The following is a 72,089-nucleotide window of genomic DNA, read 5'->3' on the forward strand; positions in this document are numbered from 1 at the left end:
GCATTAAATAGCAATTGCAAATTAGATCATCAACCTCAAAGGAGAAATTGGGTATAAGAAGGGCACCTAAAACCACAGACTTTAGAAACATTTCTGGAAACAAGAGGAACCTCTGCCTGGAGAAGAGCTGAAGAGCTGAGGAAGAAGAGCTCCCCTGCCTATGACTGTGCTTTGTGGAGCTATCCTGCAGTTGCTGCTTCTGCCAGAGTAAGAGGGCAAAGACTGGACTTTGTGTGCCTTCCTCTTGAGAAGAAATCTCCATGGGCTTGATTTAGAGCTTGCCTCCTGTTGTTTGAAGTGTCAGGGACAGCAAAGACTTCTCTCTGCCAGCACCTGGAGTCCCTGAAGAGACTCCTACTCTGTCCTGTGGTGCCCATCCAGTTCCTGGGACCCCGAAAGAGAAGCTGGCAGCCTAAGAGGGAGAAATCCACGCACAGAGTGCCATGCGGGGAAAAGATCAACGAAACTCCAATCCACGGCTGAAGAAATGAGGCTCCGCGGGTGAGAATCGACGCTCAGCGGCAACGTGACCGAAGAATCGACGCACGGAGCAGGAGAAACGACGTGCAGCACCGTTGGCAGAGGCGGGGAGATCCCGACCCCCGCTGCGTGGTTTTCGGATCATTGTGAGGCTGGATTTCTGACACGAACCATTGTTGTGCGTGCAAAATCAACGCAAGGCCTTCCCGGACCCGTGTGCGGACAGAATCGACGCATCGCTCTCCTGCGGAGAGAAGAACCGACGCACGCCGACTCAACAGAAGGGGGAAACGACGCAAGGTCTCGCTTGTGAGTGATATCGATGCATCGCAAGCCCTTTCTGATGCACACCCGCCCGTGAGGGGTTATTTTTGACGCGCACCAGGTACATTTTCACGCTAGCAATGCTAGCATGTGTTTAAAACTACTTAAAGACTCTTTTTGATTTTTAATTGATAACTTGACTTGTGTATTGTGGATTTTTGTCGTTTTGGTCTTGTTTTGTTTAGATAAAAAAATTATATTTTTCTAAACTGGTGTTGTGTCATTTTGTAGTGTTTTCATTAAGTTACTGTGTGTTGGTACAAATACTTTACTCCTAGCACTCTGAAGTTAAGCCTACTGCTCTGCCAAGCTACCAAGGGGTAAGCAGGGGTTAGCTGAGGGTGATTCTCTTTTGCCCTGACTAGAGTGAGGTTCCTTGCTTGAACAGGGGGTAACATGACTGTCAACCAAAGACCCCATTTCTAACACTCTTTCTCTGCCAAAGCTATACATCCTTCAATAATGGCAGCCAGCACTGGTACCTTCACATTATCTTTCCTCGTTTGTTTCTATTTTGATGTAGGACTAGCCGTCTTTTTTTGGTTTTCTTCTGTTGTGTCAATTAACCGCAGATTAAGTTATACTGTCTTTTCAATCATTTGGCCGGTGTAACTGAGGAAACGTTGTTCTACCTTAATATAAACTCCAGAATATAGTGGTACTAGAATATCAGGGAGTAAGTGCACATAGGAAAGTATAGGTTTATTACTCTTGCTCCATTTCTATGTACCTTGAAGATATATGTATATATATATACATATATATATATATATATATATATATATATATATATATATATATATATATATACATATATATATATATATACCATCAATACACAAATATGTAGAGTTAAGTAATGTAAACTGTACTTACTATATACCTACTTTCTCAATATTTTGATCCTTGATGTTTTCACCCGGATATTTTATTACCACACATTTGAACGTACAACAGTAACAATTGTACAATCAAAGATGTCCTTTAATTTTCTTTCAAAGACCACAAAGGAACATATTTAACTGGGTTCCCAATACATTTTACAGCAGCTAACTCCTTTTTGAACTATACCACATACACAAATACACTTTGATTTCATCAGTGACTTGACATTAGTCCTGCTGATGTATGTGGGGGTTTGTCTATCCGCCAAATTATAACATCAAGTTAAGTTATCAGAATGAACAAAAAAATATGTAAATAATTCAACTATTCACTGGAATTCATTATATGTAAATCTGCCTCATACTTATTTAAAGACCTGACTATACTTCACTATTTTGCAGGTTGATGAGCAAATGAAAACAGTTTCAATATTTGTGGTGGTAATGGTAATGGCTGATTTCGGCATGTGTGTAATAAGCTTGGCAATATCAGCATTTGCATTAGGGCCACTCTGCTCTCCTATGCATTCAAATGTGTAGTCCTCCACATAAATGAATAGTGTTTCATATTCTCCATTTAGAGTTGTGTTAATTTAGCAGTCCATGTGCATCTCCAGACATTTGATCTCCGCCCAGAGCCCACGTTCTATCAGCTCTGTCAATGATCCCCTTAGTATTTTTCTCAAGTGGGAATATAGAACGCTTCCCTCACTTGATGCTAAACCAAGATATTAACCTCAAATTATTGATCTATCTCAACATTCTGGTACATGTTTTTTCAGGACAATTATATTGTCTGTAGGGTATGTGTCACATTTTACTACCTTCACTGAACACCACTCAGTCCCCGCACCCTAACTTTATGTTGCTTTACTGCTTTTGCAAATACAAGGCAATATTTTTCAACTTTATGAAGATCAATCTTTCAATCAAAGCATAGTGGGGAGCTGAATGATGTATGGTCTTTCCATCTTCCACTCATTGCAATACATCGAGACCTCAATGATTCTCACTGTGGGATACATATTTAAGAATTGTATCAATGTAGCACTGAGGTGGCTAAATTGAGTCCTTATAGCACTCAACATAGAAGCTTCCAATTTATTCAGTCAAATATTTTTTAACATCTAGATTAATAATGGCACATCTCTACCTTACACTTGTCCCCACTGAATAGGTCTTGTAAAGGGATGGAGTGGCCAAGAGCTGGGACAGTGATGACTTAATGGTTATGGTAGCTATTGCCTTTTCCTTTGAATGGTGGTTTACCCTTGCAATGGAACTGGGGCAGCTAGGTGGTGAGATGCAGGTGTAGTTATTTCAATAGGTGTCACCATGTAGTCCTGCAGTCAGTATGCTGATAGCATTTTTCTATGGTGGTCCAAACCATAGGACAATTTTTATGGGCATAACATTCACTTCTATAAGAGTGGATGGTAGTATTGAGTCTGTCCTTATATGTGCCATTTCTTGCTTCACATTAAACATTTGGGTACTTGCATCTCATGTTAGAGACTTCTGTGTTCTTGGACCAGTGCCTTGGAAGTAAGAGTTGAAGAAATACAGATGAGAACTTCTATTTTTATATTTTTATCCTGGTTACTTGTTGATTGTATGATTCAATTAGTTACACCCTATATAAACACTTTAATAATGAAGATAGCTGCTGTGTGCAATAAACAGTATTTTGACCTTGACTGGTGGGCCATATGAGGAATGCAACTTATGGCTTGTGCAGTACTGAACTACTTTTTTGTGGTGCATACCAGCTGCATAGAGAAAGATGATGATGTGTGCCAATCTGGTGGTTCTGTCAGGGCATTATCTTGGCCTCATTGTTTTTACTGTGCAAGGTTTGCATTTGTGCACCATTATGAATCATTTTGTCTTCTGTAGGTTGCTGTAGTTCTCTTCTGACTGGTGTGGTCTTGGTGGTGTACTTATGCTCAGATTCTCTGGTGTGGATGACTTTCCTTTTCATTAATGCGTTGTGCTTCAGTGAGTTTCACATGCGCCTGGCACAGGCATATTAACATCTGTCCTTTTCTCAAGAGCTTCACACAAACAAGTTTTTGAAATTAGATTTTTAATTGGCAAAGATCATCTTGCGATTGAAGAATAGCCTTGAGACAAATTTTTGATCTGTTCAATTTAACTATCAGTCTTCGACCAGTAAACTCTGACTAAATTTGAACGCTACCATAAAACTATTGTGGGAACTTGATTTCTGATTTCAGGATCTTCCATATAACTGAACAGGAACAGAAATCTCCACTTGTGGGCAAACATAAAAGGCTGGGAAGGAGGTGAAAGCATAAGCACTGAGCAATGGCAAGGAATGTGATCTAGCTTTAAGAGTTCCTCACTGTGGGGTCAATATAAGACAGCCAATAAACTGAACCTTATGTTGTATCACAGCCAGACGAAATCTGACTACCTTTGAAGATTTTCAAAAGTTCAACCAGTTATGATTTTTTAGAGTATATGATTATTGTTTTATAAATCCATGGGGTGATTTCTCAATCAATCAATCAAAGGATTTATAAAGGGCACTACTCACCCATTAGGGTCTCAAGGCGCTGGGGGGGGGGGGAAGCTACTGGTCGTAAAGCCATGTCTTGAGGCATTTCCTGAACGTCAAGAGGTCTTCATTCTGGCGAAGGTGGAGTGGTAGGGAGTTCCAGGTCTTGGCGGCTAGGTAAGAGAAGCCTACCTACCTTTCTATGTAGCCTGTGCTGCCACCTGTCTCTTATTTCCATTGCTCCTTGAGATATGTACAGGGGGATGTACAGAATTTGTATCAGGATCACTTTTTGATCTTGTTGGCTACTGATTTTGTTGGGAGCTTTCAATAAAAGGCAATGCCCTTTATCAATGTTCTGCAGTGCATCAGTCGCACAGCTAGCATTATCCACTATGCACTCTAATGTGTTCTGGTCACAGGCTGCTGGCCTAAGCCAGACAATTTCCATCACCAAAGTTGCCATCATAGCAACCACTTAGTAGATGATAACATATGTACATATTCTATATGTCTAACCAGGACAGGGAGCTGAAAAAGTCTTCGATTAGTAACTAGCTGCTTCTAAGGTGGCAAGAATGATGATTAAGGGTCAATAGGTATACAAGTTAAAACATGCAGAGAGAAAAAAATCTTTAAATCAGTGGTACTACCTATCATAATGTTAGCTCAACGTTTGGGTAATGGAACAATCCAAATAATTTATCTAGAGTTAGAAACAGGGATCCCCTTGGCCCTGATGAATGTCCTGACCTGTTTTGCCCCTGGAGAGGGTAGAAACATGTTGACTTGATGCAGATGAATAGGTCATTGAACCTAATTATCATCCACTTCTTTCTGTTTTTAAATATACCTGAAGTACCTTCCATTAAATGTATTTCCCTTGCTTTTCCGTAAGGTGTTTATCTTATCCGGGCAGTCCCCCTTCATTTAGGTGATGTCTTATAAATAACTCCCTCTTATTCAGGTTGAGCTCACCCTGGTAGTATTATCCTACCATAGGTGGGGGGAGGTTCCCAAGGATGAAGCATGTCACAAGATGTGGGTGAGACTTCCTCATCCAATGTGACTGCCATACCTAGGTTTGATAGGGTTCAGGTGTGACCCTAAGTGTGGCATAACAGACATCACCATCATTTTGGTATATGCCTGAGTGGGCCATAATAGACATTACCATTGTATCTTTTGTGTTAATCAGCCTCAATACAGTTCTCCAGAATTTTTGGATGAAAAAAGAAAGATATTGAATGGGGCACCAAAAAGAAAACAGAAACATCCAGAAAGATGATAAAGATGTTCACATGAACGTAGAACCCTAGGAGAGGAAAAAAGCAAGAATGCATAGACAACACCTCCCACAAAATAATCAAATACTCAAGCAAAAAATGAAGCAAAAAATATTCTTTTCACATTTTCTTGTGCTATGTTCAATGGAAGTACCAGTGAGACTAATTTAGTGACCCAGCATTTCAATTTGGCAAATCAGGTAAACAACCTTGCCCATTCCCCACCCCAGCCTGTCAGTACGTAAATCTAAGTAGTGTTTCATGTTCTGTTGTTGATGACGTTAACTGAAAATATTTCTCCCATAACAATAGACGCTATTATAGTTTCAAATATGGGCCTGATTCACAAAGGTAAACATGATCCCACATCCCCTTTGTGTACGTTTTCTATTTTTTAGTATTCACAAACTACAAGTTTAATTTTACTAATAGTAACAACAGCGGAGACTCTGCAGTGAGGACAAAGAACTCCACACATTAAGAGATAGCACAGGCCTATCTTTTCATGTGTAGAGTCTCCGCCACGAGTGTGGAGTCTCTGCACTCATAAAATCACTATTAATAAAATTAAACTCACAGTTTGCGAATACCAAAAAATGAATAAAGTCAAACAAGAGTGTAAGGTTCCTTTGTGAATCAGGCCCTATGATTCTATTGTTCAGTTTTTCTTCCTGTTCAGCCTTGAAAAGAAAGGCATCATATCTGAAGACGAAAAGCATTTGTTGACAATATTGAATAAAAGAGAATTTCATTACAATATTAAAGAAAAAATGGTTTCATGACACAGGCAAAAACAAAGTAAAGTTGTCTGCAATGGAATTTTCAATTCATTTATGCAATTCTTTCTTTGGTTTTGAATAATCATTACTTAAGAATTGATTGGTATATGAAGCAAAGTGTGATGAATTTTACAAGAGAAATTGAACTGATGTGACAATGCTGGTGTATGACAAACACTGCTACTTACTTTATGATAATGAGTCCAGACTCAGCTCCACCAGAGAAATAGAGATGGCATTTTGTAAGTATCTCCAAGGACTTCCTCATTTCCCAAGATGAACACCACCACACTGCTCTCAAACTTTACAAACTTTCTTTAGCTTATGCATTGTCAATAGGAAGACTCTGCTTGAGCAACTAAGAAAGTGTGTCTCTCTTAGAAATTCCTAACAAGTCAATTCAGTAATGATTTCAAAGGGGTCATCTAGTGCAGAGAAAAAATAAATGTTCACACAACAATCAACAACAAAGGGCATTGCACAATTTCCCTCTGCTGCATCATTTGCAGTTCCACGTGTACACAGAAGACACCTAAATATACTAGTGCCTCAAAAGCCAACCTAGGAGACAGGAAAGCCTCACAAATGTTGATATATATTACTGGGTGAATGAAATCGACTCAAACCCTAAAATAACCTAAACTGGTGCTGGGTGATGCTGGGGGCACGGGAATACAATTGATTCAATCTTAATCATTAAATCCATCCCACCCATGAAGCAGTCGACTCCATTGTGACATTCACCCATCAACTAAAAAGGGTGGTCTAAAGTATAATTTTTTACTGTATTGACTATGAAAACTTTTACCACTGCATTAAGCCACTCATGGGGTTGAGCTAACATTATGACTAGTCATGACAAGTCTGGGCTTCTGCAACATGATGTATGTAAGTTTTCCTAAAAAAACCTAAGCCAGCTACAGAAAGTACAAAACCAGGTAATTATGTTCTTGATTCTAATATCATAATACGCAGCTTCAAAAAATAAAATGCAGTTATTCCATTGGAATTCTGGAAAAATTAAAATGTGTTTCCTGCATGCACAAGGCCTTCTAGAGAAGGGTTCAAAGATAAGTGTTAAAGAAGTCTTTCTCTATGCAACAACTAGAAATTCAAGGTCATACAATACCCAAACCATATGATGGTGGTGGTATGTGTCTATGTGTGTGTGTGTGGTGGTGGGGGGCGAGTGTCCCCCGGTGTCCAGGTCCGAATACTCTGGAACGTTTGAGTTCACTCCTTCAGTACCTAGCCAAAATATCTGCACTACATAAAACTTTTGAGTCAAACAAAGTTCATATAGGTCTTCAATTCTTAACTATCAACATTGGGTGCAGGCACAGATTAAGGCCTGAGCCAAGGTCAATCAATCACCCTGCTCAGATCAGGCTGCCCTACACCTTGACCATACGTTTCTAGTCCACCAACCTCTTCTTACTAATCCACGGTCTTTAGCATTATATAAAACAAAACAAATACATGAATAAATTACATTCTATTATAGCCTTAGAGCCCACCGCTGCAGGCTATACCGGCCATTAAAGGCCCCCTCCAGCGTTAAAGGCCCCAGCCGAAGGCAAGGGCCTTTAACATGGGAGAGGGACTTGAATTGCTGGTATAGCCCAGCTATGAAGGGCTATAAGGCTATTAGAACATTACGCTATTAGAGGGCAGACTTTTCTAATAAATAAAACAAAGTCCTCACTGAGCCCGAGGGGATTAAAATCCCCTTGGGCTCCGTGAGGCCTTTGTTATCAGTTGTTGCTGTGAACAAAGAACATTGGAATGTTGACGCTGGGGCTTTTACCAGCCAGTAAGTGCCCTGAGCACTCCATTGTCTCCAATGGAGCTCCAATGGAGCTCACAACATTCCAATGTTCTATTAAGGAGTTATTTTTCTGAATTCTACTTCCTTGGCCTGGAAACAAATAATGTTAGATTGGATTTCTCTGCACATCCTGCTGGACTCTAATGTCCACAATGTAGTTTTAACCTTTAATGCATGTCCTGTCTATACACCTTACACCTATGAGTGTGGACGTTACAAGTTACCACAATATGTATGTATTTATTTATCTGTTTGTTTAATTATTTATGCAGAGTTTTATGTAACCTTGGCACATAAAGACATTAATCCAAGGCCATCCAAAGTCACCCCAAACTGGGCAAAATGGAACACACAATTAATTTCAATAATTCTGCATTTAATGAGTAAATTCTTACAAAACATACATAATACATAAACATCATAACATACAGCTAATAAGCCATTACAATGCTCAAAAAATAAATACATATTTCATCTCTCTATTCCTCCTTTGAATGTGTGGGCTTGCTTGAATGAAGGCGTAATACAGAACTAACATGGTGCGGTTACTGAACACCACAAGATTACTTCTTTGGAAGTTGTCCATCTCAAAGGTGCCACCATTGTAACCAGGGCAAAACAGAGTAGTGCCACCACCTAGGATTTCTGTCTTGTTGTCAGAGGAAGTCAGCATGTCAGGTATGAAGTGAACTGATGTTTAGATAGAGACAATTCTTCATCAATCTCCAGATCAGCAAATCGATAGATGACTTGATGCGACTGTGAAAAAGAGAAGGCATGTTTACAAAAGAATCAATCAAAATACAATATTCACATTACCAAAAAAGGTAATAGCTCAATAAGTAAAATGAACTACTCATCAGCAAACATGCACAATTTAATTTGCGTCTGCCTGCTATTTATCGATCAAATTATGTATATATCCATAGAAGTGTCAGACCTTTACTTCTGACTTTTACTTTACCTGCCATATATATCTGTGAAATTGATTGCTCCGCACCTTTGCAATAGGAAATTTATTTTTATGGGTGGTATTATGTAGTAATATGGTTAAAAATACTACATTATTAGTGATAAAGTTATATTAATGTAGCTTTGCATACTTTTGTTTAGGGTTGGACTTACTGGAAATAAAAAAATAGTTTGATTTAAATTAATTGAGCTGAATTTCGAGGAAGGATTTCTATCAAAACAATTGAAGAAATTTAAATTAAAAATAAATGTATTTAACAATATCAAAGTAAAAATTTAAAAATGTATTTAACAAATTAAGTTTCACAGACATTTATTGCAATAAACATACTGTAATTTAATTTTAGACATGGGACTAGCGTTACTGTTAGAATGTAATATTTTAATTAATTAAGAAATTATGTTCAGCGTAGAGTTAGTTTTGCTGAAATGTAATGCAATTAAATTAAAGTTAATAAAACAAGAAGTAAAAAGAAAGCATTATTATGGGTTTAGGGTAGAGATGGGTAGAAAAAGTAAACTGGACAAAGTTAATGTTACAGTTTAAGTAATTTCACTGTTATAAATAGATGGGAGAAGGAAAGGAGGAATAAAGCAAAGGCAAAGGAACAAATGTCTGGAGAAATAGAAATAGGGGAAGTAGAGACACACAATCTTTGTAGATTATCAGTGTAAATTGTGCTGAAGACACAGTAGCCAGGGATACAATCACATTTGTATGTATTTCCTCGTTTTGATTTGTTCATATCTTTACCCCCTAATTGAAAAAACATGAAGCTTCATACTGAAACTTTTGCCACCACACCTCTGACATTGCAATCCCATGATTAAAGTTTACAGGGGGGAAGTTACAGGCTTGTATCCAACACACTTTTTCACACTGCTGTTTTCAAAACAATGACAATAACTCAAAAATGGTGATCCAATTTCCACTAACTAAACTTCTAAGACGGTGAGGGTAGGGTATCATTTTGGTCGTTGCATCTCCCATACAGCGCGAACACTTTTTGTAAAAAATCAGTTCCGGGCAGGCTCTATGTCATGCTCAGAAAAGTTTTTGTTATTCAGAAACATTCTCCCATATTAAGAATGTTTTTCTGACAAAAAAGCAATAGCCCTCACACATTAATGTAAGGTTTTGAATGATCGAGCCAGCTGAGGCTCTTTCAGAAATCTGACTGTTACTGTGAGGAAACTATGGGGGTCATTCTGACCCTGGCGGTCATCGACCGCCAGGGTCGACGACCATGGAAGCACCGCCAACAGGCTGGCGGTGCTTCCTTTTGTATTCCGACCGCGGCTATGAAGCCGCGGTCACCCAGCCGGGTCCGGCGGTTTCCCGCCGGATTACCCCCGGCTGGGAGAATCCTCCATGGCGGCGCTGCTGCAGCGCCGCCATGGGGATTCCAACCCCCTTCCCGCCAGCCTGTTTCTGGCGGTTTTCACCGCCAGAACCAGGATGGCGGGAATGGGTGTCGTGGGGCCCCTGGCATGGGCAGTGCAGGGGCCCCCTAACAGGGCCCCAGAAAGATTTTCACTGTCTGCATTGCAGACAGTGAAAATCGCGACGGGTGCAACTGCACCCGTCGCACCCCTGCAACTCCGCCGGCTCCATTCGGATCCGGCTTCATTGTTGCAGGGCCTTAACCGCTGGGCCGGCGGGCGCTCCTTTTGGCGGGCGCCCACCGGCCCAGCGGGAAAGCCAGAATGGCCTCCGCGGTCTTTTGACCGCGGAGCGGCCAAGTGGCGGTTCCCGTTTGGGGAATGAGGGCCTATGAGTCTGGCAGGGCTTCTGGTTCATCAAATTCTAAATAAACTTCATAGTCCCATTCTAACAATGTTGATGAGTTGTGCTCATTTTCAATTGTTCAATGTAAGAATGAGCTTTGTCTTTTTGATTTAGTTCATAAACATACTATGATTTTAAAAAAACAAAAATATTTACTGATTCATTCTAAGTCCTGAAATATTTTCAGGTGCAATATATTTTGCATATATTTCTGAATTTTTAAGGTCAGAATGGGGTGGAACCGATGGCTGCAGTTTTACATTCAGTTCTGTTGCATATCTTTTCGAGTTTTTAAGGTAAGAATGGGATGTAGCCTATTGTTTCAGTTTTACAGTGTGTTAGAATTGTACAGTTTGTTCATTTTTACCTATCTTCCCTTGACAAATTCCTTCAGGAATAACTAGAGTGAGCTTTGCAGGTAACCACAAAGGGTGTGAGCACAGAGCTAAAATTCCTGTCACTTCAGAATCCAGAATCGAGCAAAGCATTCTTTACACCTGATACCAGCTGAACTCAGAAAAAACCCATTAGACATTGAAAGAAACCTTTAAAGATATATAATGAAAATAATGAGATTTTCTTCCTACAATTTTTTAATTTAAAATAATGCAATTTAAGGGGGACATAGCTAAGCAAGGATGGTGTTGTATTGCCTTGCAGGGCATTTGTAATCAACACATAGCATGTGAAGTGGATAAGAATTTGTACAGAATATACAGTATGTGGGGTAGGGAGTGTTAAACCAAGTCCCTTTTGGGAGAAGTTATCTTATCATGGGTTATTTACTATTAACTAGTTGGCTCAATACACAAAGCTGTTTGCACACTAAACACCGGGCAGTATTTTAGGAGGGAAAAAATCCAATCCCTAGCACACATAATCAGAAACAGATGGATTTTTCCTCGTAAATAGATTTAGTCACAATTTTTTATTCAGCTAATATTTCAGAATCGTAAATCTACAAAACAGCGCTGATTGGGAGGGTTCTTGCGCAGGTACTCAACGAATGGTGATGATCAGATACAAGACAATAGGTCTGGAGATATTCACAAACATTTTGCAGTTAGTTCCCACACTGAACATGGTCAATGATTTAATCTGGTTGTGGGCAATAGTACAGCTGTTTTTAGGGTGAGAGGGGTGGCGTTTTTGTGGGAGAAAAAAATATTTCCTCACCCAGAAACTAATAAAAAAAGCAGTCAGTCCAAATAAACATGTGTATTACATTTCCACAAGTGGAAATGTAGACTTGCTTCACTTCCTTATGTGTAGAGTTCACGTATGTTACCAAGACGTAGCTGTAAGCAAAGAAGCATACATTTTTGACTTTCTTGAATTGAGAATTGTGGCCCAGACCCAATGTTTAGGCAACTTCAATGTCACCACTTCTTTGGAAATGGGAATGTAGTAACCTATCGGTGTTGGGCCAACCACATGTGGTTCAGCATCAAAAGAGGACAGGTCCAGTTCTCAAAGTGTTTTCTAGGAGTAGCTGTTTCCTACTCCAGGCTTAGGTGTGACTTGCCTAAATACTCCAGTCCAGGCTCATGGCTGATTTCTCTCTCGTTCATCCTTCCACCCTGCTCCGCTTTCATAGTTCCCAGTTATAAGTGTTTTCTATTCACCTAGTAAGCTTTAAACTCGGGGACAGGAAGACTAGTGGGTTTCCAACAGGATTCTGCTTCTTCTCGAGTACCTGATGAGGAACAGGGATTCTTTGCCTTGCAGTAGACTGCCTGCCAGAGCCTGCAGGACAGAGACTCTGCCTCTAAATACAGCTTACTCCATCGTTCTCTACTGCCCCTTCATCACACAGCCTGCCCATCAATGCTGCAAGAGAGAGACCATAAGAACTTTGCTTCATCTCATCTGTACTAAGGATAGCTAAGAGCAAAATGTAGTCCACCATTATCAAGGAAGGCTTTGTGAATACACATGATGGAGGACTTGTGTGCCTGATATTCAATAATTGACCAGGATTTGTTCAGATTATTGTGGCCGGGTAAGAAATGAATTCCTAATTATGTAAGTTGTGGTGGGCACCTTGGCTGTAAGATCAAAAAATTGGGATTTGTTTGGGCTGTATTAGAATTGAAAGGATGAAGTTTCAAAGGGGTGGTCTTTCTTGTTGACAGGGAGTGAGTCAATTCTAGGTTGGCTACACCAAGAAGATTGAACCTTCATGCTATTCCATCTGTGTATCAGTTAATAACATGCTGCTAGTTTAGTATAGGCTCCGAAAAGTAAGTTCCCAGACGTTTTTGAAGATAACGGAGGGGAGCACTGGATTTTAAACATAAAACCATACGCACAGATGGGGTTTTCCCTGCATATCACAAAGTTGGGAACATACTAATCAATTACGGGTAAAATTTAAAAAAGTGTATTACAGGATTTGTGTGGTGAGGGTACAATTGAACCAATAGAGTTTTGCCCTGGGTTTTGCCGGTTGTGATACTCTTGAAGTCTCCTGGCGAGCTTCATCTGTGGATCGACCTTCGCAGTGTTAATGATGTCATCTGGTAGATCAACAGAACTGGAGAACTATGTGCAAAAGGCAGAGACTTTGAGTTTTAATAAGGAAAAACACATGGGGCCTGATTCCTAAAGTTAAATGTCTACAAGTGTGGAGACTCCGCTGTCGGTTTGGTGAACTCCGCACATAAAAAGGCAGCACACATCTATCTTTTTGTGTGCAAAGTTCTCTGCCCCAACCGCGGAGCCTCTACACCCTGGGTACTCACAAACATTTTCCCAGGGGCCGCACTGTTTGGTCTGTGATGTGACCGAGGGCCACATTGATGCCAGCAGGGCGGCGGTCGGAGGGCTGGTGGTGGGGAGGGTTAGTGATAAAGTGGTTGTAGGATAAGTGAAGCATATACATCTGTTGTCTGTATTGCGCAATGTGAAACCAGAAGCTTGGGTATAAATCCCGGCTTCTTCACTTAACCAAATTGTGTGATCCTAGGCAAATATTTGACTTCACTTTTTCCTCCTTTTTCTTCATCATGACATATAAGCACCTTGAAATACATCTTCAGGACGTATGCTGCAAAATACCTTCTGTGTCTGATTTAATAAAATATAATGTTGTTCATGTACGATAAAAATCCAGCCCTCCCAAAGAGATCACATAACAGCTAGCTTGCCTCTTAGTTCACAGTTCACAGTTCACATTGTTGTCAGGGTGTGGGGGAAAGTGGGATGAAAGTTTCTTAATTTATGTTTTAAAACTATCACTCTAAAAATACATCTCAATGCAGTGAGATCATTGTGTGTACTAAGGTGAAATGGTTGTGCAGGTTAATGAAATTTTGAATTTCAAACAGATCATACTTTTATATTTTTGCTGCAGGATGTCTTTAATAATGAAGGTGTTTCTAAAGTTGATTTCCAGGACACCCTAGTTACTCCCTTTTCAATTAGCCTCCAATGAAATACTTGCCCGTTTAGTTAGCAATGTTTAGTGCTGGTGCCAAGTCAGATAAACAGCAGCACAGTGCTGCTGTTGACCTGGGGGCCGCATGTAAATGTCAGGAGGGCCGCATGCGGCCCCCGGGCCGTACTTTGAGTATCACTGCTCTACACTCATAAACGTACTATTGAAATGCAGCGTTGTGAATTCTGAAAAAGTGTAAGTTTACCTTTGTGAATCAGGCTCAGTGTGTGTATAGTGCAGGCAACAGGCAGCAGTCTATGGACCATTGAAAAGAGAATCAGCAAATTCACCTTGTTTGACACAATTTGTGTAGGTGCAAGTAGTGTGAGGTTTTGTGATTCAAAGAAACAAGAAGAATGAATGACCTGTTGAGCATGGTTCCAGGATGCTGAAGGAGACAAGAAGGAGGTATTCAGTAGCTGAGAGAGAGCTCCAAGCATGTGTTTGGGCTGCATAGTAGTACAAAATGTAAGGGGGTGAGGTTTACTATCAGACCTGACCAGTAACAGTTAGTCAACATCCTGTCTCCCGGTGGTGGAAAGAACTTGTCAAACAGCTTAACTAGGTGTGCAGGAAAATGGCAAGCTTTCGGTTTTGTCATTGAATATGTTGCGGGTACATGCAACATACACACTGATCGTATGTCAAGGATGAATTTAGGGGGGGTTGGATGATATTGTGAGTGGTGACATGGAGTGTGCGGTAGCTATTACGGAAGAAAATCTGGTAAACAGTGACTCATTGTCCATGACATCTGAAATGGAAGAATGGAGTGGTAATCATTATTCAGATGTGTGTATGGTGAAGATCATTGAGTACATTAAATCATAGTGGATGGCGGAGGGCAATTTGAGAAGATAGTTGCGAGCATTCTTTGAGATAAAGGATGAAATAAGTGCACACCATGTTATAATTGCATGTGGAGACAAAATTGTTCCTCCTCACAGTTTCAAGAGGTAGTTGTGATCAATGTCATTATGGGTGTTTGGGTTTAACTACCACCATGACGCATGGCAGAGAATTTTTCAAGTGTCCAGGAATGGACAATGGTCTGACCAGCTGGATCCTTCATTGCTCTGAGTATCTGAACAAATGATAACTCAGAAAAGCGTCCTCATTGACTATTAAGTGGCCTGAGGTCAAGAAGGTAGCTAAGGTTGACACTGATACTGTTATAGGATTCTTGGACAACGTTTTTTCGAGACAAAAGTTTTCTGAGAGTTTGTTATCCAATAAAGAAAAACAATTCACCAGCACGCCACGAAAGGTTCTATTGAGCATTTGGGCATTTTGCACAAAAAGATCACTGTGTTCCATTTGAAAGCAAATAAGCAGATGGAAAGGTTTAACAAATTTGTCAAGGATACTCTCAAATTGACTCAGTAATGGTTTGAGCTGGAAAAGGGGGCTTTACTCCATGTTGCTATCTTATTATGCCACAGTTCGTTAAACAACAACTTTTACACCTTTCGAGTTGTGTGGTATCTTGACCCTGGTTGCATGCTGCATCCACAGTGGTTGTGAAAGCATGAGGTTGTTGTCACCGAGTTAGATCCAAGGTTGTGCGTGAACTCGTGCTTGGTGTTAATCTCCGCATCTTCCCTGTGAAATGTTTATTTCTGTGTAACAATGACTTTGGGTAGCCTGGCGGCCGCAGTTTACCTGAAAGCAGTTAATTCTCAATAGTTAACAAGTTCATCTATTTGCTCTAGGATTTTTATCAAAATTAATGAGGGGCTGTATTTCCTCATAACCTTCTAATTTCTCATATTTGGGAAATGCTTGTAGAGGGTTTCAGGTATCACTAATGTAATGTCCTCTTTCGGTCAGTGCCTTTGTACCCTCTTCATAATTACAAAGAGATGCAGGATACGCCCACAAGTTCAATGTTTCTATTTCTTCATGTTTGTAATTTTCAGCTGCATTGTATGATTTGTGCCTGCCTGCTCAAGAGACGTTAGCACAAGTACTCTTGTACACTTCAACTCCTATTGGTAGGCGCAATGGTTATTTATGTGGATTGTCTACTTCAGCTTCACATTACGTTATACCAATTAACCTTAAATTTGTTCTGATCATTGCTTGCATCTTCATTTACTGATAATAGTCCTTCACTACAACTATATTGATGTTTTTGTTCCTTTGTTTCATTTCAACATCGAATTTTAGCAGTATCCTTAGGATAGGATTAGCCTCTACTAAAATCTCCTACAAACCAGGATCAGTAGGCTCTTCTGTGGGGTGTTCCGGTGGAAGCTTTGTTGAATGTTTCCAGGACTCAGAGGTAGGCCAGTAGATTCAAATTTGTCAAGCTAGTCCCATGTTAAAAAAAAGAGTACCTATAGTTAAACTTTATTTTTGTTTATCGTATCCTTTCACCCATCAAGTCCCTTTTCTCATCTGAATACTGATCTACTTTCTGCGATTAATCATTCTTCACCAGCTCAGCAGCTTTGATGAGGACAGCAAATACATTTCACTGACCAGTGTCTGTATTTTATGCTTTATTACCTTCTGTCCTCTCCTGATTTGATTTTGATTTGATGTTGTTGCTAATGAGGCTTAGTTATCTAAAGTATTTATTAGTCTTTTGTACAAACCTAAACTAGAAGCAAGAAAGTACACCGAAAACAGATTTCAGAAAGGACAACAGAACAGGTAGGTCTAATGTACCTTCCTGGGTGTAACAGATTGTAGTTTTCTCAGCTGCAGTGGCAGGATAACCCAGAGTTATGGGGCCAGTAATCATAGCAATCTACCACTGGCATGGGTATGCTTTATTTTCTGGACTTTCATAAGCAATATCTTTTCAGATCAGTTGAAAATGTATCCCTGTCAAATCAGGAGTAAACTTGTATAAAGAGTAGGCAGACATATTTTAAAAGATTATTAAAAAAGAATCCTAAAAGTACAACAATGGCAACACTGATCTGATAAGTGAATGACAGATGAAAAATAAAAATACAAAAGAATTTGTTAACTAAGCACAATTTAGAAATGTATTAAAAAGAGACGAAGCCAGATTAAGAAAGCAAGAATTTACAATGCCTTTGAGTTGATTTTAAGAAGCCCTCACACCTTTACATACAGCTGGGGCACCTAATGTATTTAATCAAAGTCAGTTCACTTTAAAAAAAGCCAGTGCCTTTCAGCAGGGGTATCAAACGTAGTCTGTTGAAATTATGATAAAATATGCAAAAGAAGACAAAGTGCAAGGGTGTTTGGGGGCAAGGATTTGGCACATTGGCAAAATTGCAGCCAGTTTGTAGTGGCCTAAAGGAAAGCATGAAAGGCCTTGGATGGAGCCTAATCTAAATCTGGTTATCAGAGATCTTTACCATGGATTAATAACCATTTTACATGCGGCTCAGGGCCGGTGTAGTTTCCATTATTGCATATTCCCGTCTAGATGACTTCATCAACTCCTCGACCTCTCTAGATAGTTTAGCATTTGCTATGACGTTCTCCCTAACCCATGATTAATCTGCTTTTGTTATTCATGGCAGGTTACTAAATAATTCTGGCCTTCCAAGCAAGATGGCTACTTTTTTATTTGCTTTTGCCAAGGAATCGAAAGCCCATAATTACAGGCTAAACAATCTTCAATAACTGGGCGGTTCAGTGAAGCATGAGGGTTACTCCAAACAGAACGCAGTAATAAAAAAAAAGGTGTTAATTTAACACTGCCCTCTGCATAACCCAAACCTAAGTCCTCATTCAGTACAAAATGGGGGTTGTTGGGTGGAAGATCAGGAGCTATCTATAAAAATGATTTTCTCTACCTGCACGTTCTGGCTAGATTGATATCCTGAGATGGGGGCCCTGCAGGTCAGAATTGGGATCCATTTGGGATTGTAGATTTCTAGAAGAGGGAGGATCGATTTGTTTCTAGTCTTCTGGGCAAAGCTAAGTATGGCACATACAGCTTGCTGAATTTCACACACCTGATGAAAGGCACTGTGCCCACGAGTTTGAAGAGTCATAGGTAATAACCAGATACAGGAAATGTGCCACCTTACCCATGATCTTGCCCTTGCTGGATATCGTTCTAATCTTGCTGTTGATTCTGCCACAAACCATGTAGTACGTTTTTCCGAAGTTAGTTTCCAAATCTAAATTATCTCTAGATTCCAAAGAAGAGTCGATCAATGCTTTAAGGCTCTTGGGTGTTCTAGACTTTAAAACACCATTATTGCCATATATTAACGCATGGGCAGGATGTATAAAGTGTAGCAACCCGGAGGGACATTGGCAAATCTGGTTGCGGTGTAGGTAGAAGAGTTTCCACAAAGGATAAATATTTTCCTTCTCTTGGATGTGATCTAATAAAAAGTATCTGCGCTACTGAAAACTATGTGCACGTGCAAATGTACACCAGTTACATTTGTGCAGACAAAAATAGCATGCAATCAGAGGAACCTTAAATTCATAAAAGAATTCCAAAACTATTTCAGGGATACTGTGAGCTTCACAGCTTCTTTTGTGTACTGCTGAAATTCCCTGAGTTCTAAATATGTGGAATATTTACTGCAAACGAATAAGTAAAACTGCACAAATAAACAGGAGTGGCTCCTCCACTATGATGGTGGAGCGTTGCTCCCCCCGCCAGCAGCAGCAGGATCTGCAAACCTTTAAAACTAAAACAGTAATAAACTGTGTTTATTATTGTTTTATGTTTAAGGGGGGGGGTCGTGGGGGTGACAAATAGTGAGGGGAGTGCACAAAGCACTCCCCTCAGTGCGCATGTATGTTTGGGCGTCCGTCCCGGGCAGGCCAAACACACATGCGCACAAGGTCTCTCTCCAACCCGGCATTATGTTGCCGAGCTGGATAGAGCCACCCCAGGCTCCCGGTCTGCATTGGTGCACCCAGCCTGGGCGCTCCAGCCAATCATAACGCTGCTCTGAGCAGCGTTATGATTGGCGCAGGGTGGGCTGGGAGCCTGTGCCTGGAGTGTGGCGACGATGCAGCGGCTACCTTAAGGTAAGTTTTTTTTTTTTATATACTTTTTTATTTGTGTTTTGCTCCCCCCACCCCTACCGGCCGCTTTGTCCAGTCGCCAGCCATGACTGCAATTAAATTGCTAGCTTTTTCCAACAATCTGATCCTTTAGCAAATTTGCACATTGCGGTGGTGCAAGTTGTAGGATTTTTTATAAACACAATCTCTTATTTAGCTTTACTTCTGCACTGCATACCTCGTGGGCGGTGCCACCATTCTTATCAGTGTTTTACAAAGTGTATAACAAAACTACAGTATTTACAATAGTGCAGAAACACTCCTCGATATCTTAGTATAATTTACATTGGAAGGCAACTGAACCCAAAGCAGCTTGTCAAATGATAAAATCTCAGCTGTACAAGTGGAAAAAACAATGCCTACAAACCTATTAAAAATGCTAAAATCGACTGTCGGATTCACAAAAATATGCTAATCATTCACAAAATTACCACTGCTCTGCACAAAAGTGAAAGATGTGCAGTGCCACGTTAAGAAACTGCAAATAGCAATTTGCAAAACATATGCAAAAAAAATGAAAATTGAAGATCAGTACAAAAAGTAATCTCTCACCTGGTTCTTGGTTAATGGAAAGGTTAGGAAAGTCATCCTCATGTTTTCCTCTTGTAGACATTGCCAATAATGCTCCAGGGTGGTAAAAATGTCCAGTAATCGAATTACCAAGTATGTTTACCTCAACATATGAAATATTTGCAAATATTATGTGATAGGCTTGTCAATGGAAACAGATGTCCTGGTAATACCACACACATCACTAAAGTAATCTTATAAGTCTATGGAAAATGTGTTGCCACATGGAGTGGTGTGGTAAGGACCAGTGAAAACACGTCTGCACATGTCTGATACATTGCCGATATGGCTACCTAATATTAATACCTGACCACCTATTTCCTAAGTATTTTACATCTGACTGTAGTTGGTATTAGTTGCTGATTAAATGGATAACTCAGAGACAGGTTTGTGATCTAAACGGATGTTTATTCCAAAACCATTGCCTATCTCATTTGTCCATCTACTGCTTAAGACACTAACCTCCACCTGTGTTGTCCCTAGGATGTCCCTTGCTGGAATCCCCTTTGTATCTATCACTTCCTGCCTTTTTCCCATGACCCACAGGAAGTAGTGCCCACTGTCCAAATGCTATCCCCTGCCACTGCATGATCCTAGTGTCTACCTAACATGACATCATGACAACTGCTACATCAGGACTCTAGCTAGGAAGATATTGACAAGCCTGTCCTGTGCACTGGTTCAGTGTGGATTATTTGAACATTAATTACCTACCTAATTTATTTCTGCTTGCTAATTGTGCAATTGTGTTATGTTTTGTACATATACAGATTTTGACACAAAGTAATCATTAGTTACTCCTAATGGATGTCTAAGGTGTTTTACCTTAAAACATAAAACATTTAATTAAGATTTAAAATACTATAGACATTTTATGGGAGACAAAACGAGGGGTCAGATATACTCATGCACTTTGGGGTCACAAACCCTGCGATACACAAAATCATGGGGTTTGCAACCTCCAAACCCTTTTCTCTAATCCTTTAACACCATATTGAGACTTGAAATGTTTTTCCGAATCACAAATTGGGGTTTTGACTCCTATTATATTGTAGTTTTGAGTGGGGGTGTTTTGGACTTCCATCCAATACGCGAGTCTGTAAGGATTGTATGAGTGGTCTGCAATCACAATTACGGTCACCAACCATCAATCAGTGCCGATTTCCAAGTTGGGAGTGATAACTAATTCACAAAGGAGAAGGGTACCCGTATACACCTTCCCCTGTGGGTATTAGTGTGCCAACTTCGAGGGGAGTGGGAAGTGGTACAGGGAGCCACTGTCAACTCTCTATAAAGTTTAGCAAAATGGAAAACGTTTTTAAAACCCAGACCTGGTTCTTTTTAGGAAATCGGGCTTCTTTCAACAAAAAGATTCATCTTAAAATGCACTCATATGGATGGTGATCTGCTCTTCCTTGTAGGCCACCATCCTTGTAACTGTAGTTAAAGCCAGAGATTCGCAAATTCTGACATGCCTAATAAATAATAATTAGACTGGTTGTTGTGTGACCCGCTGATTATCTATTTTGGTCCCTGTGTTGCACAAGTCCGTTAGCAAAATAACACTGGATTCGCAAAAAGTCACTGCACAATTTGCAACTGCTTTTGAGAATCCAATCTTAGCCCATTTGACCCCTGATTCTTGCTCCAAAGAGGCCTCTTATATATACATTATATAACCAGATGGGATGAATGCCACAACTGACTAAAATGCTTAGTTTAATTTGAACGTTAACACATGCATGATGGTGACAGGATGACTTTTTCAAATTATATTTATATTATGAATTGCATGGATGCTGATGGTTGCAGTACCAGGGCTGGAGATAGCTGGGCCTCTGGGATTATTTGGTAACTTTCTATTAAAATACAGATGGTGCCCAATATCCTCAGTTAAGGGCTACCCTAAAACCTATGTCTTTTTATTGATCTTGCTCTTACTGCTCGGTTCTTATCTTCAGTGATGTCACCGCCTGTGATGTCATCAGTTTAAAACGTCAAGTGAAATCACTTTCAGTGACACACTGGGTGGTCAAAGTTCATATGATGTGACTTCCTGTAGTGTCGTTGGGGTGAAAGGGCATCACTTCTGATATCCAGAGTATTTTGCTGAATCTACATATATGACTGATTCATAAAAGTTTTGCATGTTTTGTAACTAATAACTATTACAAAATTAATATCCATTATGTGTTTTCTTGGAGGAATTTTCTAAAGGCATTTACAGAGGACATACATCTTTGTACTGAAAGAGAGACACTTAAATTAATAACAGAATACTATATAATAAGTGATGATAAATGTACCTGAGAGATTCGAGATAAGAAATCGCGTACAATGGCACCAAGAAACTTTATGCTGTAGTTAGAGAGGGGTACATAATTCTATGCACATCATTTTGGGGTCCATGAAATTACGTACCCCTCGACTGCGGCCCCTGCCTTGCCTCTTGCGACCCCTGGTACTGTCCTTGCTACAGACAGGTGGGAGGAAAGTGATCAGAGAGAGATGCTGATAGATAACTGATAGGCAAAGTGAGCCATAGAGAGAAAGTGGTGATTAGAAGAAAGAGACAGTTTACAAATAAATAATGGTGGGATAGGCGAAATATGAAGGTGAAATTGTGGAAAGAGACAGACAAGGGAGTAAGAGGGGAGAGACAGGTGAAAGAGAGTAGAAAACTACAAGAGGCGAAAAATTCAGGTGAGGGGGAAGACATGAGATAAGTGAGAAAGGTAGTTAAAAGAGTCTGATACAGGAGGGGTGAGAACTAGGCAACAGGCCAGTAAGAGAGTTGAGAGAGATAGATAAAAAAAAGACTGAGAGTTGAGAAACAGACAGTTTAGGAGAAGGAGACAACGGGTCAAAGGCCTTTTGACTTCACTTCCTGTGATGTCATTAGGGTAAAATGGCATGTGATGTCACTTCCACTACACCTGGCATTTTGGTGAATCGAGGTTCATGAAATAATTTAAGATAGGACGTGATTCTTTATAGTTTATAATTGTTCTGGACAATACACACTGCATTTGCAAAATAAATGAACCACTCTTCTCAACTTCCCAGGGAAGGGGAGTCCGAAGAACATACTGCTCCCCCATTTATCACCAGCACTGAAATACTTCTGCTACCATCTGTTTTAAAAAATATTCTTAGCTTTTCTGTTATTTATACAGTGGTACAAACCATAGGATTACGTGCAAGACATGATAGGGAATGGAGATGAGGGTTTGGAATGAGAACTAGTTGTTCTTGGTAGTGAGGCAAATAGCTCATACTTATTAAAAAGCTGTTATTGGATCACTCTGGTAATATTGGTCCAGGAGTAAGTAACTAGCATTGAGGCTTGGCTAGTCACTTAACGATGGTGGTGAAACACACAGCAGGCTGTGATAAAGACCAAGCTTACTATGTCATCAAGCAGCTGGTACCCGGACCGCAGTGGTGATAATGGCACCAGAACGAAGGGTCGATGAGTGAAAGGCAAATAAAACAAGATTAAAAGCTGACATTAGTGTCAGGAAAATAGGGGATACGGGCAGTTTAGACAAACGACTGAAGGTGATAATGAGGGAAGCTGCTCTTTGCCGCACTTGGCAAACAGGCCACCCTGTTACTGGGCCAAACCACTGATGTGTATTCTGAGTTTTATATCTGATTCTGATGCAGTATCAAAAGCATGCTGTTCATACTAGGTTTAACACTTGATATTAGTTCAGTATCAGACAGCGGCTGTGCATACCGGGTTTAACATTGGATTTTAGTATAGTATGAAACAGATGAAGTTAATACTGGATTTAACAATTGATATTAGTACAGTATCAGACAGCTGCAGTGCATACTGGGTTTAACATTTGATATTAGTCAATGGCGGCTGTACATACTGGGTTTAACGTTTGATATTAGTACAGTATCAAAAGGCTGCAGTGCATACTGGGTTTAACATTTGATATTAGTACAGTATCAGACAGCTGCAGTGCATACTGGATTTAACATTTGATATTAGTCAATGGCGGCTGTACATACTGGGTTTAACGTTTGATATTAGTACAGTATCACACAGCTGCTGTGCCTACTGGGTTTAACATTTGATATTAGTACAGTATCAAATGGCTGCTGTGCATGCTGGGTTTAACTTTCAATATCAGTACAGTATCACACAGCTGCTGTGCCTACTGGGTTTAACATTTGATATTAGTACAGTATCAAATGGCTGATGTGCATACTGGATTTAACATTTTATATTAGTACAGTATCACAGCTGACATGCTTACTTAGGTTAACATTATATATTTGTACTGTATCCCACAGCTGCCATGCATTCTGGGTTTAACATTTGTGTATTAGTACAGTATAAAACAGCTGATGTGCATACTGGGTTTAACATTTGATATTAGTACAGTATCACACAGTTTCTGTGCCTACTGGGTTTAACATTTGATATTTGTACAGTATCAGACAGCTGCAGTGCATACTGGATTTAACATTTGATATTAGTACTGTATCACACAGCTACTGTGCATACTGGGCTTATCATTTGATATTAGTACAGTGTCAAATGACTGCTGTGCATACTGGGTTTAATATTTGATATTAGTAGAGTATCACACAGCTGACGTACTTACTTAGGTTAACATTATTTATTAGTACAATATCACACGGCTGCTGTGCATACTGGGTTTAACATTTGCTAATAGCACAGTGTCAGACAGCTGCTGTCCATACGGGGTTTAACATTTGATATTAGTACAGATTTGGATAGCTGCTGTGCATACTAGGTTAAACATTTGATATTAGTTCAGTATTGGACAGCTGCTGTGCATACTAGGTTAAACATTTGATATTAGTACAGTTTTGGACAGCTGCTGTGCATACTATGTTAAACATTATTAGTACAGTTTTGGATAGCTGCTGTGCATACTAGGTTAAACGTTTGATATTAGTACAGTTTCGGACGGCTGCTGTGCCTACTGGGTTTAATATTTGATATTAGTTCAGTATTAGACAGCGGCTGTGCATACTGGGTTTAACATTTGATATTAGTACAGTATCACACAGGTGCCGTGCCTACTGGGTTTAACATTTGATATTAGTACAGTATCAAATGGCTGCTGTGCATGCTGGGTTTATCATTTGATAGTAGTACAGTATAAAATGGCTGCTGTGCATACTGGATTTAACATTTTATATTAGTACAGTATCACAGCTGACATGCTTACTTAGGTTAACATTATATATTAGTACTGTATCCCACAGCTGCCATGCATTCTGGGTTTAACATTTGATATTAGTACAGTATAAAACAGCTGATGTGCATACTGGGTTTAACATTTGATATTAGTACAGTATCACACAGCTTCTGTGCCTACTGGGTTTAACATTTGATATTTGTACAGTATCAGACAGCTGCAGTGCATACTGGATTTAACATTTTATATTAGTACTGTATCACACAGCTACTGTGCATACTGGGCTTATCATTTGATATTAGTACAGTATCAAATGACTGCTGTGTATACTGGGTTTAATATTTGATCTTAGTACAGTATCAAACAGTGGCTGTGCATACTAGGTTCAATGTTTGATATTAGTACAGTATGAAACAGATGAAGTGCATACTAGGTTTAACATTTGATATTAGTACAGTATGAAAGAGATGAAGTGCTTACTGGGTTTAACTTTCAATATCAGTACAGTATCACACAGCTGCTCTGCATGCTGGGTTTAACATTCAATATTAGGACAGTATCACACAGCTGCTGTTCCTACTGAGTTTAACATTTGATATTAGTACAGTATCAAATGGCTACTGTGCACACTGGTTTAACATTTGATATTAGTACAGTATCACACAGCTGCTGTGCATACTAGGTTTAACATTTGATATTAGTTCAGTATCACACAGCTGAGCTGCTGTGCATACTGGGTTTAGCATTTGATATTAGTACAGTAGCAGACAATTGCAGTGCACACTGGGTTTAACACTTTATATGACTTCAGTATCAGACAGATGCAGTGCACACTGGGTTTAACATTTGATCTTAGTACAGTATCAAACAGCAGCTGTGCATACTGGATTTAACATTCGATATTAGTACAGTAAGAAACAGATGAAGTGCATACTGGGTTTAACGTTCAATATTAGTTCAGTATTAGATAGCTGCAGTGCACACTGGGTTTAATATTTGATATCAGTACATTATCAAATGGCTGCTGTGCATGCTGGGTTTAACATTTGATATTAGTAGAGTATCACACAGCTGACGTACTTACTTAGGCTAACATTATATATTAGTACAGTATCACACGGCTGCTGTGCATACTGGGTTTACCATTTGATATTAGCACAGTGTCAGACACCTGCTGTCCATACTGGGTTTAACATTTGATATTAGTACAGATTTGGATAGCTGCTGTGGATACTAGGTTAAACATTTGATATTAGTTCAGTATTGGACAGCTGCTGTGCATACTAGGTTAAACATTTGATTTTAGTACAGTTTTGGACAGCTGCTGTGCATACTAGGTTAAACGTTTGATATTAGTACAGTTTCGGACAGCTGCTGTGCATACTGGGTTTAATATTTGATATTAGTCAATGGCTGCTGTGCATACTGGGTTTAACACTTGATATTAGTTCAGTATCAGACAGCGGTTGTGCATACTGGGTTTAACATTTGAAATTAATACAGTATCAGACCGCGGCTGTGCCTACTGTATTTAACATCCAATATTAGTGATGTATGAAACAGCTGCATTGCATACTGGGATTAAAAGTTGATATTAGTACAGTATCACACAGCTGCTGTGCCTAGTGGGTTTAACATTCGATATTAGTACAGTATCAAATGACTGCTGTGCATACTGGGTTTAACATTTGATATTAGTACAGTATCGGACAGCTTCTGTGCCTGCTAGGTAAAATATTTGATATTAGTCAATGTCTGCTGTGCATACTGTGTTTAACACTGGATATTAGTTCAGTATCAGACAGCGGCTGTGCCTACTGGGTTTAACATCCAATATTAGTGCTGTATGAAACAGCTGCAGTGCATACTGGGTTGAACAGTTGATATTAGTACAGTAAAGGAGCTGCTGTGCCTACTGGGTTTAATATTCAATATTAGTACAGTATCAGAGAGCTGCTGTGCATACTGGGTGGAGCATTTGATAACAGCACAGTATCCAACAGTTGATAGTACTGGATCCAACTTAAGATATTGTATCAGGTCGATTATCTGATAGTAGGCAAGCAACTACTAGACAAATGACTGAATTTGCTCAAAAGTTGGCAACTAAAATTGTAAAGGAACTAGGAAAAACAGCTCAGTAGTGTAAGTCAGGAAATAACAGACACTATTGATGAAAAATTGATGATATCGTAACCGGTCAGATATGTGATCACAGCCCGGGGAAACTGCCAACAGTGCAAGGGACAAACGACTCTGGCCTTCACACGCCCCTCTGAGAGAAGGACCATGGCAAAGGCTCAGTCCTGGGACACAGCCAGACATCAATCAAAGGCAAACAGCTCACCTGGCACTGGAGCAAAAAGCCCACACAAGGACTGAGCATGCATGTGACCTTCTTACTAGGAAAACTGTTGTACTGGATAAACAGTTGACATTGACATTGGGAGATATTTGACATTTGTGATGACCAGCCAGATGCCTTATATTTTGGGGCAGATACTTAATATTTGATCAGAGCAAAATACTGATATTTTTAGTAGGAAATGCAGTGGATATAGGTAGTGAGCAGATGACAGATATTGATAAAGGGAGATACAAAACAATTTAACTGGACAAACTGCTATCAGTAGTACTTGAAAATCGGTGACACTTTTGGCAAACAACCATCCTTGCTATCCACAGTGAAGGAAATGAGGGGGTAGCCAGATGCCAGATACGGGATCCTGGGCAGCCCCAGTGAAATGTGTCAACTCTGTCGCAGTTTAATTTGCCAACATAGGGACACAGTCAGTGGCGCCCATAGCTTTTAAAGGCATGTCTTGCAGTTTGCATGCAGCTCCTTGGTGCCGGTTCACAACTAACTGAGGTATATGACAAAGAGAGTAACTTGCGTCCTACAGGCAGCACAAGGATCTCTGCAACAAAAACAGTAACCTACTGAGCTATCTAAATAAAATATAAATCTGTGACCGGCATGTTTCACTTTGCGCTTGGTGTTGGACATATTAATCCTCGAGTCAAACCTATGTCTAGCCACACACAAAATGTTTCTCCAGCAAGTGCATTAACCACCAGAGTTATATTGTAACATAGAAAGTGCTAAACACACAAGCAGCAGGGGCCTAAAAATGTGAATTGTTCGTGGCCAACTAAGTCAGCCATAACAGATTTAGTATCACATTTGCTCCTGTTGCCAATTTTTTTTGAGGAGAGTTTTTCAAAAATGTATAAGTTGACTGACAGACACTGCTGCTCATGACTCCACCCCTTTTCTAATGCCTCACCTTGTTTTTGCAGTTTTATATAGCACCAACTTGAAAGTATTGGAGTACTTTACATGAGCACCAAGTACATTAGACAAGGTCATGTTTTTTTAGGCACGGGGAGATAAGGTGATTTGCCCAGAATCACAGGATGTCGAGCTGACGCTGTGACTCGAACCTGGTTCCCCAGTTTCAAGGTGGGCAGATTTGGCTGTAACATCACATCCTCTCCCCTACCCCTTGACACCGACCTTAAGGGATTCTAGATTGTTTTTCTTCATTTTCAGCACTGACGGTGAAATGTTGTCTATGGAAGTGGGAGATATCTGATGTGAGTGGGCAATAGCATACGTTGGTACTAGAAAACGTGAAATATTTGGTACTTTACAAGGCAAACTGCTCATTGTAGAGCTGGAAAATAGGAACTAGTTCAGGATGATATTCATTATGGGGCAAACAGATGACATTTGTCCTGGGACAAACAACTGAGCTACTAGGGTAAACACATCATACTGATGTGATCAGCTGCACAAGGGCAACCAGCTTATAATGTGAAACCACAGAGATGCATAAGGCGTCATAGCAGGGGTTCAACTCATTCCTAGCATGCTGCTTTGCTCGGCAGACCAGGTCATCTCTCATACTGCTGCAGACATAACTGACGCTGTCTGCAAATTACTGCTTCCTCTTTTTCCAACCTGCCTGCCAGCTGACAATGGATGACAGGTATCAGACTCAGTCACCTTCCACTTGAGGCTTTGTTGCGCTATGTCACTGGCATTTGCAGGAGTTCTGCAGGCATCCCCGCTTCACAGTAGGGTGTACCTTATTCTTATACACCATTTCATAGGCACAGACAGTATTTGTATTTGTACAGAGCAACTTATCACCCGTGAGGATTTCCGGGTCCTCTGCTGCGGAGTCGAAGAGCCAAGACTTGAGTCCCTTCCTGAAGTGGGTCAGCGAGGGTGAGGTGCAGAGGTGGAGGGTGTTCCAGTACTTGGCGGCGAGGAGGAAGAAGGAGCGTCCTCTGGTGCAACAGCCGTGGATTTGTGGTACCTGTGCAAGGGCGAGGTGAATGAAGCAGAGGGTCCTGGGGGAAGGTAGAAGTTCAGTTGGTGGTTCAGGTAGCTGGGTCCTTGGTCATGGAGGGCTTTTAGGCATAGGTCAGGAGCCTAAATTGGCATCTGTCCACGATGGGGAGCCAGTGGAGGTCTCTCTGATGTTGGGTGATGTGGGTCCTCTTTGGCAGGTAGAGGATCAGTCTGGCAGCTACATTCTGGATCCTCCGGAGTCTCCTCATGAGTTCAGTGGTGGTGCCTACATAGAGTGCATTGCTGTAGTCCAGTCGGCTGATGATGAGGGCCTGTGACACACTTTAACTGGTCCTGATGCAGAACCACTTGAAGACTTTGTGGAGCATGCGGACAGTGGGGAAGCAGGATGAGGAGGCAACATTGACCTGACGTTTCATTGAGAGTTCACTGTCAAGAATGATGCCGAGGCTGCAGGTGTGTTCTTTCGAAGTTGGGGTGGGTCTGAGTTGTGATGGCCACCAGGAGTCATTTTAGAGGGAGGTGTGTCTGCCAAAGATCAATACTTCGGTTTTGTCCATGTTGAGCTTCAGGCAGTTGTTATTCATCCATGCTGTGACATTCTTCATACAGTTGTGGAAGTTGGTCTTTGTAGTGGTAGAGTCCGCTGAGAGCGAGAAGATGAGCTGTGTGTCATTGGCATAGAAGACGTTGATGTTGTGTGGGTTGACGTTGTCTGTGAGTGGTGTCATTTAGATGTTGAGGGTTGGACTGAGAGATGAGCCTTGAGGGGTGCCGCAGATGATACTTTTGGGTTGAGAGGTGAAGGGGTGGAGGCTAATTCTCTGGATGAGCCCCATGAGGAAGGAAGCCATCCATTCAAGTGTGCGGTTTGTGATTCTGATCTGGCGTAGTCACTCGATGAGAGTGACATGTTGATGGCTGCAAAGAGTTTGAGTAGGATGAGTGTGGCTGATTCTCCTATTGAGTAGGGTGCGGATGTCATCTGTAGCAGCGATCAGGGCTGTTTCTGTTTAGTGATTAGCTCTGAATGCTGACTGGGAAGGGTCCAGCAGGCTGTTTCTCTCCAGGTGTTCTGTGAGTTGGAGGTTGATGACCTTCTACAGGACTTTGGCGGGAAACGGGAGCAGTGAGATAGGACAGTAGTTCTGAAGCTCGCTGGGATCTGCAGAGGGTTTCTTGAGGCGCGGTCTGACCTCTGTGTGTTTCCAGACATCAGGAAAGATGACTGCGGCGATGGAGGTGTTAAGGATGTTTTTGAGCTCGTGGCTGATCTTGTCCCTTCCGAAGCTGAAAAGTCAGTGGGGGCATGGGTCAGAGTGTGCTCCCAAGTGAATGGAGTTCATTAGAGAGCTTCTGATTGCTGTACTTAGTTGTTTACATGTGGTGTGGTCTGCTCGGCTTCCCATCTATGACGTGGCTGTATTTTCAGTACCAGGATATTATCAGCCTGTTGTGTAAAATTATATGATAGCATTAGGTTTTGTTCCCAGTGTGTTTTGCCAAGCGTTGTTCAACCTGGTAAGTATGACACAAAAGTGGACTGCTTTGGTGCAGTATCCTTTTACTCATGTTTGCACGTAAGTTATACATTTGAAGGTACTTTTACGTGCCTGCTACATTCTGTCTGTTAATTCCACATGGAACCACTTGTTTTGACCACAACAGATGGGCACATTCTGTAGTACCTCTTGTCTGCAGTGCTCTGCATGACATAAAGTAATTCCCATTTTCATTCACTGAGGCTGAAAAAGTATTTAACACAATCAAAAAAGCTAATGCTCTGGAAAAATTGTGATAGTCTCGTTCTCTAGCACCATGGGCCTTAGGTAAGCCCCTGCAGCTCAGACAAGCCCCCAAGACTTTGGGGGGGGGGCACCTAACCCTTCATGGGGACCCATTCAGCGATGAATATTTATGAGCTATGGGAAACACAGGTGCCCATCTTCACATTCAGGGGGGCCATCATTTGCTTTCCACCACTGTCTAGCACAATAGTGAGGGTGCAGTCCTTGTACAATGTCAGGGGCAAAACAAAGCACTTTCTTTGGTGTCTATTACTGGTGTGGCCACTGTGGCTAGTGGGGTATCTGAGATGATCTGCCATTTTTCCTAGACAAAGCATTACACTTATTTTCCTATGGGGCTTTCAATGACAGCGCGCTGGCCCCACCGCATGCGGGAATTCTACAAATGGCTTAGAAAAAGACATTAGCACACTGGAGTCCTTTGATTTTGAAAGTAAACAGCACTATTACATAAACAGCGTAGGTTGGAGGAATCACAAATGGTCTTGAAAATCTTAGAAAATTGCTTGAGTAGATATGTCCCAGTCTTTGGCAACAATATCTTGTAATGGAGGAAATTATAAGAAAATACGTACACACTAGTCAAGGGAACTGACAATGTAGTGATGTACAGTTAAAGAGATCACCCCACAGGCTCTGAGAGAAATATTTCAGAATGCAGTTATTCCAAAACTCCTAACTGATTAAAGAGCTCTAATACATTGAGAAAATCCCTCCAGTCGGCCTCCCATTAATTGATTCATCAACAAGTAGGAAATTCTGTTGCTGGTTATCATTCATTTGCTTCAATAATCTTTATCCAACTCTGAGAAAGTGCGCCCCTGGTACTTTCACGGTACCTCTATGGGTCCGTCGTCCACACTTGTGGATTTTTATGTACACGACTATGACAAATTTCTTAATTACTGTAATAAAAGCTGATTGTTAAAAAGAGAGAGCCAGTGGCTTTCCACAAATGTTGGAAAATACAAAACAAACTATTTAATTTCTTTCCTGAGGTTCTTTCTGTCGCTGTAAACAATACTGTCCCACCCAGGGTGAGGAATCGAAAAGCCCTACTTCCTGAGCTTTAAAGTCAGGGTTCCCTGTGGGTCCTCAGGGTGCAGCCAATGCTTTATGGGGTATGGCCAGGTATCAGTTGTGGCAGTAATTAAAACACAAGCTTGAAGCAGGTCCCTATCTGACTCTATGTACATGTCCTTAACTTTACTGGCAAAAACAATGTTCAATTTCTCATCTATGACTGTAAAACCACTTAAGGTAATCTGTGTGAGTGATGCAATTTGTGTTTACCTTTCATGTTTGACTTCACCTTGCATATTTTTTCCATGCAACACATGACTGTTGTGGTGCACACTTTCAGCTGAATGACCACCAGATGTCTGAGTGAGTTCAGGCTGCAGGTGGGTGTTTATGATGGCACAAAATTGAGTGAGCTGACGTTGAGGCTGAAGTCAGTACAGATGATCGTGAAGATGTGCAGAAACCATGCAGAGACATTCCGAAGGCCATTAACCCCTTCCACAGATCTTAGTAATGTTTAATCCACAAATATTTTTTCAAAATTTAAACATGTTTAATTCTAATTATTCACAACAGAATCGGTGTTGTTATTCATTTAGCTGATACAGTTCACAAGCATTGGCAAAGGCAATAGGTCAGGCTTGCTTTAGGTATATGGGTTGGCTATGTGACATGTCTGGATGCAGTAGCAAACAATTCACAGAGAGGCACCTAAATACTGGTCAGTGTGCATGCTGTGAAGGGCACAGGTTTCAGTTTACACATTTTAAACCGTTTCCATATTTACACAGGCCACATCTCTTGGAGACGATCCCTAGTTACGTTTCTTTGGCTACACCCCTTTCACAGACCACCGCCACCTTTTTCATTCTACTGTGTGCTCTATGTGCAACCAAGATTATATTTCTTTTAACATGCACCTCAGTAAATAATATTCGAGCTGTGCATTTTGACCTTCTTGCAGGAACTTGACTTTTCGAAGTCCACCTTTCAAGGAAAGAGGGTCAAGTTTTTCCCAATTTGTTAACAAAATCTACAGTTTTCACATTTCGTCTGATTGTGCTTCTCTCTAGTTGTAGGTTGTGGCCAGAAATCAGTAGCTACGTTTTGTATCTTGCCTTTAGCATTCTCATGGATAGGACTCTTGGTCACCAAGAGGGACATTGCTCAAGTGTGGAAAGAAACAGCCCCTACCCCATCCCAGGAGAGATGGAAAGGAGGATTAGATCACTGTATGAGCCTTGAGAGACCAGTTTTATTGGTCAGGGTTGTGGTCATAAACAGTAACAAAATATTGTGGGTCTAGGCCCTAAAAGGAGTATCCAGGGGGGCCTTTATAATCCCTGTCCTAACACACAGAAATGTGTACCTTTTCTGCAGTTAAATTATCTGTAGTGAATATTACTATGGGATGAGCTGCTGTTGGAGGACTGAGTGTTTTTCAGGCTGGTGACAATGTCAGCGTATGATGAAAACTAAGGGTAAATGATGTCACATGTCTCCTTGTCTCTTTTGTTATAATAAATAATCAATAAAAAAAGTATTTTAAAAAAGGTGGGACATACATGTTTTTGAAAACATAAAAAGTACATTGTCTGTAAAACTATCACTGTTTTTAGGTCGAGCCTACCAGACAGCACACGCTGTCTACTTGCAAAAGGCCTATTGTCATCTTACCAAGATATTGAAGCCCAACCATTGCTTACCATTGGTTGGCTTTATTGTCGCTCTCATTTGTTTACTTCTTATTCAATAACCTGCCATTTCCATCCAGAGTTTGTCCCTCCCATTTTCCCTTTTGCACATGTTGCTTGTGCTTTCCACCTTTCTCTTTTATGTGCTTCCCTCCCTCCTCTCGCTCTGTGTTCCTCTCTCTCATCTGACTTCTTTTCTCCATGCCTACGCTGCTCTCACGAGTTTCTTTTTGATTAACCAGTGCATGAGTGCATGGGTTTCCCAGCTGTCTCTCTTGTGTGCGTCTCTCCCCCTCTTGTTACATGTTTCTCTCTCTCGTCCATGTGCTTCTCTCCCACCACCATACTCACTCATCTTTACTCTTCTCCCCCTACCCCATGCTCCATGCTGCTTCCTCTTGCCTGTGTGCTTTTGTGGTGGTCACTCGCTTGATCTTGTTTCTCCTCTGTCCGTATGCTGCTTTTCCTTTTCCTCTCCACCACCAGTTCCTCCATTTCCCCACACCGCCACCCATAGCTCTTTTTTAAAATAAAAATTGGTAATTTGGCACTATAAAAATCAATATTTTTTATGTACCTATCCAAGTGGCTTCTGCCATCTTGCATAGTAAAATTAAATGTTACGGCAAATGGAGCCTAAGTCATTCTGCTGACATGCGCATGCACTTTAACGCAAGTGCACTTCAGTGGATCGCCACTACACCTTTTTTCACTGTACAACCCTACCAGCAGCAATTGGCAAAGACAATAGTCCCCTGTGGCAAAATCTACTGGCTTGGTATTTGGACAAAATATCGGATTAAAAATATCGGGAGGCACAAATATAGGAAATTAATATAGTGATGCAATATTATCGCTGACATGAAGGTAGTTTTTTTAGGTAAGTAATATTGTTTTTAATAACTAATGTTTTTAGTATCGCTTTCAATAGTATAGTGATAAAAAATATAATTTTCTAATTATCTGAATGTGTTTTAGCTGATATATTTATTGGATGTGTTACTATTGTTTATATACAGGTATTTATAAATATAGCTTGTAATTTTAAGTGATTTAGAATGTTTTGTTTAATTTGTATACTGATTCATAGTGTCCTAACGGATTGTTGGGGTTCTAGGGGAACGGGGTGGGAAGTAAATTAAGTAATAATTAATTAACAATTAATTTTTAATTGTTAATTATTGATTTAATTGATTTCATTTATTTAATTTATGGAATACTTATTTTACTTACAGTTTAGTTGCGGGATGCTAGGTTTGTAGGGTGGGAAGTTAAATAATAATTAATTGTAGTGGCATAGAGGGCAGTGGCACAGAGTATACTGGCATAGAGTAGAGTGGCGTGGAGTGGCGTAGAGTTCAGTGATACAGAGGGCAGTGGCGCAGAGTAAATTCGAGTGGTACAGAGTGCAGTGGCATAAAGTGCAGAGTAGAGTTGTGTGGCACAGAGTGCAGAGGCATAAAGTGCAGAGTAGAGTTGTGTGGCATAGAGTGCAGAGGCATAAAGTGGTGCAGAGTAGAGCTGCATTGAGTGGTGCAGAGTGGAGCATAGTGACATAGAGTGCAGTGGCATAGAGTGGAGTGGCATAGAGTGGAGTGCCATAGAGTTGGGTGATGTGGAGGGCAGTGTAGTAGAGTTGAGTGGCATATAGTGCAGTGGCTTAGAGTGGTGCAGCGTACAGTAGCATAGAGTTGTGCAGAGTAGAGTATAGTGATGTAGAGTGCAGTGGCATAGAGTGCAGAGTAGAGTTGAGTGGCATAGAGTGCAGAGGCATAAAGTGGTGCAGAGTAGAGCAGCATAGAGTGGTGCAGAGTGGAGTCTAGTGCCGTAGAATGCAGTGGCGTAGAGTGCAGTGGCATAGAGTGGAGTAGTATAGAGTGGAATAGTGCAGAATGAGGGGCATAGTGTTCATTGGCAGAAAGTGCAGTGTTGCAGAGTAGAGTGTTAAGAATGCAGTGGAGTAGAGAGGTGTAGGGAGCAGTAGCATAGAGCACAGTGATGCAGAGTAGAGTGCAGTGGCATAGAGTGCAGTGACAGAGTGCAGTTGTGTAGAGTGCATTGGGGTAGAATGTTGTGGTTAACAGTAGAGTGGCGTAGAGTGCAGTGGCATGGAGTGGAGTGGCACAGAGTAGAGTAGAATGGCATAGAGTGGGTGGCGTAGAGCAGATTGTTTCAGAGTAGAGTAAAGTGGCATAGGGTGGAGTGGTGCATGGTAGAGTGCAATTACATAGAGTGGCACAGAGAGTAATTGCCTGCAGTGGATTGCTGGAGATTACAGGGCCATAGAGTAGAGTTTCACAGAGTAAAGTGCATTGGTGTACAGTGTAGTGGCATAGAGTGCAGGGGCATAGAATGCAGTGTTGTAGAATGGCGTAGATTGGAGTTGTGCAGAATAGATTGGTGTGGCCTAGACTGGAGTGCTTTAGAGTGCAGTGGCAAAGAGTGCATTGACACAGAGTAGCGTGGTACGAGGTAGAATACAGAGGTGTACTGTGAAGTGGCACAGAGTGGAGTGGTGCAGAGTGCATTGGCGTGCACTGGTGTAAAGTTTAGTGGTGCAGAATAGAGTATAGTGGCGTAGAGCAGAGTATGCATGGTATGGTAGCGCACTATCAGACAACACATTTTGAATTGAAATGACCATTACATTTGCACAGACGTAGATTTTACTAATAAACTATACCGTGCACAAACGAAAATGTGCGGAAATCGAATCACCCAGTGCAATGATTTGTGTTGATCATATTAAAGTATCTGTTTCCAACACACTTCAGAAATTACAAAAAATTTGCTACGTTAGTGTTACTAATTCTGATATGTTCTGAAATACTTACACAATTCTTTTAAATGTTGGTGTGTGCTAGACAGAAGCTCTTTTCTACCCCCATTATCCAGAGAGATTGTCACATAAATCCTTTCACTTGGAAGTCGGAGAAAGAAAAGTAAACAAGCGCCCTTATAAGACAATGCCTGACATTTGACATCCGCCTTTGAATGCACAGCAAATGAGAAAAGACAAACAGAAAATTTAAAGGCCTGTTTACAGAAAGAGAGTTTGTGGAAGGATACAGTAAACACGGTTTAGGCAATGGGGGAGGGGGCAAACTGAACCTGGCGAGCCTAAAGCAAATAAAGCTAGCAAATAGAAAGCCAGAAAATGTGAGTTACAAACTACAAAGCCAATGATAATCAACGGGCAGAATACATTCTAAGGTCAACTTTCTGAACGTCCCCAAGATGCCTTTACCAAACTAGACAGCTGTGCTTTCTGATAGGCTGCGACCTAAAAAAGGGCCTACGTCATTTTGTAGGCACGCACATACATTGTACAGGCATTTACACAATGACAGCTTGACGCGTTATAGGCTTTTGTTTCTTTTTTTGAGCCATGCTGCACAGCACTGACGATGCAGTGCAGTATGGCTACAACTATTAGCAAAGCCAATAGGTTGTAAAAGTGGGACCTATTGCCTTTGCTAATGAATGCAAACAGGCTGGAAGGTGGTTTCAATCCCATAACTAAGTATGCTGCACCATTCAGGATCAGCTGGAGCTTATTTCTTGCTCTATTTGTTTGTTGCTGAATGAATGAATGCTGCTGTCTTACTCCACTTGTGAATGGATTTGACACTCACTACCCTTATTTGCAGCTCGGTTTCAAGAAAAGGTGGACTAGACCTTTAACTGTAAAAGCAGGAGGAGGCAGGATTCAGTATCCAAGTTTCTAAAGACAGCTGGTCGCTTGTTGTGTATCTAGATTTTTCACAATCTTAGCTAGAAATGGTTGGCCACCATTTACTCAGTCCCAGAAACTGAGTCCCCTAAAGAGGAGAGAAGGAATGTCCTCTGAACAGTCCTCTAATGGAACATCATAGATTGGACCGGTTTCACCCTTGCAATAAATAGACTGTAGAACTGTTACTGACCAAAAGTTCATTACTTTGATATGGGAACCCTCTGGGGCTGATTCACAACGGTAACTTACATTTTTGAGTAATTTACAGTTTTGAGCAAGTGTACTGCTTTTTGCTTGGTGATAAAATCCTTGTGTTAGTTGCTCCTAAAAAAACTGCACTACACACGTCAAACAACGGGTATACCAACAACCTTCCGTAGAAAATAATGAGGTAGGAAATTACATTAAAACCCTGTGTGAAATGTTAAATTACATTTTCTTAAAATAGTTAAACTATAAAGATAATTTAATGTTAAAACATACATAGCAAAGTAAATATTTTTTATTTAATTATAAGATATTTTAATACTCTATTCTGAAAATAAAAGAGCGGCAGAAAAGCATATGTTGTCTTTATTTCTTATTCGGGGCCATGAATTTTGAAAACTGTTTTGCGCTGTAGCATTTTTGTAAGTGCCGTTGAAGTGCAGTTTTCAATAACTTCGGGCCCCCTAATAATCAGAGTATGCAAAGGGACTTCTGGTTTAATTAATTAGTAACAGGGATAATTGCAGTGCCAGAGTGAGAAACCAAGAACAGTCCTGGAAAAAATGCTCAAACCAGCCCTGCTCTCTTCTCCTTCTATAGCTATTGCTCTTGTTCCATTCTCATTCTCTCTTCTCCCACTCTTCTCACCATCTGTACACGTTCCTGTGAGTCCTCTTTCTCTATCTCCTGAAGCCTCCCTCTGCCTGCTGTGATTCACCTCGGGCAGCTGAGGTACGTGACAGAGGCACCAGGAGCGGCCCTGGCTTCCACAGTCTTCCAGGGCCCAGCCCACTGGGAAAATGGCCAGTTCAAGAAAATGCCTGTCCGACAGTGCTTAATTTCAGTGGCGGCCCGTCCTTTAGGGCGGAGGGGCCACGCCCCCCCCCACCTTTTGCCCCTCATGAAGAGTGTCTGTCAGGCTGAACAAAGGTCAGCCTGACAGACACTCTCCATGTTCAGCTCTAGCAGCCAGGAGCAGACATGCGTGATTTGCGCAGACTCCCGGCTGCCTGAGCTGAACTTTGCTGGGCTGAGGAGGTCACAGCTCCTATGGGCATGACCTCCTCGGCTCAGCAAAGGTGCCTCGAGGCCCTCCCCTAGGTGACGAGGAAAGCGTCACCCATTGACTTCGACCTGGGTGCTTCAGGTTTAAGCCCTCAAGTGCCCAGGGCGAGTGTCAATCAGTGACACTTCGTCACAGAGTGGGGTGGGGTCAGCAGTCTCACTGACCCCATCCCACTCTGTGACAAGGCTGGGACTGCTGCCTTCCCTCATTGGCTGATCTAGGGAAGGCAGCAGTCCCAACCCTCCTGGGACCTGGAGGCTGAAGGTGTGTGTGTATATGTGTGTGATGTTTTAAATTGAATGTTTGGTGTGCGCGTGCATGTTTGAGTGTTATGAGTGTTGTTAATGGATGTGCGTGCGTGAAAGAATGAGTTTGTGCGATCTTTTAAAATGAATGTTTGGTGCGTGTGTGCATGTTTGAAGGGTATGAGTGTTTTTAATGGATGTGCTTCCGTGCGTGTCTATGTGTGAAAGAATGAGTGTGTGTGTATCCCGCCTGCCCCCCTCCCTCCTAAAGCTGCCGGCCGCCACTGCTTAATTTGTAGTCTTGGTAACTGTTCAATTATGTGTGACCGCAGTCGGAAACAAGTGATAGATAATATTGAAAATCGACATTGGAACAGGGGCGCCTTCTCCAAATTGCACCACCTGCTAACTGTAGTTCTCAGAGGTTCACACAACCCCAGATGTGAGTTGGAAAGGTCTTCACAATTCTCAAAAGGGGTTTAGTACGTGGTTAACTGCCATTCTGGTGAGAGCCCAGTGCTTAATTTGTAAATAAAAAGGTGCCGGTGCCCAAAGCCTTCCTCTGAAACACGGGGCTGCTGCAATTTAATGTGCGAGCACGGAATACCGAGTGAGGATAATCCTGAAGCCATATCGGGCCTCTTTAATCCGTTAACAGCTACACCCTGTGCCTTAAACTCACCCTTTCAGCCTTCTGCTTTCTCCCTTTGTGATGCTTTTTCGTTTTTCTCTTCCTCCGTCTTTCCCATATGCGTCTTTTGTTCGCAGAAAATGCTTGAGGCACAAAAATAGGCGCCGGTGCTCCCGCACCGGAAACCACCGGCTCAAATTAAGCACTGTGCCATGGTGATTTTGTGAATTGTATTGTTAGCGACCACAAAATGTTTTTGTACTTCTGGCCCTAGAACCCTCCAGCACCTGTCCTGGACTGGGGCTGTGGGACCTTTGATGCTATTATTGTCAGCCTGGGCATGATGGGAGAAGAAAGATCAGAATCCGACAAGTGTCCTGATTACTCACGCCGTTTCTTTCATGCGATTGCGCTCCATACAATGAACAATCCCATAGGGGTTTTATTAATAGGATTTAATATTTCCCAGATATTACCCTAATCATTAACTCGTCAGCTCTCAAATTCGTAAGATTGAAAAGCTGCGTCACCCCACTCGTGTTCATAACTGAGACTTCTCGGGAAGCACACGTATCTCGTCAGCTTATTTCGGCAGGTTGTTTTGTTACAGAGGTGCCATGAACGGCGCAATAAACATTAAAACGCTGAAAAATATGCAAACCTGAGCAGGGAGCCCGTATAAGATTCTGAACGGCAGGGGTGTTCCCAGAGCAAGAGCTTTAGCAGGGCAGCCAAAGTTACTGATGAAAGGCAGATATCTATATAAATCGCAAACTTTTTGTTGGCAGAGTGCGAAATGGTCCTATAAAAAGGTGCAGACCTTTGTAAATTATAGATGATTAACAAAAGAAATCCGGCACTGCGCAAGTGTGTGATTCTTCGGTAAAATGCGCCCAGTCCGTGTGTACTCCAGGTTCATGCAAAATATGTGAGCATTTGGGCCTTGGAGATCCTAAGAAATAGCGAAGAATACGTAATACAAATGCTGTTACATCCACACCATGTAGTAATTCACAAACGTTCCCAAATTAGTAGTGCTTAATTTGTGCTTGTTGTTTCCGGTGCTGAGCGCCCGCACTTATTTTTGAGGGCCGGGGCTTATTCGTCTGCCTCAAGCATTTGCTGCGAGTAAAAGACAGTATTGGACAGACGGAAGAAGTGAAAAACGAAAAAGCGTCACAGAGGGAGAAAGTAGAAAGCTACTAGAGTGAGCTGAAGGGGCAGGGGGGGCTGAAAATGGATTGAAGAGGCCCAGGTGTCTTCGGGATTATGCCGCCTCAATATTCCCTGCTCGCACAATTAATTGCAGCAGCCGAATGTTTACGAGGAGGACTTTGGGCATCGGAAAGTCTTTATTTACAAGTTAAGCACTGCAAATTAGCCTGCTGCATTTACGAGCACTTAATTTAACAATTCTCCCCACCACCCCCAAGGGTTCGGAATGAATTTTTCGAAAGTGCAGGACAAACTCCAGTTATTTAATTTTATAAATACTTATTTGTACAAATCGGTGTACTAAAAAAAATGCTTGAAAAATATTATCGGTAAACTATTCCCCGTTGTATGTGGATTCCAAATGCGCACGTAGGTCTGTAAACTACATTAAACTTTCATCTGTTTTTAGGGCCACTTCAACTATGCGGCTGTGAGGCTGCGGTGTTTTTTGCATTGTTATGGATCTGCTGCATTTGCATATTCATCCACCATCTGCTGCAAAATCTGCAGGTTTCAATACAAAAATGTGTTTCTAGCTCAAAAGGTTAAAAGTTACTACACGCAGCAACACGTGCTGTCACGCAGTGGAGGGCCCTTTGCAAAGGATGACTGACACCTTTCTGTTGCTTACTGACATATTTAAGAGTAAAACTGTTAACAGTGAGATATAACCTGCGGTAAGACTTTGCTGATAATTGTAAAAGTGGCAAAATAGTATTATAAAATGTGCCGCATTACACCGCATAATTTACCTTTTCGTGACGCATAATTTATCAACCCTGCTACTTAATTTGGGCCTGCCGCATAATTCCAGTGGCCCTGCCTGCTTTCCGTGGACATATATGCAAATGTAGAGGGACTCTTGCAAACCAAGCTCATGCATAACTCAAGATTCGTTTACCTTACATGTTTGTCATTCAGCCCCCAAATATGTAACTTGACAGCTCTCTTATCCTGAGATATATTCTAAAGTTTTGCATCTTTCTGAATTACACTGAAGTGCAGTGCCGTGATCTCCAGACAAAGTTGTAGGTAACAGACTTTAAATGTGAAAGGTGGGAATTAACAAAACCTGATTTCTCACTGCTGGATATTGGAAAAGGAATCCCTAATGGTATAAACAGATAATCGGATATAATATACCATTTCCTAAACACATTTCCCTGAGGGCCTCGGGTTTTACAAGCAGTGCTGAATAGGAACAAATGATGCTGCAGAAGTTCAGATTCTGCCGGAGTATTATCATAGCATTACCAGCAGCAGTGCAGGGAAGCAGGCTGCTGAGACACGAGAGAGTAAGGCCCGAGTCCCGATGTGAGCCACGGAGGAGCTCTCGCCAAGTAAAAATATTGAATTCCTAGAAGGTGAATAGGTTTCAGCAAGAGATGCCCGGTAGCTTGGCACAAGCAGCAAAGCTTTCCTCGCAGAAAATTGCATCTGATGTATTTTGCCGCAACACAAAAACAACATTAGGCTTACAAAATGATTCTTTTACGACCCCCACACCAATCTAGTTAGAACCAGTAGAGTGTAATGGTTGAAATTAAACCACAATGAAGACAACTGGATGTAGAGATCCAGTATTACTACAAAAGTGACAACTTTTCCATACAAAAGTATAGGGACTCAAAACCAAAGTAAGCCAGTGGGATGTGACTGAATTGGGCCTTTGCACCCTCTGAGGCCTACCCGCAATGCGGCAAGGTCATAGGCAAGCTGCTGTTTTACTTGTTATGGGGGGCTTGATGCACACCAATGTCTCACAAGGATGCAGGAGAAAGTGTTTTTGTGATGATGCTTTGACTGAGAGAACTATCCCGAGAACTAGTAATGGGGGTACATTGACATACAGAGATCATTGGCCATTTATGTCTGCCTCATATACCTTAAAAATGATGCCAATGATAGGCATGCCTAATACACAAATGCACTATATATATGGAGAAAAGGCTAACTATCTTAAGTAATAATAATCAACCCTGAGCTGTGGTAACTTATATGGCATTATGCACAATCAGATATATGTGAGAGGTTGAGGGCCGAAGACCAAAGGTCAGAGGTCAAACATGTCTGACACGACAGAACATAATGCTGTTCAGACAACAGACCAGGACCAATCGGACTCTGTGGCTGGCTGGCAATGGAGTGCGTTTGGCAAATGGTTGGTTGTGCATCTCGGACAAAAGTTTTACCTTTGGACTTAAAAGCTATTCTGGAGGGTCACATCTTCAGCGGGTCAAGACAGGAAACTGTAGCTGAAAAGGTCTTGTGTGATCAGATGCACGTTTTTTGTGGCCAGAAATAGCCTCAAAATTCCCTGCCAGAAGTTCGGAGCAGAACAAAAGTGGAACTGTAGTCACCGAAGTCGCCACTTTCAGGTAAAATTTAGTAACTTCTTTCCAGGTGCTCCACAAATCTCCAATCTTGAGCCATCTATGATACAATTTTCCGCTAATTGAGGATCTTGGCGATTGCCTTCTAAGCGAGGCCTGATGTGTAATCATCTGCACAGCTCACATGAAACAAATATATACTCAACCATGGATTCCTCCCCGGCCCCAAGACCAAGTGCCTCTGGCTGGTTTATTTAGTGTATTCAGTTCTTCTACTTTATGCAAACTACTGACAATGATGGCCCCTCTCTTAACACTTGTACATGCAATCCTCTGGGAGCAGTAATTAGCCAACCATCACCTTCTGCTGAATTTCCCCACTTGCTCCCGTGCCATTAAATAGGCGCAAGAGGGGACATTAAAATCACCAGAACAAATTACCAGATTACCAAACTACCCGGAGGAAATTATTGTTTATTATAGCCAGCAGCGTGGGACTAAAAAAAAGACTCATGGAATCAGGCAAAGTATCACATATTCAGTAGCGGATCTGAAATTACTACCATTAGGCATAAAGTTAGCACTAGTATTGCCATTACCAGGCCTCTGCTGAGTGTTCACCTTCCTAATGTAGCTACTGTGCTGTGCAAACTGAGAAATGAGTCTGGGCCACCCATACACACGGTGTTTCTTGCAGCAAGATTATTGAGTATGTCTGTGAAAATTCCAAATGTCTAGGTGTCCTTGAAGGTTAGAAAATGCAAGCGAATACTCCGCCAGCCTGGAATCAATCACTTTAACATCATTGACTCTAATGTGAAGTAGACATCCACACATCATCAGTGAAGTGATAGCCCTCGTCATCACCAGTGTGTCCTTCCAGCTGGAGAATGCTAGGGTAGCGTTCACATTGCAGTTCAGTGTAATTAGCGGGACATCCATGCAGGATGTCAGTGCTGTTAGCAACTGATTAACCAGGACCACTTTGCGTTGTCAGTGTAGTTATTTGCAATTCTGAGTTTTGCTTTACTGTTAGGTTCCTTATTACTAACAGCTTTTGTAATGTTCACAATATGTGAAGAATGGCCATTAATGTGCAAAACATACAGCACTAGCCAGGTGCAGGCATCATGATGCCAGTGATGCCCACAATATACCATGGGTGGCCAGCATTACACTATCATGCCAAGGATGCCTCCTTAACCCAGGAGTGAGCACCATTATGCCACGGCCTGCATTATCTCAAGGAAGAGACCCATAATACCAGTGATGGAAACAATGAGTCAAACATGGTCAGCGTTGTGCCAAGAGTGAGGCTCCATCACGCCGATGATGATCCAAGAAGCCAAGAAACTCTATGGTTTCTGCCAGGGATGGAGCAGTGAGTTAAACTCCTGCTGCTGACATCTAGAGGTCAGCAGCCTGGATTCCATAAGGCAAAGTCAGATTTCCACACATCTAGTGGGTGGTACTTTAACTACTATTAATATGAGTATTAGAGACAAATGGAGTATGTGGTGCTTAGAAATGGCAGCAGCATAGTACGAGAACCATATGAAAGTAGTAGTAGAGGTAAGAATAGGAATTAAAAAAAAGAATATAAATAACAGTAATAATTAAAACAATAGCAACACCAATAACAATAGTAATAGCAATAATAATAATAGTTACACTAATAACAATAATAATTATTATCATTTTTAGGGGTGGGCTTCATAATGTCAGGCTGATTCACAATAGGCCAATCATAGTCAGCATTAGGCCAAGGAGCCCACCATATTCCAGGGTTACTCATAGAACATCAGTGGTCCCTTTGTGTGGGATAGCGGTGGTTGGGAAATTCCCACCAGTATCCCACACTAAACTGCAGCCATCAAGAGATTTGTTACTGGAATGGGGTATCACAGCAAAAACGCATTGGGCCATGGGAGCGGAGCATAGCATAATATAACGTAGCATAACAGAGCATAGCACAGCATAACATAGTACAACCTAAAATAAGATAGCATAGCATAACATATAACATAGCACAGCCTAAAATAACATAGCTTGGCATAACATAGCATAACATTGCATAACACAGCGTAGCATAACATAGCATAACACAGCACAGCAAAGCATAACATAGCATAACACAGCACAGCAAAGCATAACATAGCATAGCATTACATAACAGCATAGCATAACATAGCACAGCATAACGCAGCATACCCTAGCATAGCATAAAATATCATAGCATTACATAACATAGCATAACATAGCAGAATGTAGCATAGCACAACATAACACAGCATAACGTAGCATAACAGCATAGCACAGCATAACATAGCATTACAAAACATAGCCTAACAGAGTATAACACAGCATAGCATAACATAGCATAGCAGCAAAACATAACATAGCCTAACATAGCATAGCATAACATAGCAGAACACAGCATAGCATAAAATAGCGTAGCATAATTTATCATAGCATAACAGCATAACATAACATAGCCTAACATAGCATAACATAGCATAATTTAGCATAGCATAACAGTATAACAGAGCACAGCATAGCATAACATAGCATATCATAACATAGCATAGCATAACAGAGCATAGCATTACATAACATAACAGCATAGCATAACAGAGCACAGCATAACACAGCATAGCCTAGCATAGCATAAAATAGCATGTCATTACATAACATAGCAGAATGTAGCATAGCATAACATAGCATAACAGCCTAGCATAACATAACATAGCATTACAAAACATAGCATTACATAGCATTGCATAACACAGCATAGCATATCAGCAAAACTTAACATAGCCTAACATAGCATAGCGGAACATAGCAGAACAAAGCATAGCATAAAATAGAAGAGCATAATTTAGCACAGCATTACAGCGTGACATATCATAGCATAACTTAGCATAGCATAACAGTATAACAAAACATAACAGAGCATAGCATAACATAACAGAGCACACCATAACATTGCATTACATAGCACAACACAGCATAGCATGGCAAAACATAACAGAGACGTCCACTGAACAGATCAGGTGGAGAATGTCAGGGGAGGGCGATGGGGGGCGGGGGGCTAAGGACGTTTTCTAGTTGTGGAATCATGGCAGGCCAGGGCAGAGACAGTCCAGAGGGAGGGTTGTCTGACCCCGCTCTGTTGTGTTCTGGGCAGGGGCTGGCACACTCGCCCAGGCCCAGCCTGTGGCCATTGACTATCCTTCCGTAGGCGTAGCGGGGTTTTACGTACTGAGCCACCAGCCCCGGGCTCCGCCAGTGGACCCAGGCAACATCCTTTTGTAGGGGACAGACTCGCGCCCAGCATCGCGGCTGTGGGATGAGGGCGGATGCGAGGAGTGTGCCCGCTGACAGGAGGAGGCAATGGCCTACTTACGGGGAACATTATCTTCTTCTCAGTGCAGATATTAGAGCGGGGGCACACTGACTGCCCCAGAACCACAGTCTCCAGACCGAGGCTCTGGATGTGGCCGGCTGCGCACTTACATCCTGGTGTTGGGGGCCGATGGAGAGAGCGGTATCCCTCTTTGGCTACCGTACAACTGATAATAAGGACTGAACAGGGGCAGCGAGTGAGTGTGTGTACATGTATATTCACTCGTGTCTCTATGCCTCATGGATATTCACTCGTGCTTGTATGCCTCTGGGTAGGCATACTTTACACTGGAGGGCAGTGAGACGTAAAAAAAATTCTAAAGGGGTTGCCTGTGGAATGACACAGTACTGCACTTCTAAAATAGCACAGAAGCAGCACTTATCAGCCATGCAGCCACGCGCTGGCAGGTTTCAGCACTTGGGACAGCGCCGAGACCTTCCCGACGAGCTGCTGTACACATGATGGCGCACTGAAAACCACTGTTTCCTTGGAATTGGGTGCACTGCTTGTAACTTTCACAGCTCAGGGAACACTGGATGACTCGTCTTGACAAGGACAGATTACACAACCCTCCCATCTGTACTACAGAGTAGGCAGACCACCACGATCTGTTTCCGAATGCGACCACTACTGTTTGCCCCCACATGACCAAGTGATGACCCATACCAGCAGGGCGGACGCTGTAGGCACGCCACCTTACAGGAGTTGGTTCTAGATAGATTCCCAGGATCCGCTGTTCCTCACCCAGTGACACGACATAGACACACGTTTGCTAACAAGGTGATGACAGGATAAGGGTTAGGGGGTGGGAGTTATTTGTCTATGTTTGGATTGCTTTCTTTTACTTGCTGAATACACTATGGGGGTGATTCTGACCCCGGCGGTACAAGACCGCCGGGGCCAGGGTCGGCGGGAGCACCGCCGACAGGCCGGCGGTGCCCCGCAGGGCATTCTGACCGCAGCGGTTCGGCCGCGGTCAGAAGAGGCAAACCGGCGGTCTCCCGCCGGTTTACCGCTGCCCTTAGAATCCCCCATGGCGGCGCAGCTTGCTGCGCCGCCATGGGGGATTCTGACACCCCCTACCGCCATCCTGTTCCTGGCGGTTCGCCCGCCAGGAACAGGATGGCGGTAGGGGGTGCCGCGGGGCCCCTGGGGGCCCCTGCCGTGCCCATGCCAATGGCATGGGCACGGCAGGGGCCCCCGTAAGAGGGCCCCGCAAAGTATTTCAGTGTCTGCTAAGCAGACACTGAAATACGCGACGGGTGCAACTGCACCCGTCGCACCCCTGCAACTCCGCCGGCTCAATTCTGAGCCGGCGTCCTCGTTGCAGGGGCATTTCCTCTGGGCTGGCGGGCACTCTTTTGGAGAGCGCCCGCCGGCCCAGAGGAAATGTCTAAATGGCCGCCGCGGTCTTTTGACCGCGGTGCGGTCATTCAGCGGCGGTACCTTGGCGGACGGCCTCCGCCGTCCGCCAGGGTCATAATCAGGCCCTATATCCTTGCCAGCCATAACATGGCTTATGTCTGTACGACAAAACGCAATAAAGTCTGTGTTAAAAAAACAATCCATTGTTTTCTAAATCATACATAATTTGGCTCAGCTGTAACTGTGGTTTCAGGGCTACACGGTTTGCAGTCATTCAGCAAAGATTTCTGCTCGGTGCTTATTGTTGGCTATTATTATTGCCCTTTCCCCCACGAAGGCTTTGTGGACAGTGCAGATGTTCCATGTTCACACAATTGCTAACCCATCTGGATATTACTGCCGTTTGGAGTAGGGCCATTCATTCTCCTCCCATTAAGCATGAGGCTAACATTTCCAAATTGGTAATTTAGCCTTCTCACAATTGAGTGTCTGTGTTTCCATCTGGTAACAAACACCCAGTTAAATTGTGCAGCTAAATAGTAACTTTCGTAATGGTGAATTTTTTTACCCTCCTCCTACAATTAAGCCTAATCTAATTTGATGTTGCTCCTTTTACCCACCCAGGAAACTCAACTCAAAATGTATCCAGGTCATTGAATTCCAGCCTTGGTGTATCTGATGCAAGCTAGCTTGAAAGATGTACAAATAGCGCAGAAGGCCTATAATTTGGGTCGCACTGCCCAACCTGCGAGTGAAAGGGTTAACATCTTCTAAAACGCAAATGATTTACTGACTCCTCAGATAACCCTGTGTATTGAAATTCAGAAAATAATCTTAATAACATTGTGTGGGTCCTCAATACCATATTATAGCAACTATATTGTGGTGAATACCCTATGTATATTACGCAGGTCTCCTCATCCTCAGAGATGGAAGTTGTCCATGCCTAGTCCAGAGGAAGAAAACTTGCGCCCATGTAACAAACTCAACAATGTTTTTCCAGCCTATAGACATTTATTGAATGATTTGCTACAGGTTTTGTATCTTCTTATACTCTTTACTCATTCACTGGGTTCAGAACACCAGGGGAAGGGCAGGTCATGGACAATGCCAGACTCCTTGTAATTGAGGGTATATAGACAGGCAGTAACAAGTCGACCTCTCTTGTCAGATCCTATTCAACCCTGCCCTTTTTAATATATAGCGACTGGGGACACGAAGAAAATGTGCGTCCACCAGGAGGTAATTTTTACATCTTTTCCTTACTTGAGTCCCCTCTGCACATTTCTAAATGTGACAACCGCACCACTCCTCATAGGGGGCACTCACAGATATTTTAGGCCTCAATAGTTCCTCTCCGCGAGGGTTGCAGCCCACACCACCCTCCGGTGGGTATCAGTGTGAGAAGAAGCCTTATGATGAAGCATGCCACCCGTGGGTGGGCGAAGGCTTTTGTCCTTTAGAGAAATTAATCTAAACATTCCAGGAATTACAATAATTTTGACTTATATGAACGAGGGTTTTCTTTGTGACGTTACTGAATGTAAGATGACATCCTCCACGGTTTCTCCTCCCAGTCCCCCCTTTGTTAGTAAGTATTACATTAAACATGTGCCAATTGTCAGCTCTACCAGCAATTTTCATTCTCAAATATCAAAAAGTTCTCTCTAAAAACCAAACAAGAAAGGCTGGAAGTGTAGTTACGTTTCAAAGTGTTACTCTGCTGCAGAGGTAAGCAGATACCCAGCAGGTCACAGGTTGGAAGCCAAAGGATGCTGACCTACTCTTAACTTCTCAACAGGATGGGATTCCTTCAGTGATATGGTTCACAGACTAGCCGCTACATTCTTGATATGACTGGACCCAGAGTTATAAAAAGGGCAAAGGTGTCCCAGGGATCCAAGCAGGCAGGTGTAGTTGCACACCACTCCCATCTACAGGGCTCTCAGTAGCACAATAATGACAGGCAGAACTTTGGAAGTCCAAGCCTGCACAGGAGGCAGGACATTTTTTTCTATAATTGGAGACATTGACCAGTTATGCAGTCAATGCACCAAGTTAGTGTGAAGGTTTTTGGACATTTCTTAGAAATGTACTGTCTGTAAATGACAGCGCGCTACCACATCATGCTTCAGTACTATATTTATTAAAAGTGAGTGTTTAAACATAAACTGAGAAACAATTGTGCTCTGATGGCAAAGCTATTAGTAAACTAAGAACCAAGTCATTCATGGATCATGTGTTCCCTATATGTGAGCTAGATTTATTATACATGGATCAAACGTTTACTGTATTTAATCAAACAAAAGAGAATTTTTTTACAGCAGAAATGCTGAACTCACATATTTGAAGGTGCACTCATAAGTGAGAATGAAGAAAAAGGTGACTGTAAAATACAATATTTGCTTAGGCTCACATAATTTGAGACCCGTTTCTGGGTCAAGTACATTACAGTTAGGTCGAGTAGATTATTCAAGCTACTCGACCTGCAGGTCTAGCAACATTTTTATGATTTTTCGAGGCCTGAGAAGTAACACCTACACACAGAAGCCTCTTGGTTAATTTGCCCATTATAAGGTTCGGAAGAGTCCTTATAGTGCACTTGTGTGGACACACATACTTAATTCACACACATACAAACAATGCCTCCAACCAGCCCTGCAAAGGCCAGGATGATTTAGGGGTACTCCTTTGGAAGCCCATAGGGTCCACTCTCCGAGCTATCTTCAGCCAGTACATATTGCAAGTCATCCCAGAGTCCCATGACCTTATAATGGTTCCCCTTTCTGTGTCTAGACATTGAATTCCTATGCATGCTACAGCTGGATCCCCTATTCCTATATACATTGTTAGGCTACTTTCATTCAAATTTAGCTTGCTTTGCTTGAAGTTCATTGTACTCAAGATTATGCAACTTACTTGGAGCGAAACAATGCAAGTGCTTGGTCCTCCTGGTGTTAGGCCCCCATGAGATAGGCATTTGGTGGCTGCATGTCTCTCTCCATACCCTCTTGGGACCACTTCAAGTTGGGATGGAGACTCTTCTTGTTCACTCCTGTTTCTTCTTCATTAACCTTGGTGAAGGTTGAGGGTAAGTACCCGTCCTTGCCTGTCCTCAATGGGGTCTGCATGCCACTCACCATGTCAATCCTCTCCGATGCCCAGCTTGTGAATGGCGCTATGATGTACCCAATGAGGTCCCGAGGAGTTCGCTTGGTGAGGGATCCAGGCTTTCCCGAGTACGTCTTCTCTGGGTTCCACTTTCTGGAGGGTCTCATGAGGCCACTAGCCACGCCTTCCTCTTGTACGGTCTGTTTGCTGTATGGGGGCACCATAAACCATTGGGTTTCTGATCTTCCTTGCTCAATGACTGGCTCTTCTGGTGTCTGCTTATTGTGCAGTCCCAGTGGGTACTGTTTTGTTATCTTAATGTCTCGTCCCGCTCCTGACTCCTGCGGTGTTAGCTTGTTATAGGGGGCATCCATGCTATTGTCCGGCTGGATCTCTTTCGGGGTCAGCTTTCTATATAGTGCCAGAATGTATTGAGTGGGTGTCTTTCTGCTTCTGCCCATGCTTGGCTCCGCGATGGACATCCCGTCATTTGGTGACTCCATGCCTGTCTCCTCTGGAGTTCGCTTGCTGCTGGACTCCGCAATGCCCTTGTTTGGACGGGTCCCCTCTGGGAGCCACGTTCCTAGTGGTACAGATGTGTCCATGTCAGGTTCCACTGGGAATTGACTGAGGATGGGATTCTGCATTCTGTCTATCTGCTCTGGGTTCCAAGAGTGATGTAAAGCCAGAATGTACTTCAGAGGTGCATGGACAGCATGCCCCTCGTGGATCGGTTCCTGCGTGCCTGCGTCCATGCCAATTTTCTGGCTGGTCGGTTTGTTGAAGGGAGGCTGCATGTCTCTTTCTAAGCCTGCCAGCACTCTGGTTGCCATGACATACGTGGGATCTGTGTCTCCGTCTTTCTCCTCAGAGTCCGTCTCTCCTCCTCGCTCTGCCTGACTTCCTCCCGCCTGTTCCAAACCCAGTGTCAAGGCCGGGTCCACCTCGCCCTCCTGCCGGCGCCACATGTAGGGTGAGCGACGAACGCCCATCAGTAGCCCAGAGGCTCGTCCAACGGTGTGGTAGCGACGACTGGCCGCATGCTTATACCAGGCAGACCCAGGTCCAGGCTCCTGTAGCAAGGCCAACAGGACCAGCAAGGCCCAGGACCCACCCACATTGGGTATCAAGAACATGGCTGGAAGCAAGATGGCCACAGGAGGTGAGGCAAAAAGGACCTCAGAACAAACCGAGAAGAATAATAGAGACTCCGACCAGTAAAATTCTCTGAGGAGATCCTGGAAAGAGTAAAAGTCACAAAAGAAGGTAGAGAGATACTCCTAAAACGAATGGAGATCACAGGAAAGTCACAGGAAAGAATGAGGAGGAACACTCCTGGTGAGCGAGAGCCTCAAAGGAGAGCAGAGATAAAACGCAGAGGAGACCAATCTTTTTAGGCAATAGAAGCCTCACAAGAGACAAGTTCAGACACAATCCATAATCAAATGAAAAGCTGCAGAGGAGAGAACCTTACGTGAGACGGAAACAACGTGAAGAAAAAGCTCACGTGGTATGGATTCTCCAGAAAGAAAATGTCAGAGAGGAGAGAAGCAAAAGAGGAGAGAAAATCTCACAGGAGAGGGAAATTATTAAGGTGGGGAAAATTCACGGAAGAGGGAGCCTATAGAGGGGAAATAACTCTCCTGAAAGAAAGCTTCCGAGCGAGGCCTCAGGGAAGAGGAAAGCTGCTGAGGGAAGTCAATCTCTCAAATTACAGAAACACTGTCTGAGAGGAATCCTCACGGGAGAAGAAAACGTCTGAGGAGAGAAACACTCACAGTAACTGGAAACCTCAGAGGGGGAAAAGCCTCAAACGAGGGAAAAACCCGCGAGAAAACCTCATGTGAGGGGAGAACTACTGAGGAGGCAAAAAATCACAGGAAGATTGGAGAGAAACTTAGTTAGAGGGGAAGGAAAACTACTGAGGAGAGAAATTCTCATAGGGGAGGGAAATCACGAGGAGATAACTCCTAAAATGAGGTGTGAAAATAAAATCCTGACAAGAAAACTGTGCTGTGGGACGTAGGAGAGGACAAAGGGGAAAAGTGAGTGAGGGGAAATTCTAAAACAAACTACACTAGAGTTGTGGCAAGGGAAAACAATGTCTCACAAGGAAAGAAAAACTAAAGTGAGGGGAGAGGGTATGTGTGAGGAAAGGAACTATCTCAAGAAAGGAAATATTCAGGGAAAAAACTCACAACAACGGAGAGGGAATCTACAGGGAAGAACGGAAGAGAAAACAGAAAATGACAAAAGAAACTGAGAGGAAAACTACTGAAAAGAGGAGAAGTCAAATGAGAGAAGTGGGAAATAACGAGGAAGAAGCCTTCACAGGAGCCCAGAGAAAAATTTCTGAGGAAAAATATGGGATATGGGTAAATCTGTGAAAAGAACTATTCAAGATACTGCGGAAAGTCTACTGGGAAGAGCCCCTCAGGGAGGGAAGGGGGGGTAGATATTCAGCCGAGGAGGCAGGGGAGATCCTCAGCAGATGAGGCAAAGCCGGAGCCCCCTTCAAGGCAGAGGAGATGAACAATAATTAAATAAAAAGATGCACCTACTGAGGAAAGATCCGCGCGCGGAAGTTGAATGAGGGACACCGAAGAGGGGAGAAACAGGGTGAAAATAACCCCTCACACGGGGATAAAGGAGGGAATCTCCAGGAAAGAAACTCGCCTGAGGGACTGAAGACCCCAAATGAAAGGGGATTTTGGGGTATTGCAGAGGAACCCTCCCCTGACTCAGGAAACTGCTCCACAGAGAGTGGCGGGAAAGTTAAGGAGAGAAAGCTCTCACGCAACGCAGAGAAACACAGGAAAGAAAACTCTGGGTGTAACGAGAGAGAGCAGACCCCCTGGTCCCGGTGAGGAAAGGTGTGGCAGGCAGAGGAAGGACAGGGCAGAGGATGAGGAGCGAGGGAGAACACGGGAGGGCGCGCGGACGCCTCAAAGCACATTCACAGACAAGTGAGGGTGCATCGGGGCGCAGAGGGGTACAGGTGGCATATGAAGATGGTCCCCAGTGGCGGTTTCTCCTTAAAAAGTGTCGGTGCTCCTCTTGATGCCCGCCTGCGTGGAGTGAGAGGTCAGACACCCCGCGTCTGTGGGGAGGGCGTCGGGGGTTCCAGGTCTCCCCCAGCGATGCTGTGCTCGGAGGGCTCGCGGACCGGGGTGTGTGCAGCGTCCCTGCTCTCTCCGGGCTCCCCCTTGAATACCGGCGCCCGCTCCTCACCTCTTCCATGTCATATATAGGGCGAGCGGGAGGGGCGTGGCCAAGGCGAAGTGCTGGGGGCACAAGGGAAGTGGGGGCTGCGAAGCACCCAGTAGCAGGGGTGGAGGTTGTACACCTGTTCCTTCCGCACCGGGAACCTGTATTCACTAGTGTAACCGCACAGCAGCGCCCACTTACACCGACAAAACTCAACTCCTAACATACTTGCCTTAAACACCATTTTCAGAAAGGATTCCAGGTTCACAGGGTACGCAATCTCGCTCCTGAAGTGAAAATCACAACTTTACTCCAAGTAGCCTCTTACCCCACACCTGACACTTATTTGCAAGAATAGTAAACATTGAACACTGGCTATACGTTTACATACGTGCTATAGGTCCACACTTGTGCACATTCATGCTGCTAAAATTCGTTCAAATATTATTTATACCTTTTCACGTCTGCTATACATTGTCACTACTGCTATGCACCCAAATACTATCTTTACCTTTCCGCACAGGGTGTACACCCACACAGCCTTTTACATCCACGCGTCTATAGTGCATTCACACTGATGCTATACAGCCAAACACCTTCTTTACCTTTACACACCTGAAATACATCAACGCTTCCACTATATATTCTCACTTTTGCTGTACCTTAAAAGCTTCTATACCTTTACATGCATAAAATACATTGAAGTTTCTGCTACATATTCTCACTACTGCCACACATTAATCACATTCTTCTCATTTACACACGTCCTAACCTTCTAAACTCAGTCCTGCTATACTTTCCAACACTTTTTATATATTTACACACCACTAAGCTTTCACACTTGTGATGTACACTCTAGCTGCTCCTATGTATCCAAACGCCTCCTGTATCTTTACACACTTAAGGGTAGGTTTATGTGTTGGTGGTAAGGATACTCCGTCGCTGTTGCAACAGATTATCCTTACCACCAAAATAATGGTTCGCCCACCCGATGTAAACTTGAGTAGACCTTAGGTGTAACCACAGCAGAGAGTACTCTGTCTCTGCCATAGTTAAACCCCTATGATGGCTGGACGGAATAAGGCCATCTGAGGTTGACCTCTATGGTTGCTGAATTAATTTAGATGGGCGGACATACAGGTCAGTTTTCACTGCCCGTCACCACCAAGAAAGCAGTTGAGGTAGGGGGCAGTGAAAACTGTCTAAAGCCCCCTCGTCATGGGAGTTTTTTTTTTTTTTTCAAAAAGAACAGTTCACCTGAGGCTTTTATTTCAGGGAAAAAAAATCCTTTTGGCGAACAGCTTTGTCATGGTAATGGAGACATGCATCAAACTTAAAAAATCATTGACAGGAACTGCCATGACTGCAAAATACTAATAACACAATGTAATGTTCACACACCCATCTCTGTACTTAATTGAATTCATTTCAAGTATTTTCAAATTCAGCAATAACTTTGTAGGTTTCCTTCAAATATTTTAATTCTTTTATACTTTCATGGAGTAATGAGCATCCACCTTTTCTCCAAATGGAAACAAATGCAAAACTCTACTTATCCACATAATTGTGGATCTGGAGTGGTGGGTAATCAATGATATGTATTACGAGGGCTTAAATCCCCTGCTTTGAGCCACATGTAGTCTTCCGTCAGTTTCTGTTCCCCACCATTGCCTCAACTCCTGGTCCAAGCCTGTTTTGTCCTCTTGATTTCAAAGCCAGGACACACAGCTCCTGCCTCTTGTCCATCTTTTTTCAGGCCTCTTAACTGTCTTCATTTATTTACTGGACGTCTGCCATTTTCAGGCCAAAGTCTAGCAGACAGCGCAACTGTTTTATTGTGAAAGACTTCTTGGAGATATTCTGAAACTTCCCTGGGAATGCATTCTGCCCATTGCTTACCATTGGCTTTGTGGTTTGTAAGACACATTTTCTTGCTTCCTATTTGCTGTTTATATTTGTTTTATGCTGTCCAGCATGTCTGTGTCCCTCCTGTGGAGCATAGCCTGTTTACCACCTATCTTACTGGCTCCCTGTATTCTGCCATGAGTGCTCACTTTCTGCAAACTCTTTTTTTCTGTGAGGCACTCTAGGAGAGTAGATGTGTCTTGATTTGTTTGCTGTATGCTAGTTCACAGGCGTAAGCTGCTATATGCCTTCAAAAAGGTTTCCTCCCTCCTATCTTTCTGCTTGACTGATTCTACTTATCTCTGAAACTACAAGATGCCTGTGAGGATCATGCTCTGTCTACATCTTGTTTATCTTGGTCATTGCTCTTCACTGATAGCATAATGTAAATAATCCTCTTCCTCAGTTTCATGCCCATGCCATGGGCACTTGACGTAGTTAAAGGGGAGAACAACCATGCTGGAGTCCAGAAGTAAATGAGCAATAAACATTATCTTGTCACATTTGCTGTGCATTCAAAGACAGAGGTTAAATGTTATGCTCTGTGTTCCAGTGAGCTTGGTGTTTACTATCCTTTCTCCACTGCAGAAATAGAGAGGATTTATGTGACAATCTTGTTGGACATGGTAATGGAAAAAGGTTGTAGGATATTTTTTTCTAGCACACAAAAAATGTAAATGCCTGAAAATGAACTGTGCAAATATTTCAGAATATATCAGAATTAGGAAAACAAATTTTTTGTAAAATCAATACACTAGGTAATGCTGGTTTCCAAACATTATTGTTTGCACGCTGTATAGGTGTATCAGTAAAACGTATGCCTAGGCAAATGTAATGGTGATTTCAATTGGAAATTTGTTCACTGTAATGGCAGTGAGCTACCACACCCTGCGTACTCCACTCTACGCAACTTTACGATACTCCATAATGCTCTACTCAACTCTATGCCAAGCCACTCAACAACACTCTAGTTTGTTGTGCTCCACTCTACTCTAAGACATTCTACTCCACTCAACTCTGCTCCACTCTACACCATTCCACTCTATGACACTCCACTCCATGGTGCTCTATTCCACGGCATTCTATGCCCCTCCACCCCATTCTATGCCCCTTCACTCCACTACAGCAGTCTACACTACTCCACTGTACTCTGCATTTTGCCACTCCACTCTATGACACTACTCCACTCCATGACACTCTACTCCATGACACTCTCTCCACCCTACAACACTCCCACTCTACACGACTCCACTATTAGACATTCTACTCCACTTTATGACACTCTATGCCACTCCGCTCTATGCCACTCTACCCACTCGACTCAGTGCTACTCCTCTCTACGACACTGTACTCCATTCTACACTACTCCACGCTACACCACTCCACCCCACTTTTCTCCTCTCTATGCCACTCCAGTCCACTCTACACAACTCCACTCTACGTGACTCCAATCTATGAGACTCCAATCTATGACACTCCACTCTACAACACTCCACTCTTTAACACTCTACTCCATTCTTCCCCGCTCAACTCTATGCCACTCCACGTCACTCCACTCTACGACACTCTACTACACTGTATGACACTCCGCAACAATCAGCTCCTACTCCACTCCACTCTAAGACACTCCACTCCATTCTATGACACACTATTCCACTCTACACTACTCCATTCCACTCTACAACACCCCACTCAACTCTACTCCACTGCACTCCAAACGACTATCCTCTACACCACTCCACTCTATGTCACTCTACACTATGGCACTCCACTCTACACCACTTCACTTTGCAACACTCAACTCCTCTGTACGCCACTCCACTCCACTCCTTTTTATGCCACTCCACTCTACGCTACCCCACTCTGCTCCATACAACAACTCCACTCTACGCCACTCCACTCTATGCCACTCACCTCCATGAAACTCTACTGCACTCTATGATAATCTACTCCACTTTACACCATTTCACTCTATAACACTTTACTCCACTCTATGCAACTGTACGCGCCTCCATTATAAGACACTCTACACCACTATATGCCACTTCACTCTACATTACTGCCACTCTACTTTATGCCACTCCATTCTACAACACTCTACTCCACTATATCCAACTTTAAGCCACTTGACTCTCTACTCTTTCACAGTGTATGCCACTCTGCTTTACACCACTCAATGACATTCCACGTGAGGACACACTTGACTACTCTACAACACTCCATTCTACTCCACTGTACAACACTCCACTCCATTACAGTCTATGACACTCTACTTCACAACACTCTATGCTACTCTATTCCACTCCACTCTATGCTACTCCACTCTACGCCACTCTACACTACTCCACTCCACTTTACTCCAATATATGCCACTCTACGCCCTTCCACTTTATGACACTCTAAACCACTCTATACCACTTCACTCTACACCAATCCACTTTACTCCACTTCACAACACTCTACTCCACTCTACGCCATTCCACTCTACACAACTCCACCCTATCCCATTACACTATGCAACACTCAACTCCACTGTATGCCATTCCACTCTGGACACGCTACTTCATTGTATGCTACTCCACTCCAGGACACTCTACTCCACTCTATGCCACTCTACTACACTCTATGGCACTCTGTTCTATGCTACTCCACTCTATTTCACAACACTACTCCACTCTACAGCACTCCACTCTATGAAACTCTGCTCACTCTACAACACTGTATGCCACTCCACTCAGAACACTCTACTTCGCTACATTCCACTCCACTCCACCTCACTTCACGCCACTTCCCTTAATGCCACCAACTTTTAGCCATGCTGAACAGCAGCCACACAGGTGTACAGCATTGCTAAAACACATAATCAAAGCCAATAGCTCTTGCATAGGTGAGACCTATGGACTTTGCCAATGCTTGTCCTTTTAGTGCACACCAAAGGAAGACAAAAATAGCACCAGGCCAAGAAATAGGTGATGGCAGTAAAGAAGCCAGAAGGAGAATAGACAAGAGACAAGATAGAGTGCGACAATCATTCAGGACATTGCTCCGCCTGAGGGAATTCCTGAAATTTTCTTCCTTACTTCTTTCCATACTTTTTCTATATTTTGTTCTTCCTTTTTCCTAGCATTTTTTTCTGTCTTTTTTCATATTGGTTTCCTTCCTTCTCTTTATTTTTCTGTAGTTTTTCCATCCATCTATCTTACTCTCTTTATCCACCCATCCCCTTCCTCATTCATCCCTGCACTGACCCATCTACCCTCTCTCCATCCTTCTCTCGACCCCTCCTTTTCTCCATCTATTCAGCTCTCTATTCCTCCCTCATTCCATCCCTCCCTTCCAATGCAAGAGGTGATTTTTTTTTAGCTTCTGAACAAAGTCAGTGGTGCCAAAGACAACTTAAATCTTCCATACTACAGAGACGTGTCCAGTAGCATAACCCCCACTCAAGCTGCTAAAGTGAGGGGTTCATGACGCCTGTGACTTACATGAACTCAAACTGAGATGGAAAGTGACTTAGAGCCTGATTTATAGCTTTATGGATGTCACAAGTGTGACAGTTGTCCTGTCCACAGTATAACACATGCCATAGGATATAATTGACTTGTAATAAGACGAATAGGATATCCAGAACATTTGTGATGGAGTTATCTGTCAGCCAAGCGCTAAATCAGGCCCTAACTTTGAATATGGCAACATGAACTGAACATCCCAGCTAAGTCTTGCTAAAGGTCAACACCCTCTAGCCTTGAGAGAATTACATGCCCTAAATACAAAACATACCCTTGCTCATTAATTTTGAATCTGGAATATCCCTGAAAATATCTTGAAGAGATCCTAGTGAAACATTGAACATACAACTCAAATCTGTGATTTGATTGTCACTTTCCCAGAAGGGTGCTCAAGTGTTAGCATTAGAAAATAGCATGCTTTCATGACAGCCCGTATTAATCCTCGTGTTGGTCTAACCCCTTTACCATCAACCCCCCCAAAGATGCAGGAAGGATCATTTTAGTGCTGGTACCAGCCAGCAGCTATCAACATTTTCTAAAGTGTAACACACAACTTCACAGTACTCCATACTCCACACAGCACAGCCACAAAATCAATACCTTTCAGGAAAGATTAGAATCTCTTATTTTCTTGTATTATTCACTCAATCACATTTTATAAATTCCTTGGCCTTCATTTGTATTTAACATTTGTTTTTTTTCTACCTAGGTCACATAATCTAAATCAGCTCTCATATTCTCCAAGTAAGGAAAAACCTCTTAATCTAATGCCACGTATGGAGAGATTTTCAGGAGTCCTAAGACAATGAGGGGTTACTGGGCACAAATTGTGACAATGAGTGCCTTTTATCTGTACGGTCCTGTGGTTTAACCTTGCTGTTGAGTCCTAAACCGAAAACCAATTACACCCCTTTATAACTTAAACCTCAGAGTAGCCAGGTAGAGTGGCCCCTGGCTACTAAGGAAGGTTGTATGGGGTAGAGATTGAGCTCTCAATCAAGCTAATGGTATTAGTTATTACATATTGTTCACCCTTTGTTCTCACTTGAAACGAAAATGTGGTTTAGCAATGACACAGTCAAATTATAAGCATAAAATGCAGAAGGGAAAGCAATGCTCACAGTTACACCTGGGGTGGGTGGGAATCACTGCGTTGGGGGTCTGTCAGTTCTGACTATTAGGATTTCCACAGACTCCTACTGATAATTATATTGTAAAGAAACCATCAATGTGAACTATAATAAATGGCTAACTGGAGGCAGGTTTACAGTCTATTGACACTTCCCTATGTCTATAGGTAGCCTCAATATGGAGATGGTATTGCTGTTTTCAAAGTCACAATTGTAAGTGTCAGTGCATAACTGAGAGATTGCAAGTATTGCAGATAATAATACAATATAACTTTAAGAAGTCAAGCACAGGGTTTCTCTGCCTCTGTTGGCCAGTGGATGGGGTCGCAGCAATTCAGGTGGAGTGTGTTCACACATGGACCATGAAGGGAGGCTGCACTGACCACCCCCCAGCCTGTGGACTCTCCCACCGTCCTTTAACACTGACTCTGTGTGCAGGTGTGCACTGGAATTCTGAGAATAGGGGCACATACACAGAAGTAGGGGACACCAAACCCTGTTATTCCTGAAGGATAAAACATGAACATCCTTGGTGGATCTTCCTCAGTCCCAAACTCTTGAGCCCACCACCCAAACAAAACAAAGAGCCCACTTGGATCACAGTAGTTGATCTTGTTGGGAAGGGAAATGAAACAGTTGATCAGGCATGCAATCCTTCTTAGCACTAAGCCGTCAAAGGTTCTTTGTTGTCTAAAGATAAAACCACAGACTTTGGCTGTGATTTTTCTTAGCACCAAATCATCATTTTGTTGTCTTGTCTGTTTTTCATTGCCATGCTAGAACTGGCCGACTCCTTCAGCAGTTCTCCATGGTCTGGTCAAGAAGAAACTCAGAGTGTCCCCTTGTAAGTATAAACTCTAAGAGCAAGTTGCCTTACTTTGTGGCACACTGCAGTGGTTCCAGTATTATATGGACTAACCACATGACCCTGGGGTACATATATTGTTCTGCGGGCTGCAGCATGTCACCTTTAGTTCTTCCTCTCATCTCCTCATTGCCCTCTAGTGTAGCCAGCCTTTCCTTTGAGCAATGGTATCACCATCATCCCTCCAAGGAGGCAGTGGGGTGATTCCATTAAGGTGGTTTCAAAGCAGCACTTCCTAGCAGGATACCTGGCTTCCATGTCCCTGTTTCCAAACTGGGCAAGGGGAGTTGGCAAAAGGTGGCCCCAACAATACAGCTCAGAAGCCTGTCTCTGTCTCCACTGGTGTACAACGTCTTACACTGGCCAATGAAAAATTATCACACACTGACAGTGGATTTATTTCCCATAATTAAACTCAGTTTGCAGATGGAGATTGCGGAACCCACAGACGCAGCTCTGGGCAGGTTTTTAGATGTTTCCTGCCTATTGTGTATTCTTATCACATTGTCACAGTCTTTGTCCTCTAGTGTCAGCAGGGAGGAGGGGTGAGACTAGGAGCTCGTGTCAGGGAGAGCCAAGACAACAGCTCAAAAGTGGGAGACACTTCCTCACTCAGCTACCTTATAACCTGTTGGCAGTAACACGTCTATGGAAGAACGGAGCAGAAACGGAGAAAGGTCGGTTCCTCTATTTCGAAGGAGCCATCTGTCTCCCAATATTCAGACGCTAGAGAGTGCTGCACATTAAAAGACCTCAGAAACGCAAAGGAGAGTTGTGCATCTGACATTGCTGTCTCTCAGGTCCATCCAACTCCCATCTTTTGAGACATATACACACAGGAGATCCAAGTGGATTCCTGGGCTATAATACCCATCCTACTACACACTCAAAGCGTAAAGAAAGAATTGAAATCCATAAAAAGTAAAAACAGGAGTACACTAAATATCTATCATCTCTCCCTTCCTCTTCAATGTATACACAGAACATCAACAGTTTTGCTCTTAGCTGCTACAAATATGTGGACGACACCCAGATAGTACTCAAACTTGAAAACCCCATAGAAGTAGGCACCTCAAAACTCAAAACCGCCTCAAAGTCTTAGATCAATGGATGACATAGAACTATCTCCAACTAAATGCATTGAAAATGAAAGTTATGATCTTTTAGCTAGGTTCACTCTCAAAGATATTAAAAGATGCTTGAAATCCTGCAATAAAACTATTTGCATGTCCTTTCTACACCATGAAGACACTTCATTGTATTTATCCCCATAATGCATTTTCATTAAAGGTTCAAGAAACAACATCACTCATTCTCTAAAAAGGTAACTATGCAAATACACTGTGTCACAGCATTCTACTGTTAACTATGTGGCATCTCCAGAGAATCTAAAATGAAGTCTCAAGACTGATTTTACATTTTAGATGCACCATAACCTCCCTTGCACTAAAGGCTTTCCACTGGCTTCTAGTTATGCATCACGCACCTGGCAATAAACAGTAGAGCTGTGGAAATACTCCAGACAACAGTTACCAAATACTCCCAAACCAGGAATGTATGGTTAACACTAGCACAAAGACAAATCATTCCACCTTACAAAAATAAAGCAGTCAGATGTAGTAGTTTCTCACACCAGGCTGCAAAATATGGAATTTATCATCAGGAAAAATAAAAATCATAAAAGCCACTTATGACCACCTGGATTTTAGAAGAATGATGAATAACTGACTAAGTTCAATCCAATCCAACTCTTGTGGACAATGTAGTTCTTAAAACAAAATACAAAACATGAATGTGCAAAAACTACAATTCTCTGCATGCACTGCCTACTTATTTTAATCCTCAAGCTGCATTCCCCTATTCAATTTCTGTACATAGCTGCATGCTCTCAAGTTCTTTTCTATATCTAACTGTGTATTGCCTTGATCTCATCGTCAGCCCATGAATCATTTCTTATAATAAATCCAACCCAATTGTGTTCTATCCTACCTATTCACCCCTCTAATATTTCACAGAAGCTAGCAACCGTATCCCCATAGCAATCAGGTCCTAATCCCTTTTAAGATTAATGGAAAGGTTTCCTTAAGAGCACAAGACTAAACCCACTGACCAAAATAATCACTACATTAAGCACTAACCATGGGTCAAAAAGTAGTGTGTTACCCACCATCAAGTAGGACAATGCCTTCTCAAAGGTAGCAAGAACTAATCAAATACAATCACAATGCAATCTATGTCTCACATGGATGGAGTGAAAGAGCCAGTTTAAGGGGGCTAGAAGGCCATTTTAACAAGCATTGGCAATGCCTATCAGTCTGGATCACTAATGAAAGTGCCTTTTGTTTCATAGATGGGCTTAGGTGCTCAAGTCATCACAATTGCACTCTGTCATTCTCCTTTGCACTCATTGATCCATTCATCCATCAACTGACTCATTCTTGGAGAGAACTACAGTAAAACACACAAAAACTCAACAACATATGCAAGATAAATAAAAAGAATACAAGTAGAAAATCGAATACATGCTGCTGTCTTAACAAAGTGTGTGTATGAATGTAATAACAAAATGTAAAAAAGCAGCGGGTGTTCGTCTTGCAGAGGTTTTGTATATAGTATTTTGTTTTTTTAAACTTCTTAAATAGACACCCCATTTAGAACAATGTATTAACCATTCTAGAACGAACTATAAAACAACAATACACTATTGACTACAGCATTACATAAAAGTCACCTGGTTCAGAGCAAGTGTCCGTGTGGTATGTAGAGCACAGCAGATGAAATTAAAAGCATGCAAGTGACCTTTTAACACTGCCCGGAGAGCCTCACTATTCTCTTAAGAAAAATCCAAATAAAAAGAAGAAACAAATAAATGAAAGGAGAGCTAATAAAGGAGAAAATTGAAAATGAAAGAACTAGTCAACCAGCCCTGACACAAAAGTGCACACATTTGCAGGTGGAAGTGTACAAGTGATCAGAAAATGCCATCAATCCCAGGCCAAGAGATCAAGTGACTGACAAGGATTGAACAATTACCCCATGTGGAACTCTCTCATGGATGGAAGCAGAGTGCAAGTGATACTCAGTCAAACCAATAGCGGAAGAAGACTGATCCAAAGGCTGCATATAATGTATGAATTAGGTTACGATTTACATATGAATGCATTAATTATTTAATGATTTCTTTTCATTACGAGATCCTGGCGGTCAGTTAAGTCTGTCAGCCTTCTGAAGAGATTCTAGCAAGCATAACTACAAGGCAGATCTCCCACCTCGTGGGTTTGTTAGAAAGCGTAACTAACAACAACATCCTTCCGTAAAAAATGTACCCTGTGAGATTTCATGTACAAAAATACTTATTTGTAGGCTTTAACAATCCACAACCCACATTTAAATAATTATTGACTTTAACAAATGCTTTTCACAATCAATATGCCACATTGATTATAAGCTTTGTCACAAGTTGAAAGTGCAATACACACATACTATTTAGTGTAATAACAATCCGTCTTTATAAGCCTATTGTCTTTAAATCACGCCTACTTATTTTGTCATAACTTCATTACAAACAGATCACCCTTAGGAATCTGAAATAATCATTCCCAGTAAACCGAGACGGCTTATAGACTTTACCATTGGCTTGACTCTATATCCTACATAGGCCTACTGAAGTTTGCATAAACAACCACTAGACAATCAGTTATAAAACCACAAACATGTACAAAATTATAATTGGCAAAACAATATACAATTACTGTCAATAGGAGCTAACATGAGTCATCACAGTGAAATTCTATCATAAGATTTGCCAGATTAGGCGACGAGCACCAAACTCTATGTCTACTATGGATATATGTAAGATTACATGTAATCAAATACCTGTCTACATACTGCAACATAATGTGTTAGCAATCTGCTCTTGGAGGCCTACTGGCTTCTACAAATGCTTTTCACAAAACAGAAACCAGACTTACTGCCTTTGCCAAAACTTTCCATATTAACCAGATCTGACTTATGGCATCAGATATAGGGCCTGATTACAACCTTGGCGGATGGGATACTCCCTCACAAATGTGACGGATATCCTGCCCGCCGTTTTACAAGTTCAATAGGATATAATGGAACTTGTAATATGGTGGACAGGATATCCGTCATGTTTGTGGCGGAGTATCCCATCCACCGAGATCGTAATCAGGCCACTAGTGTTTTCCAATGTGCCAATGAGGCTTATAGAGTGTAACCTTCACCAACTCAGGACTACAGTTTTGAGCATACACTTTTCCACAAGGCAACCATCAAGCACACAGTCATAAAATAAAAAAGGTATACTACATTGCAGCTGGTGAGCAAAATAATATCTCATCTAAAACAGCCTAACATGGATTTTTACAAAACAAATCTTCTATTTCCATGGTTTGTCACAAGCGGTACTTTACACCAAAAGCCTTTCCTTCTACAGTAATCCACAACATTCCATGTAACAATACACCTATCTGTAGGCTGTAGTACAGAGTAATACAATCCACCCTTAAATCCTAGTGATTCTAACATCTATTTTTACAATTAATATCTCATGTCCTTTTTTTTTTATAAACAATTTTATTGGTTTTTACAAGGAAAAATGGAAACAAAGAAAAACAGACCATTTCTCCAGGATTGAACCTGCAATATACAGGCAACTGTGCAATTTTAGGTCCAACAAGCAGACACAATTACAGCCCAATGGTACTGAATCATCAAACACCCTACTCCCCTTGATGTTCATGATAATTGTCCTAACCATTTCACCCATACCTTTCTGGGGGCAGCCCCTGGCCTCATAAACTGTTTTTTCCTGTTGTGCACACCAGTCGACGCCCCCGTCTCCATTTAGAGAGGGACTGTGAGTTTGAAGAGTTCCAGTTAGTCGCAATGGTTTTTTTCGCTACCATATGGGCAGTCCCCACAAAGGTACCATCCACACCCTCCATCACTCCCAGTAAGACCATCAAGGGAGACATTTGTAGCACCCATCCCATCACTTCATTAAGCTCATGAAATATTGTGTAATGCAGGGACATCTCCAAATCATATGAAAGAAGTCCGCAGAGTCCTCTGAGTACCTTGACAACAGGAGTTGGGACGGAGTCCCGTTCGATGTAGTCTGATAGATGAGAGGTATAACCCGTACAAAAAGTATAGCTGTATCAACCGTAACCTGGACAACATAGTTATTAGTCTCCGCGCCATTAGGGCATCCTGCCAATCTACTTCCTCGAGGGGACCCAGCGATCGTTCCCACCAATCTCTAGGATGAATTAGGTCACCTGGTGCATGGTTAACTAACATTTTATAAATTTGTGACACACCACATTCCCCAAGGCCCCCACAAGCAATTTGGCCTCTAGTGAACTGTATTCTGGCAGATTGTCAGTATGAGACAGGTGTACATTGAGAGCATGACAAAGCTGGAGATATTTCTAAAACTTAGTACAGGAGAGTTGACACACGGTTTGTAGATCCTGGAAGGGCCTCATGGACTTCCTTTTCCATACATTCCCCAGCTGAGATACGCCCAGTAGATCCCATTTCCCAAACCCTTGTATGGTTGCTGATTCTTTCAACCAGATACCCTGCCACATGGTAATAGTGTTTTCCCAACGTGGATGACACAAGGCCAATCGCCAGGCAAGGAATACCACTTTGGTTACTGGTTCCAGGTTGTTGGGGAATGGGGAGCGATAGAGTAGATCTAAAATTTGTGGGATGTTAAGTGAAGTGAATTCAAGCTGGTATGTCGGGTTTGCCCAACCCCCATTAAACTAGTCAGGGATAACCAAGAGTTATGTTGCCAAGCAGTATAGGTTACGGTTGGCCATACCCATCATCCAATCATATGTCTCTCTCTGGCAATGTTGCAGTGCAATTCAGTGTCCAGTTCCACGCCACAGAAATGAAGCTGCTACTCTATCCAGTGCCTGGAACCAGGAGTGTGGGATTAGGAATGGAAAAGTTTGAAATACATATAAAAACCGAGGCAAAATCATCATTTTGTACAATGCTACATGGCCCAGAACATTTAGGGGCAATGCTTGCCATCTTACCAGATCCGCGTTGGCCCGAGGCGTTAGTGATGCAAGGTTCAGGGTCTATGTTGGTTCTAGGAGGAGGGCCACCCAAATACCTTAGTATTTGAACCTCAACTGGTGGATCGGCACTGTGCCCTGCCAGGCATAGCAATCGTGAGATGATGCCAATGGCACTAGTGCTGACTTGGCCGGATTGATCTGGAACCCTGACGCTTTCTCAAAGCAACATAAAAGGTGAAAACTCAGTGGGCCAGTGTCTACGGGGTCCACCATGTAGAGAAGGACATCATACAATGCTATACAATCTTTGTGTGCTTGGTCCCAATTCCACCCTCAGTAGATTGGATCTATCCTAGTCAACTGTGCCAGCGGCTCGATGGCCATGGTAAAAAAAAGAGGGGATAGGGGGCAGCCCTGACGTGTCCCTGATGGAAAGGAAAAGTCAGGGACAAGATACCATTAATCTGATCCCGGTCCACTGGATTGTCATATAGAGCGTGAACCAGCTGACGGCATCAGGGCCCCATGCCAGCTTGGTGAAGCACTACCTGTAGATACCACCATCTCCAATGCCTTCTCAAAGTCGACAAAGAGAAACACCAAATCGGAAGGTAAGCAGTGGCGCTGTGTTAGTGCGACATGGAGACGACATACATAATGTCGTGTGCTGCGATTAGTCATGAATCCACACTGGTCAGGGTGGATTATTAATGGTAGGACCCTCTCAAGGTAGGTCGCTAGAATTGTGGCATACATTTTTATTTCGTTGTTGAGAAGGGAAATTGGCCTGTAGTCAGCACAGGACAGTGATGTTGGGTGAGTTTTGGGAAGCACCACAATATTGGCCATATCTATCCCCTCTGGGAAGGAACCAACCCGGTCAACTTCATCGTATAAAGCCTTGAGTTTAGGCATCAGACAGTTCTGAAACACTTTAGAATATTCAGATGGGAACCCATTGTGTCTGGGAGTCTTCCCAGATACCACTGATGAGATTGCCTTGCTCACTTCCATGCTAGATATGGGTTAATCTAGCATGCCTGCATCCACCTTTCATAACGTCGGGAGGGGAATATCCGTAAGAAATTGAAGGGCATGATCTGGATCAATCGTTGGGGAGGCCTCATATAGCGCATTATAATAGGATGCGGATGTACCTGCTACATCTTGCAGCTTAGTGATTGTTTCCCCGTGTGTAGTGACAATTTTGGGGGAGATTCTAGATGATTGGTGGTGTGAGACCAACCAGTAAAGTAGTTTCCCATTTTTGTCGCTCCACCGATATATCTGGGCAGTGGATGAACGCCAAATGTGATGACCTGCTTTCAAGGAGTCATCACATATTTCTCCTATATAAGCAAGATCTGCCAGGTTACATCTCCTGTCGGTTGTGAAGTCTGTTTGGCTTCCAACCGAAGGGCCCGGGCCTCTAGCTGGGTGATGTGTAGCAATTGTGCCCTTTCTCGAGATCTTATGAAATTTTTGGCCATACCCTGCACAACCACCTTGCCTGCCTCCCAGAGGGTACCCACCGACGAGACCGAGTCCTCGCTAGAATCAAAGTAATCTTGGATTACTTTATGCAAATATTGGGTGCAGGATTTGTGATGTAGGTACCAAGCATTTAGCGCCACATCAGGATGGGTCACTGTTTGCGCAGATCGGAACACAAAACGTAGTAGGGCATAGTCCGAAATACTACTCAGAGAATCTCAATGTGGGTGAGGTGGTGGCAGTCCATTGTCGGCAGGAAAATAAGGTCTATTCTGGATTGTGTATGGTGTGCTGCCGAAGTCTGAGGAAACTGGCGACGCCTTGGGTGCCAAATTGTCCATGCATCGCATAACCTCTGGGATGCCAACCAATTCAGGAGGTCTGAGGCCACTGTCTGCCTATGGGTCGAAGGTGGCCTGAGGTGTCCTGCAGAGGGTCAGGAACCGCATTAAAGTCTCCACCCAGGAGTGTGATCCCTTGGGGTAAGTCTAAAAGTAATTTAGTGAAGTTGCTTAGTAATGTGCGTATGGCCACTGGAAGGGCGTACACTCTTACAATGTTGATGGTAAGGCCTTCGACACGCCCAGTTCGGACCAGGAACCTTCCTTGTTGGTCTTGCTATGTCTTAGTAACCACCATGGTTGATAAGAGGTGCAACAGAATAGCTACCCCCTGGATCCATGGACAAACCTGGCATGATAGACCCTATCAAAGCCTCTGCATGCTAGGAAGGGATATTGGTCACCCAGAAGGTGGGTCTCCTGAAGCAGAAGCACATCTGGCTGATGATGCTGGGCATATGTGAGTACAGCCGTACACTTTATCTTGTCCAGGAGTCCATTAACATAACATGAAATAACTTTTATTGGGCCCACCAATTATGTGTATGCAAACCAGTGTAATGGTCGAATGAGTCTCCTCCACCTCACTCCCATGATCCCGGTTCGAGGGTTCAGGACTGTTACTCTTATATTTGCGATATCGCCTTGTCAGCAGAGTGTGTGTCTAAATACCTGGGTACCTGATGAAATATAAAAACAAACAGTAACCCCCAACAACAACAACAGGTGCTGCACAACATAGCACATACCCTTATACCCTCCAACTCCCACCTCATACTTCCCCCAGATGCATCTGTCACCCATTTATAACATTTGGTTCTTCAACTCTTAGCCCTAAACTAATGAGCTGTGCTGGACCCCTCCATGGGACAGGATTAGAAAAGTCATAATTCGAAACGCAGATATATGACAACAAATAATCAGACTTTAGTTTTACTCGCCCTTTCCCACACGAGAAATGTCACAGTGGTGGACTTCGGTACAGGTAGGAGTCACTGGGAAGATCCACCTGACCAGGTGCCGATACCCTCGCTGGTGGCTCCACCACAACCCCTTTGGTATTGTTCGCAGCAGTCCCTGCGGGTGGTTCAGTACGGAAGGTCCTGCCTCGTGGGTGAGACGAGGGGGAACCTGACCCATACCTATGCTATCCTCTGCTCCGTCTAAAACTAGTACGTTTTTGTTGGTTCTTGATCCTTGACGGATGATTGTCCAGGTTTGTTGCTAGCCGCCCCCACCGGGAGCTGGGGCCAGAGGAAGCCAGTGGGCCCTCCCCAGTTAGCCATGTCCGGCCACTTTAGGGGATCAAAACAGTGTGTTTTATTGGCATGAACTACTCTAAGCCAAGCCGAGAAGAGGAGATGGTAAGACACCTCCATTGCCCTTAACTTCTGCTTAACTTCCACATAGGATCTGCATTGTTGATGGACTTCTCTGGTGTAATCTGGGAACACAAGGACCTTAGCTGCACCGCAGCGCAGCTCGTCCCGAGAGCGGGCTTCATGCAACACCGCATCCTTGTCTTTGTAGTTGAAGAATCAGAGTATCACTGGCCTTGGTGATGATCCAGGAGGAAGCCTGTCCTGCAGAGCCCGATGAGCCCGTTCTATGGCAAATCAAGGCATAAGGGGGTTTGGCGGTACCCAGGTTGTGAACCAGTCCTCCAGAAAGGAGGCCACGAATGACATCTTTGTGTTTTCGGGGATGCCTATTTGGATGTTATTACTTTGTGAGCAATTTTCGGCATCCTCAGCTCTGCGGTGTAGCTCAGGTGCCTGGCCCAGAAGTTTAGACACTTGAGATTTAAGTGCGCTCACTTCGTCTTCCACAGTGGATAACCTGGATTCAGCTTCGGTGATTTTAGCTGTCGCGTTGCAGAGGTCTTGGAGCAGCAGCGCCACGTCAACTCTGACCTCTCCAATTTTTGTCTCCACTGCTGCCTGAGAAGAGTTATTGCCTGGAGAATGGTGTTCAAGTCTCCTGCGGGCAGGATCTTTTCACTCGGCCTCAGCTCCCCGGCGGAGGTCGAGCCCACGCTCATGGTGAATTGATCCATGTGTGTTTGACTGAGGCTGACTGGGCTGGTTTGTCCTTGCCCATCGCCATACCGCCTGTTATTCCGAGACTTGTGGCGATGGGGAGGAGGAACGTCTTCTCCGCCAGTGACGAAGGGCAACACTCCAGGACACCTTAGGCAGTGCTCGAGAGCCACATCCCCAGACAGACGGGAGGGGTCAACGCTGTATATGTTCCTCCCAGTGATTTCCAACGTCTCTGTGCCTCTTAGGCCCCTCAGTCTGCCACCTCAGATCACAGACCAGGCCCAGGTGGA

At 42.8% G+C, this 72,089-nt stretch overlaps 1 protein-coding gene across 1 annotated transcript; it reads right to left on the bottom strand.

Moving 5' to 3' along the window:
• Nucleotides 1-8,464: 8,464 nt before the first annotated feature.
• On the bottom strand, nt 8,465-54,434 carry NPW (neuropeptide W). Its single transcript, XM_069209201.1, has 2 exons — nt 51,050-54,434; nt 8,465-8,861 (listed from the first exon to the last, which is right to left on the bottom strand). The coding sequence occupies exon 1, from the start codon at nt 52,375-52,377 to the stop codon at nt 51,088-51,090; it is 1,290 nt and encodes a 429-aa protein (XP_069065302.1). The 5' UTR covers nt 52,378-54,434; the 3' UTR covers nt 8,465-8,861; nt 51,050-51,087.
• Nucleotides 54,435-72,089: the final 17,655 nt, after the last annotated feature.

This window comes from Pleurodeles waltl, chromosome 10 (genome assembly GCF_031143425.1).
Source record: "Pleurodeles waltl isolate 20211129_DDA chromosome 10, aPleWal1.hap1.20221129, whole genome shotgun sequence".
In the NCBI taxonomy this organism is placed as follows: Eukaryota; Metazoa; Chordata; class Amphibia; order Caudata; family Salamandridae; genus Pleurodeles; species Pleurodeles waltl.

Excerpts from the sequence above, each read along its gene's own strand:
- NPW (XM_069209201.1), bottom strand. The coding sequence starts at position 52,377 with ATGTTCTTGATACCCAATGTGGGTGGGTCCTGGGCCTTGCTGGTCCTG.